The 72,089-nt window shown below is 41.0% G+C and overlaps 1 long non-coding RNA gene across 1 annotated transcript; it reads right to left on the reverse strand.

Annotated features, from left to right (window-relative positions):
• Nucleotides 1-12,508: 12,508 nt before the first annotated feature.
• On the reverse strand, nt 12,509-34,122 carry LOC143840692 (uncharacterized). The gene is made up of 3 exons (XR_013232323.1): nt 33,799-34,122; nt 12,744-12,837; nt 12,509-12,636 (listed from the first exon to the last, which is right to left on the reverse strand). It is a non-coding gene; the product is annotated as an uncharacterized LOC143840692 (long non-coding RNA).
• Nucleotides 34,123-72,089: the final 37,967 nt, after the last annotated feature.

Consider the following 72,089-nt stretch of genomic DNA (forward strand, 5'->3'; position numbering starts at 1 on the left):
GCCTCACTTCAAGACGGATGTTGATAAAATTGAAAGGTTACAGAGGAGAGCGACGAGGATGATCTGGGGCCAAGGGACCAAGCCCTATGAAGATAGGTTGAGAGACTTGGGAATGTTCAGCCTGGAGAACAGGAGGTTGAGAGGGGACATGATAGCCCATTTTAATTATATGAAAGGTTGTCACTTGGAGGAGGGCATGATGCTGTTTCTGTTGGCTGCAGAGGAAAGGACACACAGTAATGGTTTTAAACTACAAGTACAATGACATAGGCTAGATACCAGGGAAAAAAATTCACAGTCAGAGTAGTTCAGCAGTGGAATAGGCTGCCTAAGGAGGTGGTGAGCTCTCCCTCACTGGTAGCCTTCAAGCAAAGGTTGGATACTCAGGGCCATTCCGCACAAGGACCAATGTTGCCAATTGCTTTCACAAAGCGGAAACGCTATTTTGAATAGTGGAATCTCGGCGTTCTGCATACCTTCATTTGTAGTGGAATCCAGTAGCGTTTCATTTGTTCCCCACAGGTTTCCGGTCTCACAGGATTCACTAGAAAGGAAACAATTTTTTTCTGTGATTGGTTGTTATCATGCTTCCGAAAAGCCCCTTTCCCTTTAAGCACAGGTTTAAAAAAAACCAACATGTTGCCATGAATATGCGTTGATTCGTTGCAACGGAGAGACCCATCTAGCTGGCATGTGAGCTGGCGATTCTTCATTACCTCGCTCCCCCGAATGGAAAAAAAAAATCCCCCCCCCCGCACAGGCGTGATTTTTGGCCAAAATTAAAGGGAACTGGCAAACAGGGGGCTGTGTCGTGCTTGGGGACTTAGGGAAGCTTTAAAGCACTTCTGTGGAAGGACTGTAGCCGGAGAAGCCTCGCTGTGTGAATAAAGCCTCACTGGTTCAATCGCTTTGCCAGAAGTTTGGAGGAGAGAGCCAGGGGGAGGGGGACTTTGTTGCAGCCGCTACATTGAGAACGCACATGTCTTTTTCGCAAGTGTTGCAGGTTGTTGGCAAGAGTGTAGTGATTTTCTGAGGGTGAATCCACTTTTCCCGATTCCCTGAAAGTCGCTACAGCGAAGCAATTTTGGCACTAGTGTTGCAGGAGTGTTGCAGATTGCTCATGATGTCATTCGGAACTCAGGGGCTTTTTGCACGCCTTCAAAATCGCACAATGGTTGCCAATTGAAAACGCTATTGATTTGCCATAACGCACGACGTCGTCGACAATCTGCCACACACCTGAAACCAATCTGCAAAAAGCGCTTCCTTGTAGCGCTTTCAGGGAAATCCCCAAAAGTGGATTCACCCTCCGGAAAGCGATACACTCCTGCAACCAATCTGCAACACTAGCGAAAAAGACCTGTGCGTTAACATTGTTGCGGTTTCTACAAAGTCCCTCCCCCTGGCTCTCTTCTCTGATCTTCCGGCAAAGCGATCGCCATTTTTTTTTCTCCGAGAGAGCGGGGATAAACGCACCAGCGAGCCTCTTTCTGTTTAGAGGCTTCCCTGGCTTCAGTCCTTCCCCTTTAGTCACTAAGCACAACCACAGAAAAGCCCGTTTGCTGATGTATTTTCCCATTAATTTTTACACATTCATTCAGCCGAAAATCGGGCCCGTGAGAGGGGGGGGGGTTTCACTCGGAGGAAGTGTGGCAACGATCAAACGATCAAACGACAGCTCAAACACATTAGGCAGCTGGATGGGTCTCTCCGTTGCAACGAATCTACACAGATTCGTTACAATGGGTCTGTTTTTTTAAAAAAAATCCTTTCTTAAAGGGAAAGGGGCTGTTTGGGAGCATGCTAACAGCTGCCCATTGGCTGCTTGACGGCCAGGGGCGGGACGAGCTTGGCAATAGCGCTTCCTTTCTAGCGATTTCTGCCGAGACCGGAAGCCTGTGGGAAACGCTACAAAACGCAACTGGATTCCACTACAAAGGCAGGTATGCATAACGACAAATTCCACTATTTTAAATGGCGATTTTTCATTCAGTGACCAATTTGCTACAAAGATCCCGGTGCGTAAAGCCCCTCAGTTTTAGTGGCAAAAACAAAATGTAAGACTAGTGCTATATTACGTTCGTGCGGAATGGCCCACACTTTTCTTGGATGCTTTAGGATGCTTTGGGCTCATCCTGTGTTGAGCAGGGGGTTGGACTAGATGGCCTGTATTGCCCTTTCCAACTCTGTGATTCTGTGAAGTAAAGTATTTAAACCTGTCATTGAAAAGATGTTGCCAGTTCATTTTTCTACCCTTTAAAATTGACTTTTAAATATGTCCACAATAACCTCATGTCATACACTAGTTCTCATAAAAATCACTTCAACTTAAATATACTGTAAATTGACAAAGTAATATTATATATGTTCTATTTTATGCTGTGTATATAGGTCATGTTTTGCAGTTAAATTTAGTAATACTATAGTGCCTGGCCACGAAGGCTCAGCTGGTGGAAGATGGGACGGCTGGCACACAGGGACTTCTGGTTGTGCGCACTTCGAGGATGGTTAGCTGCTTTGTAGCTCTTCAAACTACAATGATAAGGGAGAGGAAAAGGGGGTAGTTTAGTTATAAACACCCCCATAAACTGTCCCTTTGATAGCAAAGGGCAGGGAAAGGCATCCAAATTTGTGCTCTGAAGCCGACTCAAGGACAGGAGAAGGGCTGGAATTCAGTCCCCCTCTGTTTGCTTGAGCAGCAGAGACGAAGATATCGGTCGCTCTCCCTTAAGGCAGAGTCCAGTTGGAAAACACCCCTCACCATGTTGCCGCTCAACTGTCGTTAATCAAGGGAAGGAAAAGGATAACATCAGTAAGACTCCTATTCCTTTCAAATGCGAATGTGGAACTGTGGGAGGTAATCGCTGTGCTTATCTGTGAGTTGGAGTTTAGAACTGTCATAATTAAACAGCTGAGAAGATGCTATATTGAGAACGCACATGTCTTTTGCTGATGTGTTGCAGGTTGTTCTCAGGAGTCAAGTGTTGTTGTTTTTTTAGGGGGAATCCACTTTTTACAATTCCCCCCGAAGCGCTATAAAAAAACGAATGTTGCAGGAGTGTTGCTGGAGTGTTGCGGTTTGTGTACGACATCATGAAGAATGTTAAAAATATAGCATTTATAAACTGTTAAAATTCTACTACATTTATGTTGTGTTGAATGGACCTCTATATTTTTTCCAAGTCCCCAAGTGATTCTTCCTCCGATCGAAGATGTTTCATTTATCAAAAATTAACAATTGGGTTAAACACATAATATCCTAAACATTAGTGACCCTGTATATTTGGATTTAATTTTAGAGGCAATGGCCTGAGACCATTTCGAAGTATAATGGTCAGATGGAAGAAGTGCAAGGAGACTATTTGGCGGAGGGCAAAAAAAAAGATGGAGCCAGATAAAAGATAAAATCCAAGCACGTGATTTGATAGTGTGTAGACTCAGCTTGGCACATAGAGTCAAATAGGTTACCGATTTCGGTAAGCCTAAAATTCTGCGGTAAAAGGCCGCAGACATACAGTCAGCTTCTTTATTCAGAGACTGGATCCATACAGGAATCCCAAAGAGCAGTCGAGGGATCACAGAGGCTTGAAAAACCCGAAGAGCCACAGGCACATATTGGTTGCCCTTCTGGAAGTGGAAGTGGAAGCGACAAATGGCCTGTGATTTATTCTTGGCCAAGGGAAGACTAGTATTATGGTGGGTAGACCATTTTAGGTTATAATGAAAAAGAAGCCCCAGATATCTGAAGGACTTAACCTGTTCAATCTTTTTTCCTGCAACTCTCCAAGTGGCATGTTTCCAAGATTTGGAAATTATTAAAATTTTGGTCTTATCAAAATTGATAACTAGGGAATTCAAATAATAGAAGGAGATAAATTTACGTAAAGCACGTTTAAGACCAACCTTTGTGACTGAGAGAACCACTGCATCATCAGCATATAATAATATAGGAACCTCAGCTGATTTTAATTTTGGGGGATGTCTGTCCACTGTGGCCAGATACAGAGGTAGATCGACAAGGAACAAATTGAACAGGCTTGGGGCTAGTACACAACCCTGCTTTACACCTTTTGATACAGGAATTTTATGGGATAAAGTACCCGAGCCAAGATTCAATATACATAACACTGCTAGCTGGAGAACATTTATTTGTTCAATTTGTTTGCGTTTATAGTCTACTTTTCTCACTGAGTCTTGAAGTAGATACGATAGGACTATTCATTCAGTGAGTAAATTGATTACGCAATACATTTGTACGTAATAGAATTGGATTACAAAATATGTTAAAATTTGTATCTCAACAAAAGTAATTCTTGGTTTTAAAAAACATGCACACGATGCAGTAGGGCTAGGCTTGAAGAACTGAGAAGAACTCCCCCCCCCATTTTTTTCTGTAATAGAGGTCTTGCCCTAAACTGAACTATAGCTCTACTTCCATTACAAGAATATCCTACAGATCAATTCTACTGTGTACATTTCAGACTATATTCTGGTAAAATGATTTTAGAATTGGCCATACAGGACTGAACTGTAATCAATAAAAGTGCTGTGTAGATTTTACCCATGACAGACAACAAATAACAGGTTTAAATTTTTTTGGAATATTTTTATCTCCAGCATTATGGATTGGAACAATTATACTAGAATGCCATTCAGAAGAAACCACACTCGTGGAGTTCACTCCAGTAAAAAGATTAGCCAAATGAGGCATCCACTATTCCATGTCATTAATAATGCATTCTACTGTAATACTATCAAGGCCTGAAATCTTCCAAGTATTGAGTCCTTTAATAAGGTTTGCCATATCTGAGCATGGAAATGGCTGATTTTGGAAGATCAAGAGATGTACTTAGATGGTCATCATGATTCAACTTAGAATGCAATGATGAAAAATGCAGTACCCAAGTCTGAGCAGTAATAACAAGAGAGAAACTATCTCAAATTTGTTTTTTTAAAGAAGAGGAGGCAATTGATGAAAATCTAGGCAACTCATTATATTGAGTATCCTTGTTTCACATCTGCCAAGTTCTCAAAGTGGTTACATTCCACGAAAGAAAATTGGAACCTTCTAAAATATAAGAACAATTGTCAATTGATATTATAAGATAACAAAAGGGACTTTGTATTGTGAAGAAACATGTGTCTTGCATATACTTTTTAGATTATTATGAGGAACAAATACAATTTCTAGAGCATTATAAGGAGCAGGTTAATGAGGAAAGGTTGAAAACATTTTAGAAGTCCAGAACACTGTTTTGGCTTGTCTCCATTTGTGTCATTAAAGACTCAGATTCTTTGATTTGATTTAAAAATTATTTATTGACTTACCTTGTACCTATCCTGTTCTTCAATCTTCAGTTTGGACTGGGTTGCCTTTGAATTTAGGTTCTCATTTTTCTTCACAATTCTCTTATAAGTAACCTTAGAAGCCAGGAGACCTTTCATGAAACTGTCAGTTCAGTAGGACTTTTGTGCAAGTAAATGTGCCTAATGTTGTTTTATAACAATGTTTTGAATTAAAATGGATCAAAGTATGCTACAGAATCCAAAGCCACATTGCATTTGTGACCTATTTGGGTTTAAATGTACTGGTGATTTTTCTCCCTTTCCTTAAACTAACAAAAAGATGTATGTTTCTTGCATTATCAGAGTATTTGTTCTCAACGTATTTGGTAATTTACCAGAAATGCCCTTTTGGCTGCATTAAACCACTTCTAAATCATTCTAAATGAGTCTTTTTATTTAATTTGCTTAACCATTAAAAAGGTCATTCTAAATAAACATGCACACTGCCCAAAGCTTCCTTTATTGCTACAGTGAAGTTTTTAATGCTATAATTCTGTCAAACACCACTAAGGATAAAACACTAAACACAAAATAGGAAAAATAACTTGTATTCGATTATAATATCCTTATGTGTGGTTTTATTTAAAATTTAAGATTAAAAGACTGAATCCTACTACTCATGCTACTCTGAAGTTAGGGTTGGCTCCTAGTACTTTTCATCAAGTTGTCCTATAGACCGTTTATGCACTGGAGGTTTCATGCTGGACTGCAGGTTGGAGTTTTAGTTGTGGCAGATTGCCTCACCTCTTCCTGCCCTCACATGGGGGCACATTTGGCTTGGTGCACTTCATCTGACCCCAATTTGTGCTCCTGCATGGAAGCTAGGGCAGTGAAGTTCCCAGTGCATAAACGGTCATAGAGAAAGGCTTCCTTCAACAAAGGAAGATCTTTCTTCATCCCCAGAAGCCTATATCTATTAATTTAAAAAGTTATCTTCCATTGAAGGAAGACCTTTCTTGTTGGAAGAAAACTTTGTGGATGGAAATAACGTTAAGGGGTCCTAGGTTCTAACTCATAAGGATTCTTCTGAAAGAAAATTAGACTCAACTATGTCTGAGGTTAGGCAGAGATTCTGCTATGCTCTTCTGGGCAGTGGGGTCAGAAGATTTGGCTTCCATGAGGGGGTCAAGAATACTAGAGAGAACCAGCATAAAGAGATTTGTTTCCTTTCTACTTCTTCACTATTGTAGACTTTTTTGAGCTAGGACTATACCTTTTTTAGTTCTTTGCTATGTAGTTGTATTTCTTCAAAGGATAATCAATCACTTTTCAGTACAAATAGGAACCTAGAGTTCTTATTTGATATAGAAGAGAGGATTTCATTTCCTGAAAGGCTAAACTGACATATCTGATGGTGGCAGTTATAAAGGGTTATTGTTTCTGTTCAGGGTATGGTGTGGAACAAAACTTTGGTGGTAATCATTTAGGTCTACAGTTACATCCATCTAATTCCATTAAAGCCAATGTGTTTAAATTATGTAACACTGTTTAGAACTCCACGTTAATGACTTTGGATCTGGGTAAGTTGAGCAAATTCCATATCCCTCCTTGATAGAACAGAGATGCCTCTGGGGACTGTTCTACCACATTTCTAGTTGGTGACTATCGAAAGAAGCAAAAGAAAATATGCTTCCATAATATTCCAAGGTATATTCTTTGAACACTGCATATTTTAAGCTTGTTTTAGTCAGTTTATTCCACTAATCATGGAACTTCTGCAAAACATGGATTTTTTTATTAGGCCATGTCAAGTTGTTATAATTGCAGTGATCTAGCATAGTTTTATTCAAGGTATTGGTTTCCATTTGCATGCATCTGAAGAAGTTAGCATGCACTACATGAAAGCTTACACCTTGAATAAAATTTAGTTGGTCTTAAAGGTGCCACTGGTCTCAAACTTTGCTCTGCTAGTTCAGACCAACATGTTGATACCATGGTGGTGAAGAAAATGATTGTGGTAAACAAAACTATAAATTCATTATCAGTCTTTTAATCATTGCCATTGGAAGTCCACTGGCCATGCCATTGTAATTATCTAGATCAGGGGTAGTCAAACTGCGGCCCGCCAGATGTCCATGGACTACAATTCACTGGCAGGGGCTCATGGAAATTGTAGTCCATGGACATGTGGAGGGCCGCAGTTTGACTACCCCTGATCTAGATCATAATCTGCATTAAAAAAAATAAACTTTAGTTTATTTGATTGCCAATGCCCTACTCATTGTTCACTCTTGGTCTTTATGAGTCAATCAATGTGATACTAAACTTGCTTGCATATTTATTTGGAGTCAATTGTTTTACATGAAACTTCTGATGCATATTTTAAATTTATTTGCTATATTTCAAAGTTAAGATAGATACCTTAGTGAAAGTTTGGGTTCTCTTTTTCATTAATTGATGTAATAATATATGAATTGTCCTAAATAGCTGAAACACTTCTTATATATTAGTCTTAGATCAACATACTTCACATATTACATGGCCACTTGGCATAGCGGTAGGTGGGCAGGAGAGACGTGGTGAAAGGGCAGCATGTGGAGAGTGCGTGCTGCTCAGTAGCAGCATGCACATGGCAGCAAGAGCATGACACAGGCTGGCGTGAACCTATAAATAGGTGCCTCGTGTTCCAAGCCCAACTCTCTGCCTGAGCTGCCGCCAGAGCAGCTACCCTCCCTCCCACCTTTGTTATCATGTTATGATGGCCTAAAGTTTGAAGTTCAGTGTTGACTTTATGTATGATATGGTGGCCAAATGAGGTGGGTGCCTGGTGGCCATCCAATAGTATCACTTACCCAAGAAGAGAGTCCAGGGGCAAGGGGTCTGCTCTCCCAGTTGGGAAAGCAGCAGGCCCTAGGGTGCCCCTGAATTCCAAGAATTGTCAAGGGCAGACAGACTAACAATGATGCTTCTGGATTAATAGAAAGTTTTATTGCTAGCAGATCAAGATACCTCAACGTTCATAGTCGATTCTGATCACTGCACAGGCAGCAAACACTTTAACTGGTTCCCTTTCCCGACCAAAGCTGTGCATTTTCCCAGAGAGCAAAAGCCCCCCCCCCACAGGTGCCAGCTTGGGCTCACATCCAGGATGATAACCGGGTTGTCTTGGCCTTCGGTGTTAGACAGTTCCTCTCCTCAAGATAACACAGTCTAGTGAAAATATTTGCAAACCTAAATCACAGCGCAATGCAGACATTTCAGGATTATACAGACTCTTACAATAACACGCATTGATTCAAGATGGAGTCACTCAGGTCAACCACAAATCATGGAAGAGATCAGAGCTCCTGATCCTGACAAGAATGAGCAGCCAGACGGCTGAGGTTGTGGAGGCTCCCAACTTGTTCTGGTCCAATCCTCTTTGGGTGGGCATTCAAGAAAGCTGCAACCTTATTTACTGCCATCACGAGTCATGTCTCATTAGCCAATGTCACCCTGCCAGGCAATGTATTTTAAAGACTAAAATCAACCTTAACACTCAGATTAAGTTTTCATAAACAGAAATTAATGCATACTTGGTCTGCTTGATATTTAGGGACTAATATATCACAGACTAGTTAATATGCCCATTTATTATATAGAGAAAAAACATATATTTATACAGCTATAAGTCAAATAGTATTAAAGTGTACTGAGATCTTTTCTAGTTTCTAGTCCCTCCTTTTGTTTCTTCTAAAGAAGGCCGAGAATTGGTTTTAAAGTAACAGCTTTATGATCAGAGGAAACAAAACTGACCAGTGATCATATAGGTATGAATGGTAACTGTAATAGCACACAACTAAACTCATTTATGTGTACAAATGGCAGAGCCACTTTTATAATATATATGTTTCCTCTCTGAGGAATACTGTGGGGTAATTTGCAGGGTGAATCATCTACAAATGATCCACATGTTGTGCAGAATGAATTCAGTCCCTTCTAGCCCTGTGGCTCCATGATTCTGTGCTACAGCTATGCTGGCTACTGTTTCCAACCAGAAAGCTGAGTTACATAGCAACCTTCTGCTGTTTGTAATTCTTCCTTTCCTGTGAAGAATAAATTGCATATTTAAGAAAGCAAATGTAGCTGCCCAATCAGTTGCACACTGAGCCATAGCATGAATTATAAATAAATGCTGGTATAAAACAATTTAAAGGGTTCTGCGATTTTATATTGCTTGAAAAGGAAAATAAATACATTATTTCAGTGCATATAAGTATGTTGATGCTTTCAAAAGGAGCAGATGTAAAACTAAGGCAATGTAGATTTTACCGTACAATTTAATAGCAATGGCAGTAGTAAACTGGATAAAAAACAGAAAGAAAAATATAAGAATACATAAACTTTAGGCATGTACAGTATATTGCAGTAGGTTTGCAGTGACTCAAGGGTCTTTGCAATGATGTCAGATGTAGAAAGGATGAACAGATGGGGCACACCTAAAATTGTATATTGCTTATCCTTGGTTCATGTACTGGTGCTCCTTCTTCAATGAAGACTTCTAGAAACTGCATTTGAAAGAAACAAATAAAAGGAACTCAACAGATAAAGTTTACTTGATAGGAATTAAGTTTCAATAGTGGGGACCTGCTTCTGGGTACCTCCTTCTTGTTTCTCATCCCTGATCTCAATGGTCTGTCTAATCCTTAAAAAAATCATAGTTCATTTATTCTGGAAGCATGGCTGTTACTGGTTTGCACAGGTCTCCGTAAAGAAATAGAAGGTGTTTCATCAGATATAGCTGTTTTATCTAAATCAGAACTAATATCCTGTGTGAAGTTAAATGACACTGATTTCTTATTATCAACCACCCAGAATGCTTTCCAGTTGTAAACTTTATTTTCATCATAATCTTTTTTGTCCATCTGATATATCATGATTTTAGTATTCTTCAGTTCCAAAAATTGTCTTTGTATTAAAATCCAGCTTGGCATAGTGGTTAAGAGAGACAGCTGCTAATCTGTTGGGTTTGATTTCCTGATCCTTCCCCACTTTGGCCCATTATGCACGGCCGCCAAAACGGCGATTTTGGGTCACATGGAAAATGCGGAGAGGGAAGACGCGACGCACACCAGTTATGCACGGGGCGGGGTGCGACGGTGGCAAAACCCAGAGTAACCGATTATGCATGCGGCGATCCGGGTGTCGCTTCTGGTTGCGCCCTGGTCACCCGGAAGCTGCGCTTTCTTCTGCATTCCACGAACGCGGCTTTTTCAGCGGCATGCACCGAAGCTGTGGCCGGTTGCAGCCAACACCATGCGTTATCGGTTATTTTAGTCGCCGCCATTCCACCTCGAATGTGTGCTAAAACCCCCCTGCATAATGGGTCTTTGAGACTCCTGTTAGAGAAAAGTGGCATATAAAAACCATATCTTCTTTGTCTTCTAAATCTCTTTCCAAATTGTTTAATTTAGTGTTGAAATCAGTTTTGTTCAAAGTGACCTAAATATTGTTCTTTCATTTCTTAATCTCAGATTCAAGTTCAGAACTTTCAGCCATAGCTGTTTCAATTAATAGCGCCTTTAGATCCATAGATCACATTTAAAATTACAAACCACCTGTATTTAAATTTGTCATTCTGAGGAAACATACCTGGAGCTTTGTGAATGCACAGCCCCCTGGGTATGATCTTATTTTGGCAATAGTCTCTAAGAGCCCCTGCATGAGATTCTCTTTTTATTTTCCTAATACTAGACATCCTAAAGGTTTCCTACTCATTACTTATACTGGAGTGCATATTTGAGTCAACAAATTAGGTCGGTTCAATAGTGATACGGTATGTTAGTCTGAATAACTAAAGACATTAAAATCATTATGTGCCATAATTCCTAAAGAAAATTGTTATTCCCAATATATACAGTATAGATTCAAAAAGATAAACAATCCCCCTCCCCCCCAAAATTAAAAACATTTATAAAATCTGTGGGTAACACAGTCAGCAATAACACATGGAAGTAAGACCACATGCGTTTTGACCCTAAGAGTTTTCCCTCAATGGTCAAATAATTTAAAATGCAGATACACACACACACCTACACATAGTAATACTCCAACTAAAAAGTATAATATATAAATACTAGGGGCAAAGCCCGTTGTCTCCAAGAATACAATGGGCGCTAGAGCTTGGCAGGGGGAAGAGGAAGGGGAGGAGTTGTCCAGTCTGTAAGGGCATGGGGTTGAATGTGTGTGTTGTGTGGGAGGTTGTGGTGGCATGGTGGCAAATGAGGGTATGGGTGTGGAGATATGGGTGTCAAGAACCTGTGGTGTGGAATGAGTGTGGGAGAGGACTGACCTTTGGGAATTTTGGCATAGTGGTTACAGATGAGCTTTCCAGAGCCATGTCCTCAGATATGTGAAGGGAAAATCAGACTGGAGACTCTTCTTAAGGGAAGATTACATGGCAACCAATTCTGCATCATTTCCCTTCTTGTGTGAATTAGGCCACATTCACCGAAATGCCCCTCTGCCCTAATACACATGGGGTAGTCACAGTACACAGTTGTCCACCCTGTTCCTTCTGTCTCCCATGTTTTCACTGTTGGTAAAATGTTATGTGCCCACATGCTTCTTTCATGGTTGCTCCTTAGAAGAATGGATTTTTGTACCCTATGCTTACTACCCAAAGGAATCTCAAAGCAGTTTACAAACACCTTTTCCATTCATATCTCCACAGTAGACAACCTGTGAGGTATGTGGGGTTGTGAGAGATCTGAGAGAACTGGGAATGGTATCCCCCAGCTGCCTGGTCACGGGCCCCTGGCCTACCAGCCAGGTAGGCTGCATCTGCTTAGTGGCCAGCCTCATTATGGAGACCCCTGACCTCAGGGAGTCCTGTACTCAAATGGAACTCCCTGCCAACAGTCTCCCTACCAGGCATAGCCTACAGCTGTAACAAAATTCCAACAAAACATAATGTAAAACACAACCGTATAGGGTAGCTGGGAGGGTAGCTGTTCAGGCGGTGGTTAACGCGGAGAGGGTGGGCAAGAAAGAGCCCGACCTATTTATCACTGGCATCCCACCCCTCTGTTGTCACCCAGCCGTGGCAGCATGCCAACACCTCTGGCATTGCGCCTCATTTGGCGCCCACCACAGCATCAATGGCGGCTGCATTTACTCACGGCCACTAAATAGCAAACACTCTGGGCCATTCCGCATGACTTAAATGTAGCCGAAGTCTTACCTTTGGTAAACGCTATTAAATCGGCCTAGCTAGCTACCCATCTGGTTCTCTGAGCAACACCTGTTACTCTTTGGCAGGAAGGCTGTCGGGCCTGCAGTGCCATTACACGGGAGTAAGCTCATCTGACTCTGCGGAAAAGAACAATCACAGCTTAGACTGTTGGATGAAATTACATTTTGGGGAGGTTGGGGGAAGGGGTTGTTTGCGTTTAGATTTTCTTTGCGTGATTACTCACAAGTAAGTTCCGGCCCGGCCTTGTGCTTGCCCGTCACTGGAATTGCCAACAGGCCTGGGAGGGAAATGTTTTCTTGCTTTCACAGAAGCGGTACCTGTGGGCACAGGGTAGCTGGAGGTCTTCATGCCGGGCAAGGGAGAACGAGGTCACTTGGCCAATAATACCTCATTAAGCCCCCACACCCACATGAAAGGGAGAGGTGACTTTCTCTCCAGGCCAGTTCGAAAGCATCTCTGCCCCTCCCCAAAATTCAGGGGGAGGCACCCATACAAACGTTTTCCCTGCAGCTAGAGACCAGGGTAGCTAGGAGCTGCCAAATTAGCTAGCTTTCTACAGGAGGAGAATTGCAAAGCATTCCAGCATGCGAGCTTCAGAAGTGTAGGCGCCTTTGCTCCTGCTGTTGCATGGAAGCAAAGAACCACATTTCAATGGGATTTCCTTCCGAGTAAGCATGCATGGAAAGGGGCTTTTCGGGAGCATGAACACAACAGCCCATTGGCTGTTCTGTTTGATTGATGGCCAGGGGCGGGAAGAAGTATTTCTCGCTTACAGTACAGAAAAATCTCGCTTCCTTTGTTGCGATTCCAGTGAGACCGGAAACCTGTGGGGAATGTATACAACGCTACTGGGACTTCAATATTCCACGAAAATTAAAGGTATGTGGAACAACGAAATTCCACTATTTAATATAGCGTTTCTGCATTCTGAAAACATTTGGCAACATTGGTCCTTGTGCGGAAAGCCCCTCTGAAACCCAACTAAGATGTGTTATTGTAAAGCACAGAGAAGCTGAATGTTATTGCAAATCAACTATCCTCAAACATACACATTTAAAACTGCTTTTCTCACATCTCAGAACTTGATAATTGCTCCTTAAGAACTGTCTTTATGTTTTCCTATATACATCTTAACAGCAAAAAGGGTGTTGAAAGCTGCTTCAATGTCTCATGTACATTTAGCCACCATTAATATTATGAACACCATTGCAGTTGAATATAGTGGATTTATCCACATAGTTTGGCTGGTCTGGAATGGGCATCTGAGCACAAATTATCTTCCATTGGAGCATTCTGGATAAAATGTTACAAGCAATACATGTTTTCACTCATACTCCATCTGTAGAATACTGCTCCAACCAGAAATGTTAAATAGTCAATGAATCAGCAAGTTGTCAGAGTCTGCATTCTCAAGACTTGATATTTTGAACAGAAGAAAGCTTTTCAGTTCATCTGCTAATGATGTGGCAGTGTGTTGCCATTCAAAATGACAGAGTGATGGGAAAAAATAAAGTGCCTCCGTACCTACAGTAGATGTTTTTTGAAAGAATGTACAAATTGTCAATAGACTTGTCATCACTATATATTTCCCTTTTCTTTGGCTTTGCACAATAGCTCCATGTCAGGTTACTATACGAGACCAATCCACCGGCAATAATTTCCTGGAGCGCTGTTTTCTTTATATATCATGCGGTAAGTGTCTCATACACTCTGTACACCCAAAGGAGAAGAAACTAGAACGACCCAGATAATCACAGGAGCCATTATGAGACATATATTATAAACAATCCTATACTGCTTTTGGAAGGAAATATTTATCTCAGTGCACTCTGGTAATCATTTTCTTTTCTGACATGATTGCACATTGATTTATGGAGTGAGCTGCTATATGGCTAGTCCTGCAGCCAGGATACCTGCCCACAGCCAGGCTAGCTGTGCAACAGATTCAATTCCATATAGCTTTCACTATCTATAGTTATTGGCTGTTGCTCTTAGTAGCTCAAAGCATGATTTATGTGTCCAGTTTTCTACCAGCATACCACAAAAAAGTGGGGTGGGCTCTCCGGCAAACCACTATTAAATGTCTTCTGCTCACAATCAATTGGGACACATGCCAATAGGAAGACGGAACAACACTTTCCAACAGATAAAGTCCATGCTTACACCCCCTTAAATGAAACAGCAGTTAGTATTGCTTGGCTGGAATAATGATAGCTGTATTGGGTCAACATTAACATTGCCATTGTAAAGCATGATGATATGAAAAGCTTTTAAATGCTTAATCTGCATGGCTGAGCTTCATATTCCAAAGGCAGGCACAGTTTCTAATGCCAGTAATTTATGTTGCTTGCCTGCTGTTCTCAGCACAAACACCCCCCCCCCCGCCACAGTAATCAACCCAAACTCCTTCCACTTCCTATAATTGTTAAGCACAACCTCTTTTCCCCCTGTCCACCTTAACTATCCACCATGTGTATGCTTATTCAATTATTTAAGTGTTATGTTCCTAATGTTGTGAAGTTACTTTTTACTAGGCACCTGATCTGCTTGTATGACTGTGCATCCATCTTAGTCAGACTTTTTATTTACTTTTAGGACTGGTTTATAGAGGTGCAAAATTTCTCCCACAAATGTCAGCCCTCGAGTTAGTGGTTCTCTAAGTTCTACTGAAGTGAAAGGCTGTTTACACTTGCTTTTTACTACAGCAGTGACAATGTCATCGATTTCTGTCCTTCCTCACCCCAATTTGCAGGGCAGTTGACTACCCATTAATTTGGGCAGGGAGTGGGTGGCATTTTGAATCTATTATTCTCATGTCTTCTCTGCCTGCAGGCAAGGGCTTGGCCTCTTTTCCTTGATACAAAGGGGCTTTCTATCACTTGGTTCATTCAATAAAACACAAATTTCAGGAGCTAACTGAAGGCAGTGAGGAGTGGGAAATAACATTTTAGGGATCAGGTGATATTTTACCAATCTTGAAGGGCTCCACAGAAGCAGCGGATCTAGAAAGAAATGAATTTCATTCTGTGAGAAGGGAAAGAGAAGCAATGCAGTGGGGGTGTATGTGGTCAGTGGTCAGTACCAAGAACACACAACACACTGAGACCCATCCTTCTATGAAAACGGTGTCTAAGACTATGGGAAGGCATGTGTTCTTTATGTAGGAAAACTTTTAGAGAACAATCATGATGATTACTTTACTGGGGTCAACTAAAGGTTTGGATTTGATTGTTACTAATAGCCCTATTGATGACCAAGGAAGGCTTGACCAGACAGGTGACAAAGTGATTAATTTACACGTAAGAGTTATTAAAGAGGGGAAAAAGTGATCTTCCATATGCAAAAGAGGGTTTGGGGAGTAATTACTTGCTTGAGTTGCTAATGAAGACTTCCAAAGATGTTTTGCATAAGTCTTGAGTAATCTATTTGATTAAATTGCATGTGCCTTTAGGGTGGGAGAAAGACACCTGTTTTGAACATCTACTGATTTAATCAAAATATATTTCTTTTGTTATCCCATGGAGCTATGCAAATGGCATCCATGTTTGAATAGTGCCCTGACCTGGCCAGATCCTGATAATGCTTACTCCAAGCTGCCCTAAGTTTAATTATGGTCCAGCTAATAAAAATAGATACCCTGTGATTTTAAGTGAGCAATCAGGTATCCACTTTTATGAATAACATCAAATTATTCAGTATACAAGTAACTAAAGGAGTCCCAAAACAATCTCATGAAACTGCATGAATGGATGATCACATGAAAACTGAGGTTCGGTGTAAAAAAGTATAAAGTCCTTGTGTATGGCGAGGCAAACATTGCAACCCAAAGTTATCATTCACATAAAAGATCTTCTGAGTGAATATATGTATTGTTTCCATGAAAATTTGATTCATCAGTGGCCTTTTACAATTTCAAAACTGATGAGATAAGTGTACAGGTTATATAAGTATAGCAGGAAGTCAATTGCCTAGCAGGTTGACATTGGTCTTTGAATAAGACATGAGACTACTGATTGGGATTAACATGGCCACATCTTTATTTCTTCTTCTGCTGGAGGGTTAGTATAAAGGAAGCTTGACCCGCATAGCCAGATGCTCCAAATGAGGGCCCTGGTGCCCTGGAACCTGCAACTTTCCCAGCCAGAAGAGCAGTTCCCTTGCCATCTGGAGTCCCTATCCTGGGAAGCAACCTGAATGGAGGCCAGTGGGCACTGACCTCATTTGGTTACCCCAGCCACCTGGCATCCCAGCCAGGTATTCCACACTTGTTTAACAGCTGGCCTCTTAATGAGACCACCCAACCTCAGGGAGTCCAGTACGCAGACTGGCCTCCCTGCCAACAGGCTCCTTTCTGTGCCCTAAACTGTTGCGCTGACATTGATGAACCCAGAAAGAGAACAACAATAAACCTGAACAACTTGAAAACCAGGGTGGGAGGAGAAGCTGTACTGGTGGCAGCTTGAGCGGAGAGGGCGAGTCTTGTGCAATAGGCACCCCATGAGCCCACCACCTAGGCCTGCTGTCATGTGCACTGATCCCAGCACACACACTTCTGAGTCAATGGCTGGCCACATCTTTTCTCAGAGACGCCCACTGTGGCATCAATTGGCGGCTGCGGCTTAGTCCCAGCTGCTCCTTCTGTTTTCAATTGTTGCCTTTCTTGAATAATGATGATATACTTTACATTATGTACTTGAATTTTAAAAAAAACATTGAACAAGGTCTCTCACTAAAGGACAGGTTCTCTTATGCATTAAACATTCCATCAAACATTCATTGAGCAACAGGAAGCAGAGTATAAAAGTACATGGACAGTGATCACAATGGAGAGAAATAAAATAGTGAGGTCCCACAGTGATCAGTTATTGCTATCAGGAGCTGGGGACAAACAATTAGGACAAAGTTTGCAGATGAAGCCTCATTTAATTAGGATGGTCACATGGGCAACAATATGGCAAATCAAGTTCAACATGGTAAGTGCAAGGTGATACTTTAGTAACTGCAAATGCATATTTATGGGGTTTCAAGGACTGACCAGAAAACAAGTGAACAGTTTGGTGAAAATATTGACTCAGTGTGCAGAATTTGTTTAAAAAAATGAAATATTGGGTTTTAGGAAAAGAGATGAGAACAAGATAGACACTATTTTAGTGCCAGTGAATCTTAAGATAATGGGACAATAATATCCCAGCTACATTTGGAATACAGTACATGTTCAAATTCTTGTTCTTGTATCACAAAAAAGTGAAACCGAAATCATCAATGCCTTTTCTACAATGAAATAACCAGAAAAAAGAGAAAGAGGCAGTGCCACACAACGTCTGCCCCATTACCTGCCTGCCAACAATCTATCAACTACTGACCGGAATTATAGCCAATTCCATTGAAAAATAATTATGTTCAATTTAACTTTACTACACAAACAAAAATTGAGTTTTCTGAATTTCTCGAGGCACTAAAGTTTTGTTTCTGATTGATAAAATGGTCTTACAAAATTGAAAAGATGAAGAAGGAGCATGATTTTTATGCAGAGAAGGAGAATTTCCATGCAGCTGAAAGGGCGCTGCCACAAAATTTTCTGTCTCTGCTGAATCACTCTGGGCTTTAAAGAAAACTAAGAATTAAAGAATTAAAGAAAGAATTAAAAAGATATTGTGAGTAAAACTAGATGGACGCAACATAGTAAAAGTAATTAGCACATGGGCAGTCTCTGTTCTAAGATTCACAGCTGGCATTATTGATTGCAAACAAGCATAATTAGAAGCAATAGATTAGAAAAAATGCAAGATAATGACAATGCATCAGTCACTATGCTCTCTATTTCTAAATGATGTTGACGTCTTTACTTACCAAGAAAATTAAATGAAAGAGGTCTCCTGAAAGTTAAACAAGCAGTTGAAGGAAAACAAGCACTACATGACTACACTAAGAAATGCATGCAAAGGCATCTAGTTGAAGGATACAAGACAGACTTATTTAAGATTACAGAAGCCAAAGAAGATTGCAAAAACTTTGGAATCAAAGCTCACGTTGATAACTGGAAAGAAAAGCACTTGCATGGACAATATTTGAAAGACAAGAGTATAAAGGTGATAATGAAAACACCTGGATGTGGCTCCAAAGCTGACACGTAAAGAAAGAAATAGGACTCATTCTTGCTGCATAAGAGAAGGCACTCAAAATGAATAATATGAAAACCAAGATTCAGAAGACTAGCAAAAACAGCAAATGTTGACTTTGCAAGACAAAGGATAAAACAGTTGACCACATGATCAGTGCCTGCAAGGAAATTGTTCAAACTGACTAAAAAGAACATCACAATAGAGTTGAAGTTATGTTGCACTGGAATCTGTAAGTATAGCTTACCATCTGCCAGAAATTCATGGGACCACAAACCAGACAAGATCATGGTGAATGAGAAAACAAAGATCCTTTGAGACTTTTGATTACAAACAGCTAGACACCTGGAGCATAACACCCCTGAGGAATGAGAAAAATGAGAAATAGGGTTTGAATAATTGACATTATAATCCCAAGAGACAACAGAATAGGAAAAAAGAAAAGAAAAAAAAAAGAACTGGAGATTGTGAAATACCAAGACCTATGAATAGATTTAGAGCACCTCTGGGAGAAGAAGGTTATCATTATGCCAGTTGATTGGCAGGTGGGCAAGCAACAAGGCAGTAACAAGGCCACAGCTTTATTGTTACACAGCCTCTAGCTGAAGGGTAGGCCTGGCAAGACAATTAGAGCCTCCGTCAGCCCTCCAGCTGTTCATTCTTGGCCCTGGGAGCACCATGGAAAGTATTTTTATCCCAGCTGGGAGGACCGTTCCTTGCCACCAGGACCATCTCTTCAGGAAACAGCTTGATGGGTGGCCGATGGATGCCCACCTCATTCGGTCACCCAACCACCTGGTTCAGAGTCCCTGGCCTACTGAGCTGGGTAGGCCACACCCACACGAGCCAGTTTCTTATGGAGACCTGCTCCCTCAGGGTTCCAGTATTCAAACTGGACCCCTGAAACCCTGGGCTCTTCCCCCCCCCCTTAAACCACTGTGATGGAAAGATAAACAACAAAAACAAAAACCAATAACCATATAACTATGGCAGGAGGGTAGGAAGCTGTCTTGATGGTGACTGGCAGCAGAAAGGCCAGGCCCATACATGTGGTGCCTTAAATAGGTGCCATGGGGCCTGCCTCCACTGCCTCCAATGTGTGTGCCCACCCAGAATGCACACTAGGCTGACAAGCATCATCATGCCTTGCCAGTCTGCCCACTGCATCATCAATTGGCAGAAGTGAGCAGTGACTCATGAAAGCTCATATTCTGTCACAAATTTTCTTAATCTTTTATGTGCTACTGGACTTGTGCTCTTTTCTATTGCTTCAGAATAAGGGATTCCACATGGTTCTACATCAGTTGGCAGTATTTTGTGGGAAACAATATGTGCCATTTACAGAGTTCTACTAGCTATGCTTAGAATGGTACTGCTATAGAAGTAGAATAAGGAATTCTTCTAAAAATTGCATTTGAATTATCACCAAATTGCATAAAGTTGTTTCCAGAGTAGAATTGGTGTTTTGAGATCCATGTTTGTTTGTTTTTTTAATTCTGAGGTCCATTCCGCACGACTTCAATGTTGCAAAAGGCTTCCAAATTGTAAATGCTAGTAATTTGCAGTTATGCACGACATCGCACACAATCTGCCACACCGATCCGCAAAAAGCGATTCATTGTAGCGCTTAAAGGGAAATCCAGAAAAGTGGATTCACCCTCCGAAAAGTGCTATAGTCTTGCAAATAATCTGCAACAGTAGCGAAAAAGACCTGTACGTTCCCATTGTTGTGGTTCCAGCCAAGTCCCTCTCCCTGGCTCTCTCCTCTGAACTTCTGGCGAAGCGATCACCATTTTTTTTCTTGGAGCGAGCAGAAAGCAATGAACCGGCAAGCCTTCATTCACCCAGCGAGGCTTCTCTGGCTGCAGTCCCTCCACAGAGCTGCTTTAAAGCTCCCCTCAAGTCACCAAGCACAACACAGCCCCATTTGCAAGTTCCCTTTACTTTCGGCTGAAAATCGCATCTGTGCACGGGGGGGGGGGGATTTATTTTTCACTCGGGGGAGCGTAGTAACGATGAATCGGCAGCTCACACACCAGCTGCCAGCTAGATGGGTCTCTAAGTTAGGAGGAATCAAGGAATCAAGGCATATTCGTTGCAACATGTTTTTTTTTAACTGTGCTTAAAGGGAAAGGGGCTTTTCGGGAGCATGATAACGGCTGCCCATTGGCTGTTCATTTGATCGATGGCCAGGGGCAGGACAGAGCAAAGAAAAAATCGCTTCCTGGATAGCAATTTTTGGTGAGACCGGAAACCTGTGGGAAATGATTGAAATGCTACTGGATTTCACTACAAAGGCAGGTACGCATAACACCGAATTGCACTTTTAAAAATAGCTTTTCTGCTTTCAGGGACCAATTGGCAACATTGGTCCTTGCGCGGAATGGGTCTGAATTTTGTACATAATGCTGCATAGTGTGTTTTAGTACACTTTTTTGGTTCTTTCATTCTTTTATCCATTGCTTAGGAATACCAATGTATTTTAGCACTTGTAGGCCTTGTTAAAACAGTAGAAATGTCATGTCTATTTTCAACCCAAATTTGGAAGCAAAGTAGAAGAAGCAATTTTTTGGTAAATGTGCCTGTTCTGATGGAAGTAAGGCTGCCTACAATTTCAACACCTTTTTTTCCCCTCCTTGTCTTGGTGTCATCTTCATTCAAGGGAGGGGAGAGGAAAGTGAGATAAAAAGAAGCAATGATGTATTCCCAGAACTGAAAACCCATCATGTATGTACTATTTAGCTACAGCTTTGCTTAGCTATTTCAAATTGGTGATTAATAATAACACTTTATAAGAAGAATTTTAGAAAACTGTGGGAAGTACAGTAACAAAGATTTTTTCTCCAGCAAGTTAGTAAAGTTACACATACAGTATTAGCAGTGGTTACTGCCTTATTCGGAGTTCAGATGAACAAGTAACTCTTATTTAGTGAGATACTCCTGGGCCATTCCAACAGTGCTGTGTTCTTAGTGTGACATCACTCTTCATACAGATTTCCACTTCTAAGGGAAAAGCTTTCAAGTGAGAATGACAAAACAAGGTTGACTAAAAGGCAGGCTCAAACAACAAGCTTCCTGATAATTGTCTTTGTAAGCTAGATCGAGTGATGAATAGCATAGACACTATAATGAAAAACCAGCCAAAGATAAATAGCAATGGAGCTAGGAGAGCATTTCATGCCTTTGATACAACAATCAGGGAATAGAGCTGTCAAACACACTGAAGCCTCTTGAGCCACCGGGAGCTCTGCCACAGACTTTACTAGAGCCAGCAGTTTATCAGAGTGACTTGCTATTTGGCCACAGTCTCGTTATTGAATTGACTGATTTCCTGAACTATGACTTTCTCTGGAGATAAAGAGACAGAAGAATATGTCTGGACAGGAAGAATTGAATTCATTTCATATATTGTGACCAATATAAGAAGAATGATGTTAGTCTCTCTGACATATTGAAATCCAGAAATCCCTGATAAATCTCACTACATTTTGTAATTCCTTCAGGATTCCTGTTTTCCCTTTCACAGCAGGCACTTTTCCTACCCCCAAAACATTTATATTGGGCAAAATGTAATGACAACTTTCCTTGAGCTTAATGTTCCAGTAGTCCACTGATACATCTCAGGAAATCTAAGAATTATAAACATGGTCATTGTATCCAGTTTTAGTTCAGTATTAGTTTATTTCTAAAATGTCAGACTTGCTTCATCTTTGAACCATATAGTCTCTCTTTCATTTTCTGGCTATTTTAGAATAATCTGTCACTACTGGTTTACATGTGACATCTACTTCATGGAGGCTATAATAAATTACTTCATACGTAACTATCAAATGAGTAGCCATGTTGGTCTGAAGTAGCACAATAAAATCAGAGTCCAGTAGCACCTTTAAGACCAGCAAACATTTATTCAAGGTGTGAGCTTTCGAGTGCAAGCCCTCTTCATCAGACTAAGAACTGACCATCATAACAGTAGGAATATATAAGCAAAAGTTAATCCTGTTACATTATTAAACTGTGTCACAGCATCCAAACACAGCCACATGATAACTCCCTGCCAAACCAGCCAATCAGACCCCTCGAACCCATTTGTAGTTCATAAAGACATGTCAGAAATAAAACTGTCAAAGCCAGTGATCCACGCCTCACACTATGGATCACTGGCTTTGACAGTTTTATTTCTGACATGTCTTTGTAAACTACAAATTGGTTCGAGGGGTTTGATTGGCTGGTTTGGCAGGGAGTTATCATGTGGCTGTGTTTGGATGCTGTGACACGGTTTCATAATGTAAAACCAAAACCAAAAAAGGAACACAACCCAGCCTTTAGGTAGGAACTCAGAAGTAGAGCTGTACAATAAAATACTATAAAATGGTAATGATTTATTGTAGTGCACAATTAAATACAGAATAAAAACTACATAAAAACTATACAGAACAAACAGCACATAAGACCAAATGCGTTTTGACCCTACTGGGTCTTCCTCAGTGGTCAGAATTGTAACAATGCACTCTATATAAAATGGCTAAACTCATTATAAAGTGTAGCTGAGTGGTTGAATGGGATCTGTAAATTATGGCTCCAACCAATATATGTAAATTTTAGACTTTTTGGAGACCACCTCCTATGGCATATGCCTAGGCTCACCACTCTTCGCTATTATATAATTCTGTGCTGAGAGTGTATCTCATGTGCGTCAGAAAAAAAGCTCTGTGCTGTTTAGCATTAGAGTTCAAATAATTGAATTCTAGCACCTGAGTGGCTGGCTTGGGAATCATCCTCCGTGATTACATTGCTCATCATCTTTCCCTGCTGTACAGCAATTTTCTACATCACTCCCAATGTACTAACAGGGCCCAATACATTTCCAACTTGAGCAATTTTGAAGGAACTGCGCCCCATGCTAGTCAATATGAACCAGGTAACAAAATTTCCTTATCCTTACCAATCTGAAAAAGAACACTCCAAATATTCCTGCTCAACCCTAAAGTGACCAGCTAATACAACATGGCTCAGACTGAGGGGAGGCAGGTAGAGAGCTCTGAATAACAAGTGCCTGTTTGTAGATATGGTAAAGGTAAAGGTAAAGGTATCCCCTGTGCAAGCACCGAGTCATGTCTGACCCTTGGGGTGACACCCTCTAGCGTTTTCTTGGCAGACTCAATACGGGGAGGTTTGCCAGTGTCTTCCCCAGTCATTACTGTTTACCCCCCAGCAAGCTGGGTACTCATTTCACTGACCTCGGAAGGATGGAAGGCTGAGTCAACCTTGAGCCGGCTGCTGGGATCGAACTCCCAGCCTCATGGGCAAAGCTGTCAGACAGCTGCCTTTCCACTCTGCGCCACAAGAGGCTCAGATAGATATGAGGCATGATTAAATATGTGTTTTCAACCTTATTGGATGGATTGTATAAGTCTTATAGTCTTGCTCTCTCAAATTAATTAGTTTCTTTCATCTGAGAAAACAATAGGTGGGCAAAACAGAAAGGTAGAGACCAGACACTGGAATATAACACAAAACATATACAGCACAATGCTTAATATCAGCAACAACAACAACAGTGGATTCCATAACTAAGACACTAAGAATTACAAGTTTGAGGAAGAGTGCTTGCACTTAAAAACTTACACCTTGAATGTTAGTTGGTCTTTAAAGTGCCACTGGATTCTGATTTTGTTTTGTAACATTTCCCAACAACATGAACTTCTAACCATGGTCCTGTAGGTTGGTCAGTTTGGGCTCAGATCATGGGGAGGAGTTTCTTGGGGAATCCAGCAGATGCTGTTGGATCAGTCAACCAAATGCCTGGCAAAAGACCTCCCTTTTGCAGGCCCTGCAGAATTCTGGGAGTTCTGGCAGGGCCCTGATCTCTTCAGGGAGCTCATTCTACCTGGTAGGGGCCAGGATGGAAGAAGCTCTGGCCCTAGTTGAGGCTTGACATGCTTCTTTGGGTCCAGGAATCACCAGCCAGTTGGAAGTTGTGGAGCATAAGGCTCTTTGGGGAATGTAGGCAGAGATTCAGTCTCTTGGGCACACTGGGCCGAGACCATGTATGGTCTTGAAGGTGATTACCAAACCCTAAGTCTGATTCAGAATTCAGTTGAGAACCAGTGCAGTTGTTGGACAGCAGGCCTTATATGGGACTTCCACAGAGTACCTGTGAGGATCCAGGCCCCAGCATTCTGTACCAATTGCAGTTTATGGATCAAGGTTAGGGATAGGCCACTTAGAAAACCCATTTCTAAAAGTCCTCTCTTAAATCTCAAGAGCAAATTTCCACAGTATGAGTTGGCTGAGGAATATATTCAGTGGATAGGCAAAATATCTCACTGACTGAAGTGACCTGTCATAACAAAAGTACAGTTGACCATATTTATGTGAGGTCATCTGTGAGTCCTCACTTGAGTGGACTGGCTCTCTCTGCAACTGTGATAGTCAGAGTTATACTGAAATAAATGTGTCGTGGCTCACACAATGAACAGAATAGAAAATTATTCCCTGAGTAAATGGCCCATAAGCTTGATTCTCTAGTATGAATATATAGAGACCTTCAGTGAAGAATGTCTGGATATTTTATCATGTATCTTCCAATCAATGTAATAACATGACCTTTGCCAAATATTTATGGATGTGCCAATTAAATTGGAAGGAAAGCTGAAAGGATTTCCCAGTAGCACAGACTGCAAATCTGTCAGTGCACATACCATGTGGCCAGGGATAGAGTTGCCAGTTTTGTCATTGGCCACTTGAGAGTTGCAGAGGTCTTTGCCATAAGAAACCACAGTCTAAATTTTTCTTACAGTTAATAAGGCAGACAATATATTTAGGGGTATAGTATTCAAACAAACTACAGGGATGGATCAAGTGGAGATATTATTAACTGAATGGCTGAAATACGAATTCATTTAGGTTTGGCTAATGAATGGTCTTGGTTCAATTGAAGTACCAGTTCAGCACTCTGAGGTTAGTAAAGCTATTTCAATTATAATATGGCCTGTTTGGTACCTGAGGAAAATTTGCTTCAGAATTAAAATGTGTTATTCCCCTTTATTGTTGGCACTCAAACAAGGCTACAGACGCCATACTCCTGCTATTGTATATATGGTTCCCACCTTTAGGGGAAATTATTTTGCCCACAGTTTCTTTTCAAAAGGGCTTAATAGTAGGAACTGAGTGTGCATACTGGCCAATGACATGAATGGAAACTTCTTGTGAAATGCATTCTAGCAAAGATTTTGCTAGAAACGTTCTCCTGTACCTGCCCTGTCATATGGTCTCATTGGGACCAAGCTTGATGTGGGGGAAGGAGAGACTTTTCTAAATGGCATGGAGAAGAGCCTTTTAAACTTATTTAACATTGCAAATGTAGGGGGGTATTTTAAACAGGTTTGTTTCTGGATAACTAAGAATTAGCAGGATTAGTACACTTCTGGTGAATTAAGATGCTAATTCAGTAACTATCCTACAATATGGTGACAAACGGATGGTAACAAACAACCAGTCCTGATGCCTAACAAAGATAAAGGCTTGGAGGAGGAAATAAGATGTAGTATTATCCAAATCTACAGGCTGGAAAGCATTGCAGAACTAGATGGTCAGCATTTATAAACACATTTTGGTGTACAGATTATGATACGTTTGGAACATCCAAGTGACTCTTCTAAGTCTGTAGTAAAAGATGGAGCTGCCTAGACACTGATGAATGCTCTGAGTAATGTCTGCATCAAGGGGATGGGAGAATGAATTAATTGCAATTTTAATGAACCTCAGTTAAATCCATTCTTGTCTGTCCTCTTTGTTTTTAGATGTGGAGACAAAAATGTTCTGTTCTTGTTTCTTTGCTTTCTTCTATCTTAGGAAATTATCTTTAACACTTAGCTCCATTAATATTTGTGCAGAGGCCTCCTGGGCAGAGCCTGTCCAGCCTCTACTTCCTGTCCCATGGGCCAATCAGGATTGGCCTAGCCCTGCTCGCACGCGCCCCCAACACACTCTGTGGCAGCCGCCCAGTCAGCGTATGTGTCTCACCCCTGACCATCACCTCACAGTTATTTCACCTCACAGTTCTTTCAGTTCATCGTAGTCCATTGTGAGTTAGCCGCCCCTGGCAGCTAACTCCCCCATTTCCTTCAACCCTGCTTTAAAGGAAGCTTCTAACAGCCTCTGACTGAGGTGACAGAGGCATTTCTAAGAGCAACACAGAGGAGTCTGTGGGTGTACTTGTGGTGTCCTTTTGAGATGGAGGGAAGCTTTCTCCCTTTGTATAACAGTTGGCTGACAGGGAGCCACAGAAAATCCCCTTCTCACTTTAAATAATGCTGCGGCTGTCCTCGCTACTGGAAGGAAGATACAGCAAAGTGTGTATAATTCTTCTCTGTGACTATCCATAGATTTGAGGCCTATCACACAGGGTTGTTGTGCAGATGAAACTGGATGCTTTTGCCATCTGTTTCATCTGCAGACCAACCCTGTGCAGTAGGCCTCAAGTGTTTCAACTCCGCAACAACCTACATGAGAGGTTTTAAATGTTGCTTCTGCACAACAACCCTGTCCACCCTGCCTGAGGAGCTGATCTTTATAGTCTGGAAATGAGCTGTAATTTCAGGAGTTCTCCAGGCCCCTCCTGGAGGTTGGCTACCACTGGGTTGGAAATATTCCTGGAGGTTTGGAGGAGGGCCTTAAAATGGTACAACGCCTCAGAGTTCACCCTCCAAAGTAGCCATTTTTGCCTGCAGAGATTATCATTACAATTTAGAGAGGAGCAGCAATACTAGAGCCGATCGTAGAGGCTTACAGATTGAGCTGAGGGTGGAGTGGTACAGATGTGTCCCTCCTGAGCTATTGGCTTTGGCCAGCCCTTACTAGCAAATGTTTGTATTTTAGGGCGCAGACAGGCAGACAGAGAGACCAGCATGGGTCCTGTGATTCTGGACAGTGCAGGAGGGTCTAAATAAAGAATATTTACCACCTTAAACTGTCAGTGGTGATCAAGTGGAGAGACAAAGGAACTGACTTTGCTTAAGCTTGGTCTGGTAAATAAAAATCAGTATTTGCCAGAAAGGTCCTACAAAATCAAAGGCATAGGTGGCCCAGAATTTCAAATGGAGTTAGCTTTACATGAAAGTAGACAGTGAGAACTTGGGGAGAACTAGGAGATCCACTTTTAAAAGGTAATTGGCCTTGCTGACAACAACAGGGACTGTATTTGCCAGCAGTATTTGCCAGCAGAAGGTCAGACATCACTAGCCAAGCATCATACTATGCTAGCCAAGGGGTGTCTGGGGCCACGTGCATTCCTTTTGAAGGGGTGAATGTGAGGGGAGAGAGCTTTCCCTTAAGCCTAACTGCCTGGAGATGAGCTGTACTTCCAGGGGATTCTCAGATTCCACCTAGAGGTTGCCACCTAGAGGTTGCCATCCCTAAACTCAGTGGGATACAATGCTACACAGTCACCCCTCCAATGCAGCCATTTTTGCCTGGGTAACTGACCTTTATAGCCTGGAGTTAAGCAGCAATTCCAGGAGATCTCCAGGATGTTGGAGGTTGGCTGTTCCTGGTCTGGAAATATTCCTTGAGGTCTGGAAGTGGGCCTCAAAAGTATATAATGCTTCTGCAGCCACCTAACCAGCCACATAGCACCCCATGATCTATTTCAGGTCAAGAAAACATTTCAGAGAGGAGGTAAGGTTACTACATTGGCGTAGGTTCATGTTCTGGAATTCCACACTACCTAGGTGTGCATAAACATGACTAGGGTCAAGACTGCTGTGTACAGAGAAACCTCTTTTTATGGTTGCTGGCTTCCAACTGAGTCACTAAACATACACCAAACCATTAGCCAGCGCCTGTTGTAATGCATAATGCAACAGGATTTATTTATTGATTTATTGATTTATATGCTGCCCTCAACTCAAATATGTTGGCCACCTCAAGAGAAGGAAGGACTCCCTGGAGAAGAGCCTAATGCTGGGAGCGATTGAGGGCAAAAGAAGAAAGGGACAATAGAGAATGAGGTGGCTGGAAGAAGTCACTGAAGCAGTCATTGTGAACTTAAATGGAATCTGGGGAATGGTAGAGGACAGGAAGGCCTGGAAGATCATTGTCCATGGGGTTGTGATGAGTCGGACACAGCTTCACACCTAACAACAACAATACCACCCTCTCTGAAGGCTCAGGGTGATTTATATGAAACAAGAAATGATACAGATAACTCCATTTATAGTAATAAGGGAAGAAGAAGAAGAAGAAGAAGAAGAAGAAGAAGAAGAAGAAGAAGAAGAAGAAGAAGAAGAAGAAGAAGAAGAAGAAGAAGAAGAAGAAGAAGAGTTGGTTCTTATATGCCGCTTTTCTTTACCTGGAGTCTCAAAGTGGCTTACATTTGCCTTCCCTTTACTCTCCCCACAACAGACATCCTGTGAGGTGGGTGAGTCTGAGAGCCCTGATATCATTGCTCTGTCAGAACAGCTTTATCAGTGCCATGGCGAGCCCAAGGTCACCCAGCTGGCTGCATGTGGGGGAGTGCAGAATCAAACCCAGTTTGCCAGATTACAAGTCCACACTCCTAACCACTACACCAATAAAATTAACATTATAACAACAATAACATTAAAGAACAGTGGAACTCTAAAGGACATCAGTTCAACTCATAGACCCATTATGTATGGGGGTTTTAATGCACATTCGGGGTGGAATGGCGGCGACTAAAATCACAGATAACGCACGGTGCTGGCTGCAACCGGCCGCAGCTTCAGTGCATGCCGCCGAAAAAGCTGCGTTCGCGAAACGCAGAAGAAAGCGCAGCTTCCGGGTGACCGGGGCGCAACCAGAAGCGGCGCCTGGATCGCCGCATGCATAATCGGTTACTCTGGGTTTTGCCGCCGTCACGCCCCGCCCTGTGCATAACCGGTGTGTCTTCCCCCTCCGCGTTTTCCATGTGACCCGAAATCGCCGTTTCGGCGGCCGTGCATAATGGGCCATACTGAGGCCAAGTGGGCAGATTTGTAGTAGTTGTCGTAGGAGGGAGGCTTGGGGGCCAATGTAAAGTGGTGGTTTAGGTCGATCTCCGTCTAATGCCTGGTAGACGTGCTCCCTTTTACAGACCCTACAGAACTGTTCAAGTTCTGTCAAGGCCCTGATCTCTAGGAGCTCGTTCCAGCAGGTGGGGGCCAGGATGAAGAAAGCTTTGGCCCTGGTTGATGTCAAGCAGGCTTCCTTGGGGCCAGGGACCACCAGAGGTTGGAGGTGGTAGAACACAAGACTCTTTGATGGGTGTAGGCAGAGAGGCAATCCCTCAGGGATACTGTGCCCAGAGTGTGTATGGCCTTAAAGGTGATAACCAAAACCTTAAGCCTGATCTGGAATTCAACCAGAACCTAATGCAGATGCTAGACGATGGGCTGGATGTGGGACCTCCAATGTGTTGCTGTGAGGACACTGGAAGCTGTGTTCTGTACCAGTTGTACTTTTGGGATCAAGGATAAGGGCAGGCCAGCATACAGTGAGTTGCAGAAGTCCAGACTAGAGGTGACCATCATGTGGATCACTGTGGCTAGGTGTTCTAGGGCCAAGTAGGGCACTAGTAGTTTGGCTTGGCAAAGTTCTATTATAATAGAAGTAATAGTTCTATTATAAATCGGGGAACCCAGTGCTGAAATATTACAGCTCCTATGTTCTGAAGCCCCTGAAAACATGACTTGTAAATAGAGGTGCCCTACTACCTTACACTTATACAATTTACCAGTGGACTATAATAAAATATTAAAAGTCAACAACAACAATATGTAGGTAGGATAGAGAACTTCTGATAGCCCTCAACTTCCTCCTTATATTAAAATAAATTTTCCTGACAGTCTGACTCTCAGAGGGTATGTGGGACACATACCTGCTCTGGAGAGACTTTGCCAGGGCCCCTCCTACCCCCCCCCCACTCCACAGACTCCCTTCCCACCCACCCCTTTCCATCTTACCTGTTGGTTTCCCACCAGTAATCCTCACCATCAGTGAAGTAGCTATAATTGGTTACAATTATACAAAATTGGTTACAATTATAATTGGTTACAATTATAGCTGCCAAGAGCCTCTTGTGGCGCAGAGTGGTAAGGCAGCGACATGCTGTCTGAATCTGTCTGCCCATGAGGTTGGGAGTTCAATCCCAGCAGCCGGCTCAAGGTTGACTCAGCCTTCCATCCTTCCGAGGTCGGTAAAATGAGTACCCAGCTTGCTGGGGGGTAAACGGTAATGACTGGGGAAGGCACTGGCAAACCACCCCGTATTGAGTCTGCCATGAAAACGCTGGAGGGCGTCACCCCAAGGGTCAGACATGACCCAGTGCTTGCACAGGGGATACCTTTACCTTTACCTTTATAGCTGCCAGGAGGTGTGTCCAGAATATATGCAAGTATACCATGCCTTCCCATTGGTTGCTTTAAGTATAGCCACTCAATCATGCCTCATGCTTTCCTGATCCCTGGCGTTAATACAAGAAATTCCACTTTGCCCTGTAGCCTACAATTAAACCCTTCACTGATAAATGTTTGGCAAATTTCCACTTAAAAGTACAGAGCAGAGCATCCATGTGGGGTAACCTTTTCAGCAGTGACCCCAAATCTGGGGGAAAGCTTTGTACAAGGAGTATCCATTTTATTTAAACCTGCAATTTTTTAGATTTTGGTGTAAACATTTGTTTATGAGACAACTGGAGTGATGTTAGCTGTTTGATTTGTTTTTAATGATTTCAGCTATTTATAATTGTTGGTATTTTTGTATGTTTGATTTAATATCAGTTGAAAAATACCAGATAGCAGTCATCCAACAAATTAAACAGCTAAATAAAGTACAGTGCCTAGAACAATGAAAGTTTAGATTCTTGTTCTTCAAAGAGTCAGCCAAACAACAACAACAACAACAACAACCAAGCACATATAAAAATATCAATACTAAAATGAAATTAGAAAAGTCATAGTACATGAAGGCAAATCTGTTAAGTATCCTCCATGATGCATGATGAATTTGCTCACTTATAATTTTGCTGCTATGAAACATATTGTGTGTGTGTTTTCATCAAACACTATGTAGAGATTTTTTTAAAACAAAAAATTCAGCTACAATTGCCTCAAATTACACGTTGTCGTGCGCTGCTGTTTAAATTGTACACAGAAATATCTTGACCTCTCTCCCAGTGTACACATTTTGCTTATTGTAGCAATTGTTTTAAATATACAAGATGTACAGCATGTTGAATACAGTTATTTTCTAAACCGTATGCAAATATTTCTAGAAATCAACAAACAAGTAAGAGTAGCTAATTAACTTTCCACTGCAAAATGAAATTGGTAAGATTTTGAGAGCCAGCTTGTTATATCTCTCTTCTAGCCTGGAGAACTGGGTTTGATTCCCCACTCTTACTCACAGAGCCAGCTGGTGACCTTGGGCTACTCCAAGTTCTTTTAGACCTTTCTCAGCCTCACCTAACTCACAGGTGTCTATTGTGCAGAGAGGAAGGGTAGACAATTGTAAGCTTCTTTGAGATCCTTTCGGGTAATAAAAAATGTGTTACAAAATCCCCAACTCTTCTGTGGCTCTGTTCTTCTGGCAGCATCTCCCCTCTTCCCAGGGCAGTCCTGCTCTCCAAAGGGCAGGACAGGCCAGGGAAGATGGGCACCACTGCAGCAGAGCTCTTTGGTTCAGATCTGAGCCTATGAGCTGTGTCATGTTACTACTGGCAGCATATCCACTCTTCCCAGGACAGTTCCAGTCTCCAAAAGGTAGGACGGGCTTGGGAAGATGGGGAGCACTGCAGCAGAGCTCCAAGGTCCACCTCTGAGCCTCACAGTTCTGCTGCTGCCATCTACTGCCACGCTTCCTAAGGCAGGACAATGGACATCCCATCCGTTAGGGAATGCAGGAGTAGATGTGTTCCACATCAATTACTGAAACTTCATTTATTGAAGAAGAAGATGATGATGATTATGATATGATGACTCAAAGCAGCTTACCATCACCTTCCCTTTCTCTCCCCACAACTGGCATCCTGGAATGTATGTTGGGCTGAGAAAGCCCTGATATTACTGCTTGGTTAGAACAGCACTATCAAGGCTATGAAAAGCCTAAGGTTGCCCAGCTGGCTGCATGTGGTAGAGTGGGAAATCAAACCTGGATCACCAGATTAGAAGCTGCTGTTTTTAACCACTATACCGAGAACATCAATATATTTAATAAAGTTCAATTTCTTATTGTTATTCTCCAAACAGTCAGTGATCTCAGGTAATATTGTATGGCTAAGACAGAAAGGGGGCACTTTATTTCTGTCAGCTAGTTCAGAAATCCTTTTCTAATAAGGGTTGGGGCAAATTGTAAATTGTAACATACTACAAGCAAGAACAACTTCCATATTGGTAAAGAAGACAAAGTTATATGTTTTAGTTTGCTGCTCCCTTCCATTATGGGTCTGAATAGGATGTTGTCACATATACATCTCCTTCTATGTTCCCTGTTGGATAGTCTTCATATGCTTCTGGATCATATATACTACAGATTTTGCATATTCCCATACTTTAAAAATGAATTATGCGTAGGAGATAAGAAGACACCGATTGTACTGCCCCCGGGGCAAATGACTGAACAAAACTAAGTGAATTAAATTCTCTGTCTCATAAGGCATTCTGATTAATGAAGAACATAAAATTTACATAACAGGACAGGATGAAGCAGTCCTCTCTCCCTAAGTGATAATTACTCCTTTTCTATAGGCCACTATTATACTGTATGCTACATTCTACACGAGCTGTCATTTCCAACCTATTTTCAAATGCAGCCTCACATGACGTGCATTGCAGAAATCAAAGCTAGATGTTACTAAGATATGTTATCCAGCTGTGGTATGCCCTGGACCACTTGGCATCCTTGGGGGTGGCAGACAAATGTGGAGTGCCCCACATTTAAGGATCTGATGGCCGTTCAAAGAGGGATGCTAGCAACACTGACTACAGATGCCCCCCTAGTTGCAGCACCTGCAACTCTCACTGCAGAGGGTCAAAGGTAAAGAGGTGGAGCAGGATGAGAGGCCAGGACCTCAGGTCCTTAGCTGCAGCCAAGAAGAGGTAGCAGCTGGGACACCCACCAGGATGGGGGGAAAGAAGGCAGGACTGAGGGCTGAATACTCACCTGGACGGCTGCAGGCTCAGGCGGTGGAGTGGAGAGAGCAGTGATGGATTAGGCTGGTGCTGGAAGGAGAAGACAATTCAGCAGGACAGGAATCAGCCCCACCCTCCTGAGCAGCAAATCAAATCAATCAATCAATCAATAAACAGGGGGAGATGGGGGTCTCAACATATATGTTACCACCAGCTTCAGGAATGACTGCAGTAGGTAAACCAGGCTAATCTGGTAAAAGGTGCCCCTAGTACCTGTTTCTCAACCTGTGAGGAAAGATCACCATAAATGATTATTATTATTATTGTTTATTAGTTTTAATTTAATATACTCACTCTACCTGCATGCAGGGTTGGGGCAGTTCATATAATCTTACATGTACATTGTTTATAAAATTGCAGTTAAAATATTTAAAATAATTAAAAAAACATTATTAAAGTATTTTTAAAAATAGGGAACCTGTTACTTCGAAATGTAAAACAGGCTAGAATACCTGATCAATGGTGCTTCTCTATTGTCAGATTCACAATTTCAATTTGATCTTCAGTTAAGGTGTCTTCCGCCTCTCTGAATATAGAATCATAGAATCATAGAATCATAGAATCATAGAATCATAGAATCATAGAATCATAGAATCATAGAATCATAGAATCATAGAATCATAGAGTTGGAAGGGGCCATACAGGCCATCTCGTCCAACCCCCTGCTCAACGCAGGATTAGCCCTAAGCATCCTAAAGCATCCAAGAAAAGTGTGTATACAACCTTTGCTTGAAGACTGCCAGTGAGGGGGAGCTGAACACCTCCTTAGGCAGCCTATTCCACTGCTGAACTACTCTGACTGTGAAATTTTTTTTCCTGATATCTAGCCTATATCGTTGTACTTGAAGTTTAAACCCATTACTGCGTGTCCTCTCCTCTGTAGCCAACGGAAACAGCATCCTGCCCTCCTCCAAGTGCCAACCTTTCAAATACTTAAAGAGGGCTATCATGTCCCCTCTCAACCTCCTTTTCTCCAAGCTGAACATTCCCAAGTCCCTCAACCTATCTTCATAGGGCTTGGTCCCTTGGCCCCAGATCATCTTCGTCGCTCTCCTCTGTACCCTTTCAATTTTATCTACGTCCTTCTTGAAGTGAGGCCTCCAGAACTGCACACAGTACTCCAAGTGTGGTCTGACCTGTGCCGTATACAATGGGACTATGACATCTTGTGATTTTGATGCCTCTGTTGATACAGCCCAAAATGGCATTTGCCTTTTTTACCGCTGCATCACACTGCCTGCTCATGTTTAGTTTACAATCCACAAGTACCCCAAGGTCTCGTTCACACACAGTGTTACCTAGAAGCGTATCCCCCATCCAGTAGCCTCACCCACCCCACAGGGTGTCTGTTGTGGGGAGAGGAATGGGAAGGCGACTGTTAGCCGCTTTGAGCCTCCTTCGGGTAGGGAAAAGCGGCATATAAGAACCAACTCTTCTTCTTCTTCTTCTTCTTTTCATTTTTCTGATCCAGATGCAGAACTTTACACTTATCTTTATTAAATTGCATCTTGCTATCATTTGCCCATTTTTCTATTGTGTTCAGATCTCGTTGAACTCTGTCTCTATCTTCCGGAGTATTTGCCAGTCCTCCCAATTTGGTGTCATCTGCAAACTTGATGAGTAGTCCCTCCACCCCCTCATCTAGATCATTAATAAATATGTTAAAAAGTACCGGGCCAAGCACCGAGCCCTGAGGTACCCCGCTACTCACCTCTCTCCAGTCTGATGAAACACCATTGACAACACCTCTTTGAGTGCGGTTCTCTAACCAATTCCCTATCCACCTGACTATCTGAAAATCCAGATTGCAGTCCTTCAATTTATCCATCAGAACATCATGGGGAACCTTGTCAAAAGCTTTACTAAAATCCAAGTAAATGACATCAACTGAATTTCCCCGATCCAGCAAACCTGTTACTTGGTCAAAAAAGGAAACCAGGTTGTTCTGGCAGGACCTGTTGGAGACAAATCCATGCTGACTTCCTTGGATCACCAAATTGTCCTCCAGATGTTTGCAGATCGCTCCCTTTAATATCTGCTCCATTATCTTCCCCACAACAGAGGTCAGACTCACTGGTCTGTAGTTTCCTGGGTCATCCTTCCTCCCTTTTTTGAAGATCGGAATAACATTTGCTCTCTTCCAGTCCTCTGGGACATCTCCAGTCCTTAAAGAGGTTCCGAAGATGATGGACAAGGGCTGTGCACGTTTTCTGGAAAGTTCTTTGAGTACTCTCGGGTGCATTTCATCCGGACCAGGGGATTTGAACTCATCCAGTGCAGCTGAATGCCTCTCGACAACCTCTCTATCCATGTTAACCTGCCACCCAGACACTGTCCTTTGGCTATGGCCATATCTAGATGTGCCTAAACCCTTTGACCTGTGGGAAAAAACAGATGTAAAATAGGCACTAAGCCTTTCTGCTTTCTCTGCATCTTCCGTTAGAGTTTGTCCATCCGCACCCAACAGTGGGCCTATTGCCTCCTTTACTTTACATTTGCTCCTCACATAACTGAAAAATCTTTTCTTGTTACAATGGGCTTCCCTGGCCAATCTTAGCTCACTCTCAGCTTTGGCCTTTCTTATGATTGATCTACAGTGCCTAGTAACCTGTAGGTACTCTTCTTTAGAGCTCTGTCCTTCCCTCCATTTCCTGAACATTTTCCTTTTCTTTCTTAGTTCCTCTTGATGTTCTCTGTTCATCCAAATAGGCTTCTTAGAGCTCCTGCAGTGTTTTCGTCTTTCTGGGATAGTCATTGATTGAGCATGCAATAGCTCCTGTTTGAGTAGCGCCCACCCTTCACATGCTCCCTTCCCTTCCACATCATGTCTCTGAGTTTATTAAAGTTTGCCCTACAAAAATCCTATATATATATATATATATATATATATATATATATATATATATATATATATATATATATATATATATATATATATATATGAAATGGAGGCATAAGAGTAGAGTGTTGTTAGCATACAGATAATATTGTTTTTCACATCTCTGAATTATTTCATCCAGCAACTTCATGAAGACATTTAAAACCATGGGAAACTAGATGAAACACTGTGGCTGCCAATCTTTTTTGCTGATGTCCTGAATAATTATTAGAACACACATACAACACTCTTCATCCTTCCCTAAGTTAATAAGTAGCATTTATATCTGAGAATTGCATATTGTATTCAGTCTTGACTCTAGTGAGCTTTGAAAGGTCAAACAAACTGTGCACTTTAAAGGATTTTTAAAAAATTGCATGGCTATTCCAAAGCCTGCTGTTTTTTGATTAAGTAAATGGCTGTGGGACCAACTCTTTCCACTGTGGAACCTGGAAACAAATACTAATTTGCTTCTTTGTGGAAGGATAGAACTCATTGCTTGCAGCAATTTACACGATAGGAGCCTTGCATAAAAGAATCTCCAACTGATTTATTAGGTAAGCCATCGAAACAAATGCTTTTATGTTTGAGATTAAAGTAAAATATACTTCAGGTTAAACATGCCAAAAAACTTTATTTCCCTAACATCCAAATTTTCTTTTATAGAGATTTTAAAAAATACATATATTTCTTTATGGAAAATTAATTTTGAAATTTTATACAAATCAAGATGGAGGAGCAGGAAATATTTTTGCACTGAAATGGTCATGGCAGACCATTTCATAACAGAGGGGTTAAACACAGGTGGCTTCTCATTTGCAAACATGGGATGGTAAATCTCACACTTGCAGCCCTCCTCACAGGAGACCCCTCTTGCATTTTCCCTCTGCCCCATCATGGCTTTTTGCCTCCTGACGAGGCTGCAGGGGAAAGCATAACAAACTTCTCCCTCCGGTCCTTGGTTTGTCAATCACAGAAAGCCACCAATCACAGCACATCAGTTCTCTTGTAAACTGAACCTTTCTCCCCCCAATTCAATTTTTTCTAAAGAGACACTTCTGCATTGCTATGCAGTAATGCCACAACACAAATTCATTTTTAATAAAAATCAGCACTGCTGCGTAGCTATGGAGAAACACCAGCATTACCCCCCACGCTTTTTAATATTCATTTTTTTTGGGAAGTTATTTATTTGGGTGGATATATATATATATATATATATATTATATATAAAGAACAAGGAAAAATATATTTGATTACAATATTACAATATCATCCCTCCCTCTACTCCCCAAAGTCCCCATTTGCTTGAGGTTTTGCATTGCTGAATACTGTAGATGTCTGTTGCCTGAAAATATAAAAACAAAGCCACAAAAAAAAATCCCACTTTAACATAACATTTCCAGCACTTACAGTCAAACTTGGGTGTTATAAAAATTACCCTCAGACTTGAACCAAGGCATATCCTTAATCTAGAAAATCAGCTGGTTCATGCACTTGTTTACAACAACATATTTTAAGTACTTAACATTAAGCATTTCTTATAAAACAATATGAACTTTAATCTAGTATTTATAAAAAGAAAATAAAAAAGGAAAAACTCCCTTTATCATGACATTTACAGCTACTTCAGCCCAGTATTTTTTTAAAGGGGGAAAAAAAAGAAGCCCACTTTATCATAACATTTGCAGCTCTTAAATTTTTCAATTCAAATTGTTTTAAAATCTTTGCAGTTACTGTAAGTATTAATGCCATCCATACAGAAACAGAATATAGAAAAAATGTCAGCTCCCCCCTTGCCTCCCCCCAATCTTCTTAAGGAGGTCTCAATTCGAGGCTTAGGAAATGAAGTTGTGCCCCTTTCCACAGAATATCTGCCAATGATTCTTGAAACAGTTGCACCTCCTGATCTCCAATCTGGGGTGTGTTAGGACCATTTTTTTTTCTGGGAAGCTCTTTTAGAATAGTTACTTTCAGGACAAACCAATGTGTATTTTGGCTGATTCTTTTGTGCTTCTGCTTTGAGATATGTCTTTTCAGTAAGGGTAACCTCATCTGGGGGAACTTGATCAGTGATGATAATAAGTTCTTGTTGCAGGTCTTGCTTTCTGAAGGACTCCATCTCCAATGCTTCAAAATTTTCTTCCGATGAAAATTTCCAATCCTGTGATTCTTCACTCTTGCTATTTTTTTGTTCCAGTTGGTTAATATTATCATTATCATTATGTTCATTATGCTATTTTTGATCCCCTTAAAAATATCTTTCAACAAATTTTCTGTGAAGGCATTCAGATCTTCTCTTTGTTTTGCTAACAGATGGACCATCTGAGTCAAAATAGCCATATTAAAGATCAGACTTTAAACCTAGTCTTTGGGTGGATTTCTGAGACACTGAACATGGTCCCTGGAGCCCCAAAGACCTTTTGTGTAAATGGTTGGCTTAAAAATATAGTGTTCAGACCCCTGTATGATCGGGAGAAGGATGCTAGATCACCTACACCCCTCTTTCCCAGCTCATTCCCCATCTTCAAAAACAGAAAAGGGGCTGTGTTTGCCTGCCTGATCCCAAAAAGACTATGGACACTTTAAAGAAGATTTTATTTTACCTTTGACAATGTAGGTTTGTGGTCGCACTGCAATGTGGATTGCACCACTTAAAAAATATATTCAGAGCAGGAAATGGATAGGGGAGGGCAGGTGTGAGGGTGGGACAATGATCCAGAGATTATTGTCCCTTTATCCCTCCATACAGGCTTGTTCCTGATTGCTTAGTGGTTGCTCACTGATGGGATGTGTGATTTAGGGTTGTAAATCCAGTTTTGGCCAAATCTCTTTGGCAGCCTTGGGATGCAGATGACATCATGTGGAGGAGACTCTAAAAGCCATCAACATTCGAAGGCTGTCCAGGGGCAGATTCCTCCTGCAGAAATGGTCTCAGTGCTCCATACTTTTTATTTAGTGCTCCTTGGCTCATGGATATAACTCGGACAAAGCTAACCAATTTTAAATCTCATTAATTTCAACAGGAGACATTAAACACATGTTTAAAAGTCGCATTGCGATCAGCATGACTTGAAAGCTTAACATTGGAGAAATTTTATTCACTGGTGTGTGAATTCTGATTATGTGCTACAGTGGAGTACACCACTTCCTTCCTTTCGCTACTGAAGCAGGACTTATTATTCAAGGGAGTAACAGGATGTTCTACAAACAGAATGGTTTAAGGCCTGAATAGTACTCTAATTTTCTTCTGCACTTCAATATATTGCTGTTTGCCTTGCATTAGACCCTGTGCAATGGGAAAACATGTGTACTAAAAGGATGATTGATGAGAAATATATGCAGAGATTCCATTATAGTTTGTATTCTGGATTCTCTGATTCAGCATACTTGAGGCTTGCAAACAGCATGGAAACTGTGCATTTGTAAACTAAATAACTACACAGTCTGACAATGTACATATAAATCATCTGCCTGCTAATTTTATTTCCCCTCCAAATGGTATCTTCATATACAACTAGTATGATTTTTTCTCTATACTTAAAGGAAGGAAGGGGCATAGAAAAGGAAGAAAAAGGAGCAAGTGACTCAGCAGATTATATACTTGGCATTGGCAGCTTTCACTCAAAAGAATGAATAGATGTTTCCACTATACATCCTGAAACACATCCCACTTAATGAAAGGCAGGGCAGATGAGACAGGGCAGATGCCCCCTTTCTGCATCTTACTTTGCAATTTTTAAGCCTGGTTAATTTTCTGTTTTGGATCCAAGCTGGGAGGGAAAAATGCTTAGCCACTGTAGTACATGGAGATAAAGCATAGCCAAGAACATGGTTTAGTTCTTTATTTAAAAAGCTGGCAGCAGTCACAGAATCACAGAATCACAGAGTTGGAAGGGGCCATACATGCCATCTAGTCCAACCCCCTGCTCAACGCAGGATCAGCCCTAAACATCCTAAAGCATCCAAGAAAAGTGTGTATCCAACCTTTGTTTGAGGACTGCCAGTGAGGGGGAGCTCACCACCTCCTTAGGCAGCCTATTCCACTGATGAACTACTCTGACTGAAATTTTTTTCCCTGAAACAGCATCCGGAAACAGCATCCTGCCCTCCTCCAAGTGACAACCTTTCAAATACTTAAAGAGGGCTATCATGTCCCCTCTCAACCTCCTTTTCTCCAGGCTTGCTTCAAGTATGGCTTGCTTGCTTGCTTGTTTGCTTGCTTGCTTGCCTGCCTGCCTGCCTGCCTGCCTGCCTGGTTGCTTGCTTGCTTGCTTGCTTGCTTGCTTGCTTGCTTTCTATATACCATCCTCCCTTGCAGGTCAGGGCACTGGTTAGATAGTGGAACTCAGCTCTTTTCATGTCTTTATTTCTTTATTTTATTTTTTAAATTATATTTATTATATTTATATACCACTCTGTTCTGAAATACAAATGCTATGCAGTACAAATCACAATAACCTCTTACTCAAGACGTTTGGAACGAGTATGTGACAACAGAAGTACAATAATGCAATCTCAGTTGGAGACCTGTAGCTTATATTCCAGTATGGTAATATGAAAGTGGGATAGGGCAAGGGTTACTTACATAAATGAGCTATCTGCTTCCTTAAGTAGGCCATAAGAGACTAAGGTTTCACTTTGATGGTTAGTAATTGGTTCTTCAGCAAATATCCAACAAGCCTCTTAATAACAGCAAGCATTTTGCTAGTAATTATCGGAGCAAAGATTAAATATTTCAAAACTCTTACATTATAGATCTTTTAAAAAATGAAAAACCTGATTTGGATTTTAACAGAAAGAAATCTGAGAAATCTTCCATTACAGGAAGAAGTCCTTCTGTTGGGGAGAAAAGACCTTTTCCCCATCAAAGCATTAACTTTTTCCAATGAAAGGGGTCTTTGGAAAGAAGACTTTTCATCTAACAGCAGGGGACTATTTGCTCTAACTCCAAATATGTTTAGAGATTGTGTCCAGTTTCAGAATTAACCAATAAAGACTATGAATTATGAACTACTACTATAAAAATATAAAAATGATCAATAATAAAGAAGCTATAAAACCAACTTATAGCAGCCTAAAATATTCATAAATTGTTTCTCAGGTTTCCACAAACCCAGTTACAACTGACGGAATCTCCATAAAAAGTACAGGTTAAAAAGAATTTTTTTTGTCCTGGAACTCAAATCACAGGAAGGGAAGAATGGTTGTTGCATGTAATCAGGTATTCTCAAAATCCAAAAAGATGCAAATAGAATCCTCATTAAAAACAACAACAACACAGAACTGTTTCATGTGACCCTTTGGTGTTTTGTCATTCTGTCAAGTCTATCAGAAGTATCTGAGTCTTTCAGAAGTATTAATAATTAATGTATAGTAGAACTAGTGAACTGATTTACTATCTTTCTGATAGTATTATGGTCTTCTTTTTTCTGGTCTGAAACCCATACAAAAGTGATAATATGCAGAAGAAAACCTAGAATCTTGTTTAAATAATTTAAGTTTGAGTAGGATTTGGTAATTTGAAGTATTTTATAAAAAATTAAATGTATTAACATTTGAATGAAGGTAATGTAGTTAACTTGTGTCAGATGAAAATGTACATTCACTATATTTCATATAATTGTATAAATAATTTTACATTAAATTATATAAAACCAAACAGATATGGAAGTTTGATATTGCCATATGCCATGCCAATCTTTCCCGGTTTTCTCCAGGTTTTGAATTGGATACCTCCACTCTACCCCTCCCCTCTGGTTCCTTCTGTGTTTTTACTTTGAGGCATTTCAGTGAGGCTCTGTGAAATGCAAATATTATCTAAATTTCCATGCTCTAGGTTGTAAACATCAAGGTTCACTGTGAGAGGCAGCTGTGATAATCTAAGAAGTGTGTAGCAGACTGCTAATCTCCAAATTTCACACCTTTGTTGATCAAATGGTTCCAATTGTGGAAACCAAGTTTCCTGCACTGTATTGGGGGTTTGGATCCAATTAGGTAAAAACCCCACTCCTTCCTTTGTACCCCAATATCCAAGTTCTGTATCTTCCTGCTGTTGATCACTGCTCCTGTGATATGCCTTCAACAAGGACTGACTTTTGTCATGATCCTTTTGCCTGGGGCCCTGCTTTGTTTATTCTGAGAGGCCTGCAGCCAAGATGCATTCCTTGGGCTGAGACAGATATCATTTCTATTGTAGGAAGGAAAACCAGTCCCTTAAAGCTTTGAAGTGCAAAAAATAGTCCATGTAACATAGAAAGATGAAAGTACACATCTAAGTACACAGAATCATCTAAATATATTTAGAATTGAACACAAAGTTCACTCGAGTTTGACGAAGTCAATCAACATACAAAACTTTTTATGACATAATTCATTTGGCAGTTTTGTCAAATGTGCTGCTTTTTAGGAAAACTACACCAATAATGGGAAAACATTCTTAGTCTTTTCTGGGTAGATAGAATAATCTTTCTAAAACGTAATTCATGTTTAAACCAATCCGTCTATCAACGCAAAAGAATATATGCCAAAACAGCATATGCTGCTGCATGTTTCTATTCTGGTAGATTTATTACTGAAATTTGCACTAGGAGCTTATTCTAAATTTAGGGAAGTTGAAATGCACCAATTTCCAACTCTTTATTTTCCTTTTGTTTGGCCAGCTGTTTAATTTGTATTCATAAAATCTAATCCAAAACCAATTAAATCAATAATAGAACTTGGGTCCTAAATAGGTCAATATTAATCTGCTTTTATTTTCTCTTAGTTGGGATATATTTGTTTACATGCCTTTCTCACTTGGACTCAAGCCTGAAATATGAAATTTTGATTTCATTTTTTTCATAGGAAAGAAGGGTTGAAGTATGCTCTCTTTTCCTGAAATGCAAAGATATGATTGAAAATATACAGAGTAGGTTCAATCGGGAAGCAGAGATGTATATATCCCAAAATAGGCTCTTTTATATTTTCATGCCTATCGATGGATCTCTCTCATGTTATAATACGGCCCATGTAAAACAAAGATCATACCAGTTACTTAATGGTTTACACTGACTATTTCGGAAAAGCTCTGATTTGATTCTGTAAGTTAAAATATGTTTAATGGTTGTACCATTAAAATTATTTTATTGTTATTACTAGTTAGCATTTAGGAATACAGCGGGCACTAGCAGGGCATTGTTTGGGGGAGGTGAGGTGGAGGGAGGCAGGGCTGGACAGGTGAAGTGGGTGGTGGACTCCTGTAAGCTCCTGAAAAATACCTGAAAAATACCTGCATAATGGGGTGTGGGGAGGGAGCCACGGGACTCGGTGCGGATGGTCCTCAGATGGGCTGGCAGTGGTGGTTTCAGTGTGGGGCAATGGCAGGTGGCTTGGGGCCACTGGTGGCTCAGAGGCTCAGAAGGTGTCTGTTCCCCGGGGCTGGTGGCACCCCGTAGGGGCTGGCGGCTCCTCTTGGCATCCGCTTGCAGCTGCAGCCAGGTCTCTGACTCATCGGCTGATGGTGAGTCTGTGTATTAGGCACAGGCGGTGGTTCCTTGTGTCTGGCTGTGGCAGCTTGGGGAGCCCCCTCCATATCATGGGCATGGAGCATGCTGGCACCCCGCGCGCCATGGTCAAAGGCTGCTTGCAGGCTCCAGCACTTTCTCTCAGGTGCCGCTGACTCCTTGAAATACCTGCTGCCTTGAGGCCACCACTGGTGTCTCCTCACAGCTGTGGCTGACTCCTAAGGGCACTGCCACTGCCTCCTCAGGGCCTTGCAGCTTCATCCAGGCCATCGGCTGGGTGAAGCAACAGCATGTGCTGGACTTGGTGGCTGATGGGGAGTGTGTGGGTATGTGGTGGTACAAGCCTCACAGATGGGTTTTGGGGTGGCTGCTTCAGGGGGCCAGCCCAATCCGGATGCGGCCAGCTGGGTTGGCCTGCTGCACCGGAAACAGAGTGCAGACACTGGATACTGTCTCAGACAGAAGACCGCCCATAGTGTCATTTCCCAAATATATATAGGCAGTGTGGTTCAGATGCTTATGACTTGCTATGAGCTGCGCTGGGAAAAGCAGCATATAAATGTAACAAATAATTAAATAAATAACTACTGAGGAGCATATTAGAGAGATATCTAGTTTCTTCCTTCCTTAACTGACATCTGGGAGGGAAGAATATTACTCATGTGTTGACTTGGATAGCTGAAGGAGGCTTCAAGGCAAAATGAACTCTGTAGTGAACTGCAGGTGTTGGAAAAGCCTTGGAGGGTAGGGTTGAACCAGGCCTGCAACCCAGAGCAGACCCAGTTCCATGGTTACCTAGGGAAAAAGTCTTATTTATATTATTTCAGTCCTGCAATCTCTCTCTTGTAATACTTTTCAATTGTTTCTTCTTCCTTCATTGCTCTTGTAGTCTGTGCTATGTTTAAGTTGTTTTTAATACACATAACTTGCAATTTGCAATCTGCGAAGAGAGGAGCAATTTGGGGGTAACCACCGCAGGCAATTGCAGCAGAGAAATAATTCTGATGTGTGTGGGACTGGGAAGTTGTACACTTTCCCTTTCCATATGGATACCTTGGTCTTGCTGCAATCTTCCCAAGATCATCACAACAAAGCAAATTTGAGACCTATGGCATCTTTGTGAAGTTTCCAACCTGAAAGCTGGCAAACCAGCTGGCTTCATATGGAGGAGGAGTGACGAATGAAACCCAGCTCTTGAGATTAGAGTCTGCTACTCTTTAACCAATTCACCACACTGCCAGTGCATCTGAAACAGCATGCCATGGGCCCACATTTACTTGATCAAGTGGAGAAAATCCAGTCTTGGTTTTCCTGGCAAATAAGTAGTATGACTTCAGTGTCAATCCTGAGTGGAGAAAAAAAAACAAGCAGAATCAGAGTGGGGATTGGGGTTTGGTGCAGATGGCTTTTTTATGTCCAAACGCAACAAGTTTTAAAAGCCCAATGTAGATATGCCACTTATTTCCAAGTTGTTTCTTTTCCTGGAAGTATTATTTCCAGATTCAAAAGTATCCTCTGGCGACACAGGTTTAGCCTGGAAATAACTCACGTTAACTGGTGCCCATAAAAGGCAAAAATTTGTAGACTACAAAGCATATCACGTACTTTAATAAGATTTTTTAATGTGTCTAAAGTGCCCTCAAGTCACAGTTCACTTATAGCAACACCAGTGAACAACTTTCAATACAAGTGAGAAGGAGAATCACAGCTTCGTCCTTGATAGTAAAGCAAAAGAAACAACAAATTGTGTGGGCAACTATATCTTAGGAGCACAATGAAGAAAGGGTGAAAATAAAGTCTCTTTATTGTGTTTCCTTTAAACAATTATGAGAGTTGATGCTGAAAGCTGAACTGAACTAGGTTCTGGAATATTCTAGTTTCAATTGTATTTCATCAGCAGCAAAATCTAAAAATGAGAAATAAGATAATAAACAATAAGAAACGGAAAAAAGGTTTAAGAAGGAACCAAGATTACCCTTTCTATATTGTATAGGGTAAGTCTAATTTATTCATTGTTCATTCTTGGGAATTTTGACTTGAGGGTTATATTTTGTATTGTCGGTCACATGATTCATTGTTTCTTTTGCTTTTCTATATTGGATTGTGTTATTCAATAGTGCTTCTTTTTTCTTCCTTGGTAGTCATCCAGCCAAGTACCAACACTACTTAGCTTATCTGATAAGATCAGGCCATACCATGCTGCTTTGCCTCCCACTTGAACAGGCTAGCATATTATAATAAGCTAATATATACATCAGCTTCTGTTATAAACAATCTAGTTGAACACATACAGTTTTATTTTATTATCAAGAATGGAATAGTGTTGTCTGGGCAAATAATAAACAGAAAATTCTTCAATACCTTAATACCAGAAAGAAAACTTTATACTAAATTACTAATTGGAATGTTTGCAATATATTTAAATACTGAATTCACAACCATTATATATTTTAATGCTTATTGTGGTAATTATGTCATCCCCACTATGTAGCACAAGACAATTAGAAGGTTCACAAGTGGACGAAATTCTCCTTTCCAATGGTAATTGGATGAACGTTAAATAGGCCCCCCCCCATCAGCTAAGGAGATTGTTTGAAACTGTTTTAGTTTCTCATTATGGCTAATATGTATCAAATCTTTTCAAATTAGTTTCAGTAAAATGAACTAAATGTTCACACTGCAAAAGAACCATCAGTAAAAGCTGAGTTTGTACAATGAAAAACAGAAACACTTATAATAATGTTTTACAAAATAAAAACTAGACCTGCAGAGATTAAGTATATAATTATCAATATATTTAATTCTCAATATGGCCCTATAATAAGGTGATCAGATTTTAACATTGGTAAAGTGGGACACCATTGAGGGGGGGCGGGTTCTTGATTAAAATTTGGTCTATATGGAGCAACAAATAGTTTCATAGAACACATAGAACACAAAAATAGTATTGTAATATATATATTTAAAATCAACGTAAGTACAATTTGCCAGTTGCCCCCAGATGTCCCTCCAAAAGTGGGACAATCTGGTCACTTTACCCTACCAATGGCTACTTAAATCTGGAAGTTGGGTGCATTAACAGACAAGACAAATGGGAAGAAGATCAATGGGCTGTCAAATTCCTCTTCCAAATAATAAAAGCAGTGCTTGTTGCTTTCAGAAACAAAAGCCTTCTCAGTGGCCATTGTAAGGTAAGACAAAAGCACCAGCCTTCAAGCCTTAGTAATTATAGATAATAGGCTAAAGCAGGGGTAGTCAAACTGCGGCCCTCCAGATGTCCATGAACTACAATTCCCAGGAGCCCCTGCCAGCATTTGCTGGCAGGGGCTTCTGGGAATTGTAGTCCATGGACATCTGGAGGGCCACAGTTTGACTACCCCTGGGCTAAAGGGTGGGGCAGGGTTGTTTGTGCCTAGGGAGAATTAATCAGGGCCATGTTGAGACTCTTTGGAGTAATGAAAAGCAGGGTATAAAATCAATTCTTCTACTACTGGCTGCTATTGAAAAACAACAACCCCATGAAAAACCAGACTAAAGTAGTAATTAGAGTTTTATAATAGGAATTGTGAGGCCTAAGTTTAAAACTCAATTCAGATCAATTCCATACCAGTGGTGCCACTCCGGGCTGCTACCAGTGCATTGCTGTGGAGCTGCATGCTCCACAGAGTACTGTGTCCCCACGGGGGAAGCATTTCAGTGCCAGATCTTCTCTGGCATTGAAATATGTCCTGTGGGGGACACATTTCAGCGTGATACCCCCAGGATAGCCCTGGGAAACACAGTGGCGGCATGAAGGTTTGGCCATGTGGGGGTGGTGGGAGATGTTTTATTTTGCTCTGTGGTGAAATTGCATTCCACACAATCCCACCTTCCTGCAAAATAAGCAAAACAAGTCCTGGTCCACCCTGGAGTTCCATGAAGCATTTTGAAGCTCTCCAGGGCATTTTTTTTGTCCCTGAAGTCCTCTGTAAGATGGGGAAGGCTCCCATCCAGAATCAGCTTGGTACAGTGTCTAGGAGTGCCGACATCTAATCTGGCGAGCAGAGTTTGATTCTGTGCTCCCCCACATGCAACCATTTGGGTGACCTTGGGCTCGCCACAGCATTAATGAAGCTGTTTTGACCAAGCAGTAATATCAGGGCTCTCTCTGCCTCACCTACCTCACAGGGTACCTGTCTTGGAGAGAGGAAAGGGAAGGCAACAGTAAGCCACTTTGAGACTCCTTTGGGTAGAGAAAAAGCAGCATATAAGAACCAACTCTTCTTCTTTGGATGATGTTCATTGGAATATTTTATAGGAAGCAGCAGGTTTCAAGTCACCTTTTAAAAGCTTTAAAAGGCTTGCTACTATGCTAAACATTTGTTCCATTTATAATCTTTAGATTCTATGGCTTGTTTATAATGAATATATCTACATTTTGAATCAAGCCAGAATAGAATATAAGATCTAGAAATAGAAATTACATGTTATGAAACAATTTTAATAGAGCATTTAATTATTGAGGAATGTGTCCTGATCATTGGAGGCTTTCATTTGAAAACATTTGGTCTTCCAATGCTACAAAGCGATGATGCACTTGAGAAGTAATGAGTATTGCACATGATCCTGAACAGCTTGCAGAATTTATGGGAGAAAATTGGACCGAAGGAAAATGAACTTATGGGAAATTAATTGAAGAAAGTAGTGATGTCTTCAATAAGGAAGAAGACATATATTTCCTAGATAGCCTGGGTAGAACAGAGAAGACATTTCTTATAAACCTATCTTTTGCTAAAGTTCTCTCGCAAAAGGATAATAGTTTATTGCTATTGCTTCCTGAGATATTGCTGAAATTGGCAGGAGGCAGAACAGCTCATCTGGCGTTAAACTACCATTTAATATATCAGCTGCTATCCCATCAAATTGCAATATTGGTAGAGGGACAAAAAAATCATCAAGTGTACAGGAATGTTAACTAATAGTATAGGATTAGTATATATACACACACACTAGGAAGAAAGCCCATTGCAACCAGGAAATCAATGGGCGCTAGGACCCAGGGGACACCGGGAGGTGCAGATCTCTCTCTCTGTCTCTGTCTCTCTCTGTGTGTGTGTCTCTCTCACACACACACACACTGCTTGTCTCTCAGTGTGCCTCACAGTAGGAGGCATAGCAGATAATCAGGGCTGGTTTGTAGGATATCTTTAAATGTCTGTGCCTAAATAAAGCAGTAAGGGCAAACTGGAAGGAGAAAGGGGCGGGCCGAGTCCGTGATAAAAACTCGGAGGGGCCAATCAGGAGCTGTGAAGCGGCTCCAGATTGGCCCCTCCGAGTGTCACTCCGGGGTCAAGTGGCCAATTGGGAGCCGCGCGCAGCTACTTGGACCATCCTTGGCTGTGCACTTCGGCGAGTTGGCCATCCTCACCTCTGTGCTCCGGGACCGGTAAGTCGCCCACGGGAACAGGTTTTGCTGGTGGGAAAGGAGCACTGCCACCTTCCCCAGGGAGTGGGGGGAGGCAGGACACTCCCTGAAATTAAAGGCTGAAAACAGAATCAAAATTGAGATCTTTATTTCAAAAAATAGTGAATAGAAGAGTAGGAGGCACACCAAGCACACAAACATAGAGTAAATGTCACCCATAACAACACCTACAGAAACACTGTCTTGTGTGATCCTGAGTAATCACTGAAAGAAAAATCAGAATACAGGTAGGGAAGAGATCGAGACCAGCTCTAAGCCTCCAAGGGTTATGTGAACAGTAACAGGTGCATTTGGTGGAAGATTAGGAAGATCTCCTACAAAATTCTGGGGGTATACAGTGCTATATTTGTTCAGGAAAAAAATGCTAGAACCAAGACAGCCCTCCTAGCCTGGATAGAAGTACTACATTTGTGATCCAAGGAAGTCAGCATGGATTTGTCTCCAACAGGTCCTGTTAGACCAACCTGGTTTCCTTTTTTGACCAAGTATAGAATCATAGAATCATAGAATCAGAGAGTTGGAAGGGGCCATACAGGCCATCTAGTCCAAACCCCTGCTCAACGCAGGATTAGCCCTAAGTAACAGGTTTGCTGGATCGTGGAAATTTGGTTAACGTTGTTTACTTAGATTTTAGTAAAGCTTTTGATAAGGTTCCCCATGATGTTCTGATGGATAAATTGAAGGACTGCAATCTGGATTTTCAGATAGTCAGGTGGATAGGCAATTGGTTAGAGAACCACACTCAAAGAGTTGTTGTCAATGGTGTTTCATCAGACTGGAGGGAGGTGAGTAGCGGGGTACTTATTAATGATCTAGATGAGGGGGTTGAGGGACTACTCATCAAGTTTGCAGATGACGCCAAATTTGGAGGACTGGCAAATACTCCAGAAGATAGAGACAGAGTTCAACGAGATCTGAACACAATGGAAAAATAGGCAAATTAGAACAAGATGCAATTTAATAAAGATAAGTGTAAAGTTCTGCATCTGGGTCAGAAAAATGAAAAGCATACCTACTAGATGGGGGATATGCTTCTAGGTAACACTGTATGTGAACGAGACCTTGAGGTACTTGTGGATTGTAAACTAAACATGAGCAGGCAGTGTGATGCAGTGTGATACAGCAGTAAAAAAGGCAAATGCCATTTTGGGCTGTAGTAACAGGGGCATCACATCAAAATCACAAGATGCAATAGTCCCATTGTATATGGCACTAGTCAGACCACACCTGGAGTACTGTGTGCAGTTCTGGAGGCCTCACTTCAAGAAGGACGTAGATAAAATTGAAGGGGTACAGAGGAGAGCGACGAGGATTATCTGGGGCCAAGGGACCAAGCCCTATGAAGATAGGTTGAAGGACTTGGGAATGTTCAGCCTGGAGAAAAGGAGGTTGAGAGGGGACATGATAGCCCTCTTTAAGTATTTAATAGGTTGTCATTTGGAGGAGGGCAGGATGCTGTTTCTGTTGGCTGCAGAGGAGAGGACACGCAGTAATGGGTACAGTAACAAGTACAACTATATAGGCTAGATATCAGGAAAAAAATTTTCACAGTCAGAGTAGTTCAGCAATGGAATGCTCCCCCTCACTGGCAGTCTTCAAGTAAAGGTTAGATACACACTTTTCTTGGATGCTTTGGGCTGATCATGCGTTGAGCAGGGGGTTGGACTAGATGGCCTATATGGCATCTTCCAACTCTATGATTTTATGATTCTATGATTCTATGTGTAATATCACGAACAGTTCCATGTGGCTCACACAGGATATGGGGAGCAACTGCCATGTTCCCCTCCCCCTCACAGAGGATATTGCAGCAATGACCACATAATCCTTCCTGGGAGAAATCAGGGAATGCCAATTAAACCACACCAGGCTAGAAGACAAAAATGCTTCCTCCTCTATTACATGATATGTAATCACTGACTATTGGCACAATTCAAGCATTGGGACAGTCTGGAAACTCCAATTCCAATCTTCCCATTGGCCCATTATGCACGGCCGCTGAAACGGCGATTTCGGGTCATCTGGAAAACGCGGAGGGGGAAGACGCGACGCACACCGGTTATGCACAGGGCGGGGCGCGTCGGTGGCAAAACCCAGAGTAACTGATTATGCACGCACCGATCCGGGCGCCGCTTCTGGTTGTGCCCCGGTCACCCGGAAGCTGAGCTTTCTTCCGCGTTTCACTAACGCGGCTTTTTCGGCGGCATGCACCGAAGCTGTGGCCGGTTGCAGCCGGCACTGTGCGTTATTGGTGATTTTAGTCGCCACCATTCTACCCTGAATGTGCGCTAAAACCCCCGTGCATAATGGGTCATTGTCCCCAAAGTTTCTGCCAAAAGGTTGACTTATCTACTTGTTTCTAATTTTGTAATCCTGTATTACAATTCAATCAAAAACTTCCCTTACTGTTGGCCTTCCCCAGAATCATTAAGACAGTTTTTTTCTTCTGTTAAATCACCCATCTCTCAAGTGATCCTTTATCCTCTGTCATAATCTCCCCCCCCCCGCCTGAAAAGAACCCACTTGATGCTGTAAACTAGCCTGACTTTAGAGCCACTAATTAGAGTCTGTTCCTGGCTACCAACTCAACTGCAACATAGTTCCAGCATACACTGAATCCCTGCTTCCTGCATCTGATCTATAAGACAGGTATCTTTGCTCCCCATCTTGATCCATCCTTCTTCGTTTATCATTTATTATTTACTCCTCTCTGCTATTTAAGCTTGCACAGCTGAAAGACAGAACTCCTATGTCCCAACTGATTACACTTCTCCTATGTACTCTTGCTTATCTTTATCTTCCCACGTTTGTATCTTTAGCTCAAAGAGTAACTTCTGCTCCAAATGGGAATAGCTCTGGTGACTATTTGGCTGTTATAGTTTTGTCAAGATAAGGAATGTGATGGACTTAATTTGATATTTGCTAGTATTTGCTTAGACCAAGTCTCCCTCTCTCACACAATATTATATATTTTTTTCAATTGATATGCCACTCCTTAACATTTAAGACAATCCGTTCTCCACATTAAAACCAATCAATAATTAAAAATTTTCCACCTTAATAATTTTAAATATATATGTTGTTGTTGTTAGGTGCTAAGTCATGTCTGACCCATTGCAACCCCATGAACATTGATCCCCCAGGCCTTCCTGCCATTTACTATTCCCCGGAGTCCATGCAAGCTCGCACCGACTGCTTCAGGGACTCCATCCAGCCACCTCATTCTCTGTCATCTCCTTCTTCTTTTGCCCTCAATTGCTCCCAGCATTAGGCTCTTCTCCAGGGAGTCCTTCCTTCTGATTAACCAGGGCTGTAATTAATTTCATTTGGGAGCTGTACCATAGGATAGCAGAGCAAAATTGTGGCAGCAGTTGGACCGTAGGATTGCCAAGAGTCAGATTCGACTTAATGGCTAATATCATCATCAACATTATTTAATTAATTTCTCTCTGAACTGATTCCCTCAAGCAAATAATTGGCATCTGACCCAACACAGCCTCCATATAATTGTTCAGGGTTATCAGATATGACCAGAAAGCTTTGTGGCATCCCTCAATAAATTATATATTCATTTTATATTTTCATATCAACTGTCATCATTGTCCTGTTAAAATGTGCTCCTCATAGCAACCCTTTCAGGTAAGACTATGGCTAATTTCCCATATCAATCTGAATATTCACATGTTTATGGGGATGTGATAACAGAATTGGCTTTAAAAGTTTAAAATTTATTTAGATTTTATGGACTATGTGGAAAAATTCATGCATAAAAAAGTTATAGGTGCATGGTATGCGGCTGGAATGACATAGTCATCTGCTGATCTTGAAGGTGGATAAAAGACTAGGGCTGATTCTGCACTTACTTTATTTATTCCATTGTGGATCCTGCAGAATTCAATTGATTTGAACTCAGGTCTTCCACTATCCGCCCCCCCTCTCCATTGAAACAGAAAAGTGTTCTGAGCATAATTAGGGAAGCTCAGAACGGGGCGGGGGGAGGCCAAGTGCAGCAGGAACATCTTTCTTTCTTTTCTTGAAGGGGAAGGAGAGGATTAGAGGGGAAATAAATCCAAGAGGCAAATTTCTGCCAAAAGAAGCTAAGGTTTTTGGAGCTTTTGTCAAGAGAAGTTAGGGTTTCCCCTTTAAGTGAAGCCTTTGAACTGATGTCCTGGCCAATCAGGGCTTTTCTACAGCCCTGGAGGCTCGAGGCCGCAAGTTAATTCAGCACAAGCAGAGAGCTGCACTCATGCCAATTTTTCAAATATTGAGGGTTATATCCATTCCAGGATATTGCAGGGAAAAGGTAGGGTCACTCTGGATCAATCCTGCTTGTTCCAGAGGGAAAATTTAAATTGGCCAAAATCAAAATGGAAATCACATTCAGTGTAGATAGCAGGGATTGAAGCGACCTGGGATTGGAATAAAAGCTCCATGCAGATCCAGCCCAGGAGTGTTGGATAACTACGCCAGGAGATATGAAGAATTTACTATAAGGGTGCTTGCCAGATGTATTCTACTGTGCATTAGGGTTGGGATGTTTTTTACCAAATATCTGTGACACTGCTGGAATTTTAAGTGGCTGATTTGATTACCTAAAAGCAGACCCAATATGTTGCTTCCCTTTTATTATTCTTGAGATACCTGTGGACTGCATAGCATTTTACCGAAACCCCATCTTAATTTTACTGTGCACATTATCACAAGTGTCAGGAGGACCTGAAACAAGAGATAAGTATAGAGTTTAAATAGGATATATCCCTGTCTCACAAAATGTTACAACTATACCGCTTTGGTTCTCATAAATGTAAAAGTAATGAGAAATGAACCTGTTTTTTTCCCTTCGCTTGATACAAGGGATGCAAGGGAATACTTGGCATCATGTGATAGGTGGCATTGTTACTGATATTTATGGAATACTTGAACAATGAAAAAGAAATGGAGTATAACACAGGAATAAGCCCACAAAACAGAGGCAGTGAAGAAGACTGGCTATGAAACTCCCCCTAAAAGAGATGAAAATACATACACTGTAATCTTCAGTACTGTATAATAACTGTATAACACAATTATCAATGTCATACAGATATGCCTAATTATCTTAATGACCTAAATGTAAATAAGGATTTGTTGTAATTGTATTATTTTTTTTAACAAAAAAGCTCTCTGTATTCTTTCTGTACTGTTTGATTCCCCCCGCCCCAATTGAAACAGAAGACATGGAAATGGTGCCAGTAAGGATGAGTACCCAGCTTGCTGGGGGGTAAACGGTAATGACTGGGGAAGGCACTGGCAAACCACCCCGTATTGAGTCTGCCATGAAAACGCTGGAGGGCGTCACCCCAAGGGTCAGACATGACCCGGTGCTTGCACAGGGGATACCTTTACCTTTACCTTTTAAGGATGAACTCTGCAGCTCTCTGGTTAGAGTACAAATACAGATATATAAAACTAATCAGATGTTCCTGAATTAAATAATACAGATCCTACTCCCGAATAATGCGGACAAGTGCTATAGAGCAGCCGCGATTGAGGGTGGCCGCCGATTGATGTATAGGGTCACCAAATCGGATGCAACAGCCGGGATATGTGTGCTGGCAGCACACACATTTTAAAAGGGGCACCTTTAAAATGTCATGAGGACCTAACACAGCCTCTCCACCAGAGATGCCACTGGGACAGCTTCCCGCCCACCCTCCCTATTTGCAAAGTTGACTAAGTTGTGGTTGTGGGATTGCTGTTGTGTTAAAAAAATTATTTTTCACAGCTGCATATAAGGGACACCAGGAGGAGCCCGCTTGGCAGGGAGCCAGGTTGTTCACTGGACTCCTTGATGTGTTGGGGGGCCCATTAAGGGGCCGGCTGATTTGAGTGCAGATGATCCTGCTGGGTGGCCAGAGGCTCAAAGCCAAGCTGCCTGGGGAGCAAAATGAGATGGGTATCTGTTGGCTCTTTGTATAGGCCATTTCCTGCATGGAAAACCCCAGAGGCAAAGTAGCAGCTTTCCCGGCTGGCTAAGGTGATGCCAGGGCGCCTCTGGGCTCCGGGTTGTAGCAGCCAGACAGCTGTGGGGGTGACCTCCTCTTAGGGTTGCCAGCTTCCAAGTGAGGCACCCACACTAAACCGTGTACTAGTGTCAGTTGTACTACAAATGCAATGGGCTTTACTACTAGTATCCTAATATTTTCATTGTGGCAGAAAAATAAACTTTTCATTTTACTTCATATAAAGAAAAGTTGAATTTTAATATCACTTAATTTTTCTCCCCCTGAATGTGTGTGTGCATGTGTGAGTGATATAACAGACACAATACACTTTACTAGCAATAACAACACTTTAATGAAAAATGCCATTTAACAGAATAATATAATCAAGGTATTCTGGTTCTGTTCTGCTAGCAGACTGTGAGTGGCAAAGGCATTTGGAGTGATCACTATTATTTATTTATCATAATATCTATTATTTACATTTGTGTTCTGATTACAAACCAAAATAATTGAGTCTGTATGAAACTGCCTCCAGGACATTATTGTATCTTGAAATATGCAAAACATCACATCATTTTATAAGCACTTATTATTGTACAGAAGTGCCCAAGCTGTAGCCACTGAGGTAGGACTTTTCTCTCCCTGCAAAATACTCTGGACGCTTCCTTCTATTCTTTAATTAGTTGATGTTATTGTTTTAGTTGAACCTTGATCAGGTCTCTGAAGAGGTATCATATAATTTTTCAAAATAAATACATTCCAAATAAACAGATGTTACTTATGAGGATTGAAGAACACATGCTAGCAATTGACCCAGCTGTGTACGGAGAAATAAATCTGTTTCTCCTTCTGTAATGGTCTGGCCAGTGGGTGCATAGCTACTTTTAAAAATTGTAAGTACTTTTTAAAAATGCATATAATTGAATATATTTAAATACTATTATAAATATGGCAGGCTACCTGCATTTACAGTATGTCCTGGCTACTCTACATTGTTTTCCAGCTCCCCTTTCTATGATGTTAAAGCAGCTGGAGTTCCATTATTTCATCTCTTAAACCAAATATATCTATAAAATTTTTATATCTATAACAATTAGTCTGTCCCCCCCCCCCCCAAAAAAAAAAACTAGCAATATAAGCCTCAAGGACAGGTTTACTACTTTCACTATAAAAGCAATAATTCATTTTATGGTCTATAGTTCATTGAGGCTACATATTTGATGGACAACTCCTGATATTCAAATCACCAACTTGATTGCAGTGCTATGCACTGTACAGTGAAGTCAGCAAGATATACTGTGCATATAACTGCACTGTCCAACTGCTCTTTGATCTAGATTGTATGAAACCACTGCATTACACTGATGTCTCACCTGCTATATGCAGTGGGTAACATAAATTCTAAACTGAGTTGCTGTTTATCTTGATAATCATCATGACAGTAGGAAATTAACAGGAATAAACTTTCTTTGCTCTCTGGGTAAGATGTTTTCCCCAACCTTGCTTCTCTTTTTTCCCATCAACTAGTTTTCACTTTGGTCTCACTGCTATCCTCTTACAGCTGTTTCTTATAATGCTTTCTAATATGTAAAACAGTTTGGGGCAGTTTATATCAGTGTAAAAACGAAGTTAAAAATCAGAACAACAAACCAACCCCACCCCTCCCTCTTCCTCTCTCTGCAGCTCCAAGACTGCCCCCCAACCACCTCATGTCTCAGGCAGGGTTTGCAGACTCAGTCATTATGTTCTAGCAACCAGCCTCAACAAAGTGCCTGCTGGGAGAGCTCCATTTTACTGGTCATGTGGAACTGTGAAAGTTTTGTCAGGGCACACAGCTCTTCCAGGAGCTCATTCTACAAGGTTGGGGCCAGGACTGAAAAGGCTCTGGCTTTGTTTGAGGCCAGGTGCACTTCTTGATGGCCAGGAACCACCAACCTGTTTGAACTTGCAAGAGACAGAGTCAGATAGTTCCTCAGGTATGCTGGGCTCAGACTGTGGATGGTCTTGATGGTCAAAACCAAAATTTTAAACTTGATCCAGAACATAGCTGGCAACCAGCAGTGCTGTAGTACAGGCTGGATGTGGGTTCTCCATGATGCTCCTGTGAGAAGTCTTACAGCTACATTTTGTACCAGCTGCAACTTCCAGGTCAGGGATAAGGGCTCTGAAGTCTCTAAGCTCCAACTTAATTATAAAACCTATGTATACCTTCTTTTTGGACCAGTGAAAAACAAATGCAGAATCGAATGATATCTCTCACACTACAGTCCTAAGCAGAGTTATACCCAGTGATCTTAGAAACATACATATCCATTTAGCTATGTGAAAATTATTGTTTTCCATTTTATGCTACATTTTTTTCCATTTTCATGCTACATTTCTGAGGCTCCCTTTTTCTTTACAGTTGGTTTGTCAGGCAGTGTGGAGAATTGTTTTTTAGGACAATTTCTCAGCATCTCTGCTATACAAAATGAACAATTCCCTTAACTGTCTTGAATCCCAGCCAATGTGCCAAAGCAGTGAGGTCAATACATTGACTCTTACGGAAGCTCAGTGACTCTGGAGAAGCCTGCCTGAAAAGAAAAAGTCTGCCCGAGAAGAAAAATAAATAGGATGGTACAACAGCTCCACAAATTCAGTGAACATATGGAGAGAATTTACTAGTACACTGGGCCCATATCTGCCTCTGTACTACCATCTAATCATCTGCAAAAGTGATCTCATGGAGGAATTGGCTACATAAACTCTCCTCCTCTGTGACCAGAGATGTTTGGAAAGCAGCCTGGCTGATCATGGGGAGCAGGCATATGCATATCCACACAGCTGGACTCTGCAGACTATCAGGTGATCTCATGAAGGCAGTGGGCAGGATCTTATGTTCACACCCACTGTCCCTCCTCTTCTGTTCAATGAGGATCTAGGGGTATTGTCTGCATCAGGATAATAATTTTATTAATTTGCCAACATATGGGGCAAGTTGTCTATCTACAGGACAAGAACTCTGATTTCTATTAACATTTCCAGATATTCATATCTCTCTATTGTTCTTCCAAAACTTCAAACTGTTCTACAAACCTTACAAATCACCCTTAAAATCCATAGCCTCATCCATCTCTTCAGTGCCTCTTTGGGGAGATTTGGCAGGCATTAAACGGAGCATAACAACACTATACAATGACTTAGACAAAAAGAGAAGAATGTTGAATCCAATTAAAACTGCAAGGGGAAATTAAATAAGCAAAATGTAATTACTTGAATTGGAATTTAGCCAGAGCACCATGATTAACATTTACCTTTGGAAAGCTGCTTTTAGTTTTTTAGTAACAACTGCTATTGAAATGTTAACACCACCATAAATATTCACATGAATGTACCTTGAATTAGCAGTGTCTATTCTGTCATGTCATTTCATGTTAATTTTCTATTTGGAATCCAGTTCTACTCATTTTATTTCCCTAAATATTTGTGAGATCTAATTATATCTCTGCATTTCAATACGCGTATGTGGAAACTATCTTTTTCATATGAGTGGAAAAGTGTCAAAGTGCTTAAATGGTAGGATCTCTCAGTGTGCTGCCACATTGCACGCACAAAACAATAAAACTGGCAAGCCAAGAATCTTTCTCCTACCTATCACAACACACATGTTGCACTGTCAGATTCAGTCCTGGTAATTGTCATCAGATCTGTTTCATTTTGAAGTTCTGATCTCATTACAGTACACAAACTATGTGTTTCCTGACAACTTGTTTCTCTTTTTCTTAGTGACTGTGTTGAGGAGTGACTCTGTAAGGCTGAAAAGAGGAGGAAGTCTACCCTTCCTATTGATAAGGAAATTCCTTGCCAAACTGGAAGCAAAATATCAAAGAGTCACGCAGTAACTAAGGAAGATTTATAACCTTAGATAGTGTTAATTTTTAAATGTCACTGTTTTTATGGAAGAAAATGTATTGAGTCTTTTTGATGGGAGACAATTTGAGGCTTTTCCTACTTGTGGAAAGCAAACAGGGTCAGGCCCATTAAATTCTGTAGCAAAATAGTCTCCACAATGTCTCTAATTACCATATAAATCACTGGGAGTTAGAGGGTAATTAAAGCAATAGCCCCCATCAACTAACTAACACAAAGTTGTAGACAAAACACAGGATGGTTATGTTTGAGAACTCATTATACAATTATTCTAAACATAAGGGCAAATGAGACCCCAGGAGCAGTCATATAGTTTCAAAGGCTAAGGCAGAAACGAGGGTCGTGTAACATGTAAGCTATTATCTGACAAATTATTTTTGTTTGAAAGGGGTCTTGTGATCTGTGTAGCTCAAGGTCACTTCTATATGCATAGATCCATTCCTGCATGACTTAATGCTTATAAATAGGTAAAATGTAAAGGTATCCCCTGTGCAAGCACCGAGTTATGTCTGACCCTTGGGGTGACGCCCTCCAGCATTTTCTTGGCAGACTCAATACAGGGTGGTCTTGCCAGTGCCTTCCCCAGTCATTACCGTTTTACCCCCCCAGCAAGCTGGGTACTCATTTTACTGACCTCGGAAGGATGGAAGGCTGAGTCAACCTTGAGCCGGCTGCTGGGATCGAACTCTCAACCTCATTTACAGACAGGTTCAGACAGCATGTCAGCTGCCTTACCACCCTGTGCCACAAGAGGCTCTATAAATAGGAAAGGTGGGCAAATTGGATTAGGAAAAATCTGGGCACATAAGCTCTTGTACAGCCTAATAAGAATTGCTTAAGGTTTTTTTTTTTTTTCTTCAGATGACAAGTTGCCTAGGTAACCAAGTTACGTTTATTCTTCATTATGATGGGGTTTATACAGATAATTTACTAAGCTAAATGTTGCAACCGGTATAGTTGCAGAGATTACTGATATAATTTTTCCAAGGACCCCCTTTCATCTCCCTTGACTCCATCATACCTCATTTTGCCATAGCAGCCTCTTTAGGTCCTAGGTATACCATATTTTTGTGAATGGGAAGCCCAGATTTCCCTGAGGCTATGCTAACATGTGGAGAAAACCTTGGGTGGGACACTGATTCATTTAGGATGTCTGCATGCCAACTCATTGTCCTGGGGGCTTGCAAAACCAAGAACCACCTACTTCTGTCCATGTAATTTCATCAGCAAATACAAGTCTCCCTGAGTACAAAATCAAATTCCTATTCAACAGCCAGGTAGCTTGATTACTTTTTACTGAACTTGCCTGAATGTCCTCCTTCCAGCCTGCCTCAGGCATGAAAACAGCCTTTACTTTGCCAAGCCATTTTGTCTACCCTGTCTGGTTACTTTGCTGAGAAGTCCTTCCCTTCAATTGAATCAGAATCAGGAAATCCACAGATTCATAGCCTGAACTCACCCTGGCTTTACAATTATTTCTTTGATATTATTTTGTGATGATTCTTGTAACTATCATCAGCCAATACTTTTTAGTCTAAATCTCACCACTGGCTCATAGACCGTAAATTTGACTTCCCATTCCTCTCCCCACAGACATCGTGTGGGGTGGGTGAGGCTGAGAGAGTGCTGATATCACTGCTCGGTCAGAACAGTTTTATCAGTGCCGTGGCAAGCCCAAGATCACCCAGCTGGTTGCATGTGGGGGAGTGCAGAATCGAACCCGGCATGCCAGATTAGAAGTCCGCACTCCTAACCACTACACCAAATTGGCTCTCCTATCAGGTAAGAGACAGGACCAAAAAAGCCCTGGTCAAGGTCCAGCATTCCTCCCAGGGCCCCAGAACAACCAGCAGATTCATACCCGCAGAGCAAAGTGCCCCACAGAGGTCATTAGCAGATAAGTGGTCCTGCATGTAGATAGGACCCAAGTTGTGTTAAAGATCAAAACCAGTACCTTGAACCAGAAGCAAACTGGCAACCAATGTACCTGTCTCAGAAATGGTTAAGCATGGGTCCTCCAAGATGAACCAGTGAGAACTTGTGCTTAAGACAAAGGCACACAATTCTTACAATCAGGATTTCTAATTTCTTTATAATAATATCTCTGTATCATCTTTTCAATTTCCTTCTTTCTAAATATTCCCATTTACACTTCATTTCATCTCACAATTCATTTCATGCAGAAGACCTTGATAGGAAATAATTTTGGTAGGATAATTAGTTCAAGCCCCAAATACCATATGCAGATTTATGTTGGCAATTAACAGGTCAAGCAACCTTCAGGAAATGTGTCATTTTTCTCAAGTACTTTATATAGGTGTTTCCCCCTTTTTTCTCTGAATTTCTTGTTTCTAATTAGTGCTAATTAAACTTATGAAGATGTCTCCCTGGAGACTATACACTAGTTGTTAATTTCACTTTTAATGTTATGGATATGTTGTAGTTAGATTCCTACAAAAAATACTCCATGGGGTCCAAATAAATATTATATTGTAAATATATATATATAATCCAGAGCCTCACACACATGAGCTTCTATTTAATTCTTCTAGAAGAAAATGCTCAGTTTAAATACTGAACCTGTCAATGCATGTCAATGATAAATAAAAGGAAATGGGAAAATCCATTTTTGTAGAACCTTCTAGGTGAGGACCAGTGATTTTATATCAAGGGGGAAAAGTTCATTATTCAAAACTGCCTATCTATAGTTGTAAGAACTGTACACTAGCCAGAATTTCATTTGAAGCACTACTTAAATTCCTGGATGTAGTGAATGTAGTGATACAATTACATCCACTTTACTAATAAAGGTAAAAGTAAAGGTATCCCCTGTTCAAGCACTGGGTCATGTCTGACCCTTGGGGTGATGCCCTCTAGTGTTTTCATGGCAGACTCAATACGGGGTGGTTTGCCAGTGCCTTCCTCAGACATTACCGCTTACCCTCCAGCAAGCTGGGTACTCATTTTACCGACTTCAGAAGGATGGAAAGCTGAGTCAATCTTGAGCTGCCTGCTGGGATTGGACTCCTAGCCTCATGGGCAGAGCTTTCAGACTGCATGTCTGCTGCCTTACCACTCTGCTCCAAAAGAGGCTCTAATAGATTAGATTAATTAATATATAATTAAATATCTTTACACAGCCCGCGGCGCCACAGGTGCCGCGGACTGAATAAAGCCGTAAGGGCTTAGGGGGAGGAGTTAGGGTGGGCTCTGTCCGGGATGAGGAAGGGTGCCGATTGGCCCCTTCCTCCGGACAGACCATCAGCCGGGCCAATTTGCCCAGCCGATTCCCGCCCTGCTGACAAGGAAGCAACTGCGGAGCGCGGCTCCCAGTTGCTTCCTTGCCAGTGGCCTGCACCTCTCGCCATGTCAGGCCGCCGCCCAAGGGAAGGAGCGCAGCTGCCAGGGGCTCCCTGCCCCCTGCTCCCTGCCTGGGGGCTCCCTGCCTGGCGACCTGATGCGGCGAGACCTGACCAGGGGCTCCCTGCCCGGCGACCTGACGCGGCGCTAGGCAAGGGAGCTCCCAGCAGTCGTGCGGAGCGCGGCTGGTAGGGGCTCCCTTGGGCGGCGGCTTTATGTGGCTTGATGTGGCTGCCGGGCATCAAGCTGCCGGGCAGGGAGCTCCCGGCAGCCGTGCTCCACGCGACTGCCGGGGGCTCCCTTGCCTAGCGCCCGCTGTATTTATTTTATAGCAGGCTTGATTACTAGTATAATATATGGCTGTAAAACAGCTACCAAACCCACACAGTTTACAAAAACATAATCCAACAAATCCTGCCAGTGTGCAAAAGCCCTCATTACTATGTACCTATGAAACTGCTATGCTGGCATGACATTCTTCACACACATAGAAATAATGAAATATGGTTGCATAAAAGGTGCCATAACTTTTTCCACAGGAAAACTTCTAATTATGTGGATTAGCTAGATTACCTGGCCCTCCCAGCACATGTATAATCTGCCTGGATTTTGATAGCTAGGACTCAAAAGTTTTCCTAAAATTCTATTTTATGAGCAATCCAGTTTTCTCCAGGCCATAGAATGATTATAAATTGGTTCCTGGCTCTTCACAATTAACAAAATTGAGGGAAGCCTTTCTTAAGCATTGCCCCTAGATTTATAGTTTTAAGTGGATGAATCAGCCAAACCCCAAGGCAATCCTGTTAGTCCAAAGTACACATAAAATGTTTGATTGTCATCCAGCTTGCTGAACATCAAGATGACTATACTAGTTTTAAGGTACATGATGAAGAAACTGAAATGATTAAAGATTTTTTAATTGTCACTATTATCAACAAAAAAGGAGATTGCAAATCAGAAGAAGACTGAGACTTGAAAGGAAGGGCAGTTATGGAGAAACTAGAAAATATTCTTAAGTGTAAGGAAGTGTTACTGGAGATCAAGAATTCATACCATGGTGTTCCTCATTATTATATATGGAAGTGAAAGTTGGACAGAGTCAAATACTGACAAATGAGTGGGTTCTAGATAAAATAAATGCTGAATTCTCCCTAAGGGTTAAAATGAATAAAGTAGTCATAGTCACACCATTTGCTCCAGATGTCTTCTAAGGTACATGATGAAGAAACTGAAATGATTAAAGATTTTTTAATTGTCACTATTATCAACAAAAAAGGAGATTGCAAATCAGAAGAAGACTGAGACTTGAAAGGAAGGGCAGTTATGGAGAAACTAGAAAATATTCTTGAGTGTAAGGAAGTGTTACTGGAGATCAAGAATTCATACCATGGTGTTCCTCATTATTATATATGGAAGTGAAAGTTGGACAGAGTCAAATACTGACAAATGAGTGGGTTCTAGATAAAATAAATGTTGAATTCTCCCTAAGGGTTAAAATGAATAAAGTAGTCATAGTCACACCATTTGCTCCAGATGTCTTCTAACAAATCCTTAAATAGTAATTCAGAAAGATGTAGTATCCTGTCTCTGGGAGATGAATGGATGCTATGTATGTGTGGTAAGTAATATTTAATCTCATCTATGTGATAATATATCCTCCAGTTGCAGTGATTGCCCTTCTCATATCTCTCTTGTCTTGTCTTGTCTTTTTTTTTTGCCTTATGAAGCACACTGACCATTCTAAGGGCATATGAGACCAATTTTCCTTAATTAGATGGAGATCCTGTTGTGCCCAGATACTCAGATATTTACCTATTTCTTAATTTAGATCATTTGTATGTGAGTGAACCCAAGGCATGAGCTGAGTGGCCCATGATGTGATTAAATATTTTCAGAAAAAAACTGGTTCCTCTGCATATATCTTCTCACACAATCCACTTTGGTAACTGAACAGATCCTGTTAAAAATAAAAATACAGATTAACAGAGACAATCTCCAGCTCTGAACCCTAAATTAGACTCAGGACCTTCATTCAAGAGATAGCATATATAATGGAGAAATATAAGATAATTTCTATAAATGTTAATGGACTAAACTGTCCAACTAAAAATACAAAATTTTAATTCAAATAAAAAAGACTGTGGCTGATATAATATTTCTTCAAAAAGCACATATTAAGAAAAGACATCAGAATCTGTTACATACAAAAAGATCAGGAAGAGCCTTCATAGCCTCAGCCAATGTCAAACATAAAGGTGTGTTAATTTATATTTTGAACCTGAATATAATTTCAGAAATGTTGGTACAAGACAAAAGAAGGGCATTATATTGTTTTGAAAATAACCCTTATGGATGGCAAGCAATGGATATTAACAAACATTTATACTCAAAACATTGGTAGACTGTTTACGCACTGGAGGTTTCATACCAGGCTGCAAGCTGGAGTTTTAGCCGTGGCAGGTTTCCCCACCTCTTCCTGCACCCACACAGGGGAGCTAGTGGCCCAGTGTGCCTCATTCGCCCCGATTTGTGTTCCTGCATGGGAGCTGGGGCGGTGAAGTTCCCAGTGCCTAAACAGTAGTAAAGAAAAACTCCACGAAACTATGGAGATTTTTGATCAAGATTTAGTTCTTATTGGCAACTTTAATGATGTTCCAACTGTAATATTAGATAAATTTCGTAGAAGACCAAGAGGGCTCTTCTTGACAACTTTAAACAATTAAGATTGGTTGATATCTAGAGAGAGATAAATACAAAAATAATGCCATTATACCTTTTTTTGAACAGATACAATTCATATTCAATAATAGATCAATGTTGGCTTTCTGAAGGTATGATGCCATTTGTACACAAAGTGGATATTCTACCCAATACCTACATTGACCACAGTCCACTAGAACTCCAACTCATGTATTTGAGAGTAAGGATAAGAAGATGAAATATGAATGATATCCTTTTAAAAGAAAAGACTATTAAAATGCCAGATGGAATTAGAAGAATTTTTTTTCAAAAATTTTTCAAATCAATGCAACTAAGGGCATGAAAAATCAGTGATTTGGTAAATAAGCAAAGCTTTTATTGGGGCAAGCTAATTAGATACAACTTAGCCATGTAGGGGGGGAAATATAAGAACTGAAACCTTTGTTAGAACAAGTACAGATTTTAGAATTGGCACATTAGACAACCAATCCAAAGCAACTTGGAAACAAATCAGGTCTTTAAGACTACAAAGCGATCTTATATATTGTGGAAATGAAAAGTTGGACTGTTTAAAAAAAAAACTTTGAACATGCCGATAAACCAGGCAAGTGGCTAGCTTACTGGCTCTGAAGAAAATCTAATTAAAAAAACAATACCATTAATGAAAATCTCAGGAGTGAAATATCAAACTGAGAAGGAAATTCAAAAATGTTTTCTCCAATTTCTTCAAAAATTATATAGATTATGAGAATAATGCCAAGATAAAACTCCAAACATCAAATTGGACAATCTGAATAGTATTCCTATTTTTAAAAATCTGCAGAACATTGCATAATATTAAACCAGAAGATCACAACTCAAGAAGTAAATGAAACAGCAAAAATATTGAAGGTGAACAAGGCCCCAGGACCAGATAGATTAACTGCACAATATTATTTAAAAATGATCCATATCATAACACCACAGATACAGCAACTATTAAATGAAATCATGGAAAGCCCAGAGTATATCCACAAAGATCGGAACAAGCTTTTATAACATTGGTTCACAAAGAACGAACTGATCCACAGGCCACTCAATCATATAGGAATATCTCTCTGCTTAATTTGGACTATAAAATACTTGTAAAATCTTAGCTGGAAGACTTTAGAGATGTATAGGTGATGTTATATAAGAAAATCAGATTGGCTTTATGTCCAAAACATACATGAGAAATAATATAAAACTAGTCTTAAATGCTATGGACTATACTTGGGGGAAAAACTTACCATCAGCATTTGTTTTTTTACACAGTAAGAAAGCCTTTGATAATATTCAATGGGACATTTTACAAGCTGCTTTTCAGGTAATGGACTGTAGATAATCTTTTTAAAAATGTATTCAGAAAATCTGCCATAAAGAAGAAGCAAGACTTTTATTAAATGGAACAATTACAGAAAAACAGATAACTATACAACAAGGAACCAAACAGGGATGTCCTCTCTCCCCATTACTATTTAACTTAGTGATGGAAGTCTTAGCAAGCAGGATAAGGACCTAACTAGAATTTATGGGAATTCAGATGCCAGGAAACCAAGAGTTTAAGATAAGAAGTTAAGCAGATGATGAAGTTTTGATGTTTATCGACCCTAAAATCACTATCCCAAGTTTGATAAACTGTATATTTATTTATTTGTCATTGCATTTCTATATTGCTGCTCCTAGAAACTGGCTCAGAGCAATTCACAAATAAACAGTATCAATTAAAAATACTCCCAATAAAACAGTAAAACAATGTAAAATATGAATACAGATACAAGATGGTAGTATACTAATAACTTTAAAAATTGCTCCCCATATTCTGGGCATCGGTCTTAAGATATATATGTATATGTACCAGCTGGGAGATGGAAACAAGCTCCCAACACAGTCTCCCACCACAGTAGGAGCTGTGGGGGGGGGGAGGCCCAGACCTAATACCCCAGGGTTCCCACCTGGTCTCAACCAAATGCCTGGTGGAAGAGCTCTGTTTTACAGTCCCTGTGGAACTCAGAGAGTCCCAACAGGGCCCCACAGCTGGCCCATGAGCTCATTCCACCAGATAGGGGTCAGTACCAAAAAGGTCCTAGCCCTGGTCGAGTCCAGGTGCACTTCCCAAGGCCCCAGGACCTTCAGCAGATTCATACCCATAGAGCAGAGTGCTCTGTGGGGGACATAAGAAGGCATTCGGTTCCAAAGTTAAGTAGGGCCCAAGCTGTGTAAGGCCTGAAATGTCAAAAACAGTACCTTGAACCAGATCCAGAAACAAACTGGTTGTTTAAGCTACTGAAGTTGTTTAAGTAGTGGCTGAACATGAGTCCTCCTGGAAGACCTGGTAAGAACCTGTGCTGCTGCATTTTGTACCAATTGCAATTTCCGGGTCAGGGACAAGGGTAACCTGTTTAGAGATCTTTGGTGAATTTTTAGGTTATAAAATAAACAGAATCAAGACAAAGATATTTTTGATTGCAACTACAGAAGAGGAGATAGTGGAGCTCAAGCAGAATATGAGTTGTGATAAATAGAGACTTACAAAATCTCTTTAATTACAAAGGAGTCTGGAATTAAATACAGGAAGACTTAAAAAGATAGTCTAAAATGATTTTTTCCTGGTCTGCAAGAATGGTGATAATCAAGATGAATGTTTTACCTAAACCAAATGTCTTGTTTCAAACTATACCAATAGGGATGCAAGAGAAATTCTGAAGGATTGGCAATCACATATTAACAAGTTTATATGGGATTTTAAAAGGTCAAGAATTGTTCAGAAAATTTTAATTGATGATAAAATGAGAGATGCCCAAGTGATACTGGACTTAAGACTTTACCATCATGTGGCAATTTTAACTTGGATATTGAACTGGATTAAGAACCCACTGGCCAGAGATCTAGCATTTCAGAAACATGGACTCACTGAAGGAATTCACAGCTCTTTGTGGCCCGAAGCAAGCACTACGAAGGAGAAGATATCTCACTTTTCAAGAAGTGATATAGTAAAAATTTGGGCTAAATATAAAAATAGAATCAGCCCAAATCTTTCACCATTAAAATCACCAGTTGAAGTTCACAACAAAAAAGAATACAAGAATTATGATATAAGGATATGTTAAGCAATATAGTGTTTTAATGTTTTGTATTTTGTACTGGTTGTTGACCGAAATAAATGTATCTGTCTGATATGTTAAGCAATAGATCTCAAATCAAAAGCTGTGATCAGTTATTGACTGAGGGAATAAACATCCAATGGTTTGAGTATCTGCAAACAGCAACTAAACGAACAGCAACTAAACTCTGACGAAGAGTGCTTGCACTCGAAAGCTTACACCCTGAATAAATCTTTGTTGGTCTTAAAGGTGCTACTGGACTCTAATTTTATTGTGCTACTTCAGACCAACATGGCTACCTTTTTGAATCTCAACTAAACTAAAGTTAGAGATGAGTGACTCTAATATATTAAGAAAGAATAAATCTGACTGAATTTGAAATGATAATTAGGTAAGAGAAAACACATTTGCAATGCCAGCTTTATATACTTCTGGTTAAATATGAGACAGAGTCTTAACAGATTAAGAATGTTATGATTAAGTGGATGCAAAAACTTTAATCAAAAATAGATTTGAATGAGTGGGAATGACTATGGTCTAAAAATACTGACCTAACAGAAAGTCAATCCTTGAGAGAAAACTGGTATAAAATGTTTTATAGGTGGTATATTACTCCAAAGGTAATTTCTAAAATGTCAAATAAGCATGATGGAAAATGTTAGAGGTGTAAAGATACACCTCTAACACACCTCAGTGATGCAGCGGTAAAAAAGGCGAATGCCATTTTGGGGCTGTATCAACAAGGGCATCACATCAGAATCACAAGATGTCATAGTCCCATTGTATACGGCACTGGTCAGACCACACCTGGAGTACTGTGTGCAGTTCTGGAGGCCTCACTTCAAGAAGGACGTAGATAAAATTGAAAGGGTACAGAGGAGAACGACGAAGATGATCTGGGGCCAAAGGACCAAGCCCTATGAAGATAGGTTGAGGGACTTGGGAATGTTCAGCCTGGAGAAAAGGAGGTTGAGAGGGACATGATAGCCCTCTTTAAGTATTTGAAAGGTTGTCACTTGGAGGAGGGCAGGATGCTGTTTCTGTTGGCTGCAGAGGAGAGGACACGCAGTAATGGGTACAGTAACAAGTACAACGATATAGGCTAGATATCAGGAAAAAAAATTTCACAGTCAGAGTAGTTCAGCAGTGCAATAGGCTGCCTAAGGAGGTGGTGAGCTCCCCCTCACTGGCAGTCTTCAAGCAAAGGTTGGATACACACTTTTCTTGGATACTTTAGGATGCTTAGGGCTGATCCTGCGTTGAGCAGGGGGTTGGACTAGATGGCCTGTATGGCCCCTTCCAACTCTATGATTCTATGATTCTATACATTTGGCTCATTTTTTCAAATGTGGTGGAGGTGTGAAAAGATTTTTAAAAATGTATTAATTACATATGATGATTAAAAATGTGAGTAAATTTTCTCTGCATTCAGAATATACATTACTGAGTATAATAGTCCCCAAGAAGGCAAAAGAACTGTTCTTCCATGCCACCATAGCCATAAGACTCCTGGTTGTAAAAGGCTGGGAAAGTCAGAACCCACAAACAATGTCAGCTTGGCAGGATAAGATGGGATAATTATGTAAAATGAGAAAATTAATTTGGTTAACAGAAGACCAATGGAAGAGTATCAATAACATTGGAACTATTATTTGAAATTTATTAATATTTGAAATTTATTAACAAGTAAGCTATAGATATATGCATATATAATTAAGTTGTCATGATTGATAAGAATCTTGATATAAGATGTAACTTGTTTCAGAATATCTTTTTTCCTTCCTTTTCTTTATTATAATTTCTGAAAGACAATAAAAAATATTATTAAAAAAAAACAGTGGATGAAGCTGCTACCTTATTACATGAAATCGAAGGGGAATTGGGAGGGATTCTTTTTCCATCTCCCATCAAGAAAAATAAAGTTTGGGGCACCTCAGGAAAAATCAAGTCATCCCTTCACAAAATAGTCAGGGCTCCTGCTCCCACAACTCCCCCCCCCCTCCCCAAGTTCTCGTCTCTTTTCTCACAGGCATCAACAGCACGGCTGTGGAGCTGTGGGGAAGTTTTTAAAAATTGCACAATAATAACATATCTCCACTATAACACAATTACACTCTTTCATGAATAAAAATGCTCCTTGCGGTTGCAGACACAGGAAGAAAGGGAAGGACTGTGGGTGTAGATGCTGGGCAAATTCCTCTCACACACCAGCCTTATAATGGGGCGAAGGCTGAGGAAAGGGATACAGGCAGTGGCTGTGGCAGACGAAGCCAACCCTGTAATGGATGGGTGAAAGGGACAGGAAAGGGACAGGGGCAGCAGTGGACAAGGGGGGCAGGGTCAGGAAAGGGACTTTGCATGGTTCCTTGGATGTCTCTTCCACCACCACTGCCTGCATCCCTTCCCCGGGTCCCCCCCCCTCCATTATAAGGTTCATGTTATGTTATTGCCTATACTGGTTTTATCCTACTGTTCTTCAGAGTAGTTCAAGATACTGTACTTGCCCGCCCCCAAGGTTTTGCTGGATCTCAACTACTTACATTAATGACATCTCCTACATAAAAACTGTCATTTTAGCTAGATCATACAGTTCTTTTATCCATCCTTTTAAAATTTGCCTGAATACATTACATATTAAACCAACCCTAATACATAATGGAGAAAAGTCTGTTACAAAAAGACATTAATTTTATTTCAGCCTTATTCATGCACATCTCCTTCTATTCCTTTCTTTGTCTGTTTTTGTATTACCCTCCTGGAAACATAATTGTTATTGAATTGTGTGCCCTCATTCTGACTCCACAGCCTCTTGCTAACACTAGTTGGTACTGGACAAAATGCCTTTTTGAAGTACACACGTATCAGTAATTGATGTCATGCTCTGCTTGTCACTGGGTTCATGTTAATCATCCAGATTTCCCTCAAATGCCAGTCTCTGATTGTTACTAGGTCTTAAAAATAAAATAACTTATCAGTAACAAGACATGTGTAGTTTTTGCCACTGCATTCTTTGATTTGTGTTTTTAGAAAAACAGCTATATATCTAATTAAAAAACAACAACATTCCTATTCAGTTTCCTTGTAAAGAAAACTTCAACCGCTACAGCAGAGGATGGGCCCAGGACGGCCTTCCATTTGTCATTCTTCTCCAATAGTTCAGTGTCAATTTCCAGAAAATGAGAAAGATCCAGCTGCCATGTATGTATGTATGAAGAAGAAGAAGAGTTGGTTCTTATATGCCGCTTTTCCCTACCCGAAGGAGGCTCAAAGCGGCTTACAGTCGCCTTCCCATTCCTATCCCCACAACAGACACCCTGTGGGGTGGGTGAGGCTGAGAGAG

This window comes from Paroedura picta, chromosome 6 (genome assembly GCF_049243985.1).
Source record: "Paroedura picta isolate Pp20150507F chromosome 6, Ppicta_v3.0, whole genome shotgun sequence".
In the NCBI taxonomy this organism is placed as follows: domain Eukaryota; kingdom Metazoa; phylum Chordata; class Lepidosauria; order Squamata; family Gekkonidae; genus Paroedura; species Paroedura picta.